At 50.4% G+C, this 68274-nt stretch overlaps 1 protein-coding gene across 2 annotated transcripts; it reads left to right on the top strand.

The window, feature by feature from the left end:
- The first annotated feature begins 12175 nt into the window (after window positions 1-12175).
- Pkp1 (plakophilin 1) lies at window positions 12176-58987 on the top strand. Of its 2 annotated transcripts, none has more exons than XM_047521200.1 (14): window positions 12176-12621; window positions 22765-22871; window positions 40822-41216; window positions 43449-43593; window positions 44411-44618; window positions 45279-45456; window positions 46367-46481; window positions 48425-48580; window positions 49289-49465; window positions 50619-50772; window positions 51041-51227; window positions 51764-51848; window positions 54721-54815; window positions 56228-58987. In XM_047521200.1, the coding sequence occupies exons 1-13, from the start codon at window positions 12420-12422 to the stop codon at window positions 54793-54795; spliced, it is 2184 nt and encodes a 727-aa protein (XP_047377156.1). In that variant the 5' UTR covers window positions 12176-12419; the 3' UTR covers window positions 54796-54815; window positions 56228-58987. The 2 variants fall into 2 exon arrangements, with proteins under 2 accessions (XP_047377156.1, XP_047377155.1); XM_047521199.1 differs by having other exon boundaries at window positions 12178-12621; window positions 56224-58987.
- The last annotated feature ends 9287 nt before the right edge of the window (window positions 58988-68274 follow it).

The raw sequence follows: 68274 nt of genomic DNA, 5'->3' as shown, positions 1-68274 counted from the left end.
GGATGGGGGCATGGAAGACCCCTTCAGCTGGGCAGGAATACTCCTGGTAGAGAGTTCAGTTTGAATTGACTGCTCCCGCAATTGACTTTGAAGGAATCCCAAAGAAGCACCTCACCTTAAATGAGCGAGTTTGGCTATTAATTCCCCATCATCAGCCAAAAGGGGCTGTGAGTTCAACAGAATTGGTTATAGACAATAAGGTAATTTATTACCTTTTTGTCTTCCTTCTTTCCTTCCTTCCTTTCTTCACCTTTTGCACATTTAAGTTTTTTATTAAACTTCGCATATCTGAAAACATTTGATGGGTCAGATATGAGTAGCCTGTCTTTCCCCATCATCAAATTCAAGATTAGGAAAACTTTGTTCCTGGAAACTAAGGCATATCTTAATCCCGTTCAGGGCCCCCAAAGGCCTGGAGTGTGGCTCATGGTAGGTGGAGGCTCTGACAGGACTCAACTGGTACCAGAGTCTGTCACACTGTTTTGGCCCTCCCTCTCCAGTGACTTGGGCTCTGGCCTGCAGGGAGCTGCTGTTCCATGGCCAGGTGGGTGAATAATCCCATCCTACTGTCCCAACAATGACGATGATAGTATAATTGGCACAAAGAGCAATTAATATAATTGTTCTATTTAGACATAATCAGACTTCACTGCCACCAGATGGGAGAGAGTCCATACCTGGACCCCAGAGGACTGTGTACCACTGCTTCTGGCTGTCAAAGTGTCCTGCAAGTGGCTCATACTAGGGGAGAAGACGGGATGCTGAAGTGAGGGTGGGAGGCTGTGCCTCTTGTTGCTGCCCATCCCTAGGCCTACTCCACCACCACAGGGAAAGGCTACTGCTCCTGCCGCAGCCCAAGCACCTCCAGGTAGCCAGCAGTTTCCTGAGAAAAAAGAAAGCAGACCCCCGACCTGAGCTAAGTGGCTCCCACCTGCTGAGGTTGGTGTGCACAGATTCCCTTCAGCTGCAGGTGGAGGCCGCAAGCATAGACAAGGGACTCGGGCAGAGGGAGCTGGAGGTCCAGCTTCTAAGACAGCAATGCTGGAACTTGGAGGCACAGTGGGGGATCTCAGGGCTCTTCTATCACCACCCAGCAGGTGAACTCAGCATGGGAGAGACAAGAACAGGTGAGGGTAGAAGTCTTGGCCTCCTGCAGGTCTGTCCCTATCCTACAACCGGGGTTGAGTAGAAGAAGGTGACTGTCTTCTGTGCCCAGGGTCTTCGGTGTTGCTGCTGCTCCCAGTGACCTGACTTTATTTAATCCTCCTACCAAGTCTATGAAGAGGCAGCTTATCCCCATTCCCCAGGCACAGGGGACTAAAGTATTTGCCTAAAGGATCCTTGGCAGGTCAGAGTGCCAGAACTTGGTCTTTGAAACATCAAATATCAAATCTTAATCATATTATTAGTGGTCTTTTAAAAAGACCCGTGCTCGTACAGGACATTACAGTTTACAGAGCGCTCGTACACCTCTTAGCCTATGCATTCCTCAGACAGCACCCTGGGGAAGGTGGTGACGATGAGACGATGGCATTTTATAGGTCATGAGTCGGTGACCTGCCTGAGTCTTGTTCTCAGTGTGGTCAGAAGACCGGCAGCATCAACGTCCCCTGGGAACTTGTTAGAAATGCACAGCCTTGGGCCCCGCCCTGGACCTACTGCAGCAGAATTTGCATTTTAATAAGATTCCTTGGTGATTAGATGTACCTTAATTTTTTTAATTTATTTTTTCTTTCTAAATATACATGACAGTAGAGCGTATTTTGACATATTATACATACATAGAGTAAGTATAACTTGTTCTAATTAGGATCCCATTATTGTGGTTGTATAGGATGTAGAGTTCCATTGGCTTTGTATTCATATATAAGGATAGGAAAGATATGTCCGATTCATTCTACTCTTTTCTATTCCTATCCCCACTTCCTTCCCTTCCTTCCCCTTTGTCTAGCCCAATCTTCCCTTTTCTTATTGTGGGTTAGCATCTACATATCAGAGAGAACATTCTGTCTTTGGTTTTTTGGGAATGGTTTATTTCACTTATCTTGATAATCTCCAGTTCTATCCATTTCATTCTTCTTTATGTCTGAGTAATATTCCATTGCATATATATGCCACATTTTCTTTATCCATGCATCTGTTGTAGGGCACCTTGAAAAGTACTGACTTAGAGCATTGATTCCAACTGTCTCATTTTACAAGCAAGAAAACTGGAAAGCAGAGAAGGTTAGTGACTTGTCCAAAGTGGGTAGCCAAGCCAGGCCCAGAGCTCTTTGTACCTGATAGAGGGAAGAGTCAGGGACTGCCAGTGCAGCCTCTTTCTACCTCCCCTGTCCATCTATCCTCAACTGCCCATCAAGCTGGGCAGGCTGGCTAAGCCCCACTCTGACACATCTCTAAGAAGATACACCCAATTGCCGGCGTGGGGTGGCCCCTCAGCTTCCTGTGGAAACCTGGAGGCCTGGTTCCTGGGGGAGCCAGACAGACCTTCTGAACTGAGTTCTTGGTTGGTAGCTCTGGTCAGTTACGACCCAACCTGGAGAGTACCTTGGCTTACCCACCTATGGAGGGAATAACCGGAGGCCTGCCAAGGGTCGTAAAGCCACTCAGAATGAAAGGCCCATGGAAAGACAAAGTCCCATTATGCTTGCTTGTTGTGCTGGTTGTGAGCGCGCTGCCTCTGGCTGCCTGAAGATATCCCATTAAACAGGAAGGTATGAAAATGACGGCCGCCAGGCTGAGAGGCTGGCAGTTACGAGAGGCTGGGCTCCCCAACTTCCCGGCAGAGGCGGAGTTGGCTTCATAAATTCCTCCTGGCGGAAAGGTGACGTCGCCCGCCTGTGGCCGCTTCCCTTTCCCAGAGCCGTTGGGCCACCATTCTTTTGGTGTCGAGTGAAACCAAACACAAAGGTGGGGGACAGAGGGGGCGGGTGGAGGTGAGAGGCTGACTGTCCAGCGCTGGGCAGGAGCCAGCTGGTCCCCGCACTGTGCCATTGCTGAGGGACTGTGTCATTCCGGTACTACCGCCCCTCACCCCCAGCCACTCATGGGTCTCACACCCCCACCAAGCCACCTGCCGAGTGGGTTTGCAGAGAGAGGCTGACAGCTCATGCCACCCGCCAGGGAGAGTTTCTGTGTTAGTGTCAATATTTGACTCGTGGGGCTGCTGCAAAAACTGCCACACGCTTGGTGTCTTAAAACAATTGGAATTTATTATCTCACACGTCTGGAAGCTGGAAGTCCAAAATCAAAGTGTTGGCCTGGCTGGTTCCTTCCGGAGGCTCTGTGCCGTGCGTCCTCCAACTCTTGGTGGCTCCAGACCTTCCCTGCTGTGTGGCAGAACACCTGTCTCCGCCTCTGTCCCCGTGGTGCCCTCTGTTCCAGATCGCCCTCCGCCTTTCCCTTGGACAGACACCAGCTCTAAATCCAGGATGATCTGAGCAAGGTCCTCCACTTAATTATATTCACAAAGGACCTGGGGGCTCGGATGTGGACAGCTTTTAGGGGGCACCATTCAACTCACTAAAGAGTCCCCTAAAGATTGCACTTCGGCAGGTGTCACCACCCTATAAATGTGGCATGGATGGTGTGAAGTGGCAGAAAATCACTTGGTTCAGGACCGCAGGAAGCAACTTTGAGGCTCAGCTCTGCCACCAACCAGCAGTGGCTTTGGGAAAGTCACATAACCTCTCTCAAATCCAGTCACATACCGTCTCCTGGTCCTTATAATGGGTGATAATAGGAACAACCGCAATTCTCCAGGAAATGAAGGGCAGATTTTGAGATAAAGGACTGGAAACTAGTTGGTAAACTAGAAAGTACTAGACGGGCGTGAAGGGTTGTCATGATTCTGAGTACGAAGAGATGCAAGCAGAGGCAAACTCATCCCCACCAGCAAGTAATCCAGAAAATGAGGCATCAGATGACTTCTCTGTGCAGCAACAAAAACAGATCTCTGCTCTGGATTACAAACCCACCTTCCCAATTTCAGTGGTCTCCAGTATCCCCTGGATCCAAAAAGTCCTCCAAATCTTGTCCCCACTCTCACGTGACCCACCCTCCTCGTCTCCAGCTTGATTTCAGAGTTGAGCCAGGGAGCTGCCGGATTGAACCTGGACTGGAGCTCAGAGGCCAGTAGGGAGTCCCAAGCTGACCCTTTTGGCCAATCCAATCCCAATGATCCCTGATTGACTGACCAGCTTCTAGGACAGTAAGGTGGGGGACAGAGTCCTCTGTGATAGGGACCACCCAGGATCTTTCTTAGGGCGGGAGAGGCTCCCAGAGCAGACCAGTCAAGGGCCTGGACTGTCAGATTGTAAGCATGTCCAGATGCCCTTCCCCAGCTCTCGTGGACCCAACCTTGGTCACCCTGTTCCTTTACCCTGCCCTCTTGGCAGCTGTGGTGATAGTAGAGCCCTAAGGCTAGAGGTGACAAGAAGAGCAAAGTGTCATGGAACCCCTCCCCCCACTTCTTCCAGGGATCTTTGTCCAAATGGGTCCATGCCCAGCCCCCACTCCAGCAGGGTCCAAGGTCAAGGCATGGTGGGTGTGCTCCTGCAGGATGATACTGCCTGGACAGAGGAGCTGGAGGGGGAGCTGAGGGGGCACTGCTCACAGGGCTGTCATAGCAGGACATGTGAATGGAATGTAGGTTGGCTGCATGGACATTTACCAAGCCATGTCAGTATTCAGAGCATGGACGTAGGTGTGCTGGTGATGCCAAGAGCTCGCAGCGCATAAGGGACAGCATGTGTGCCAAGTGACACACAAGAGGTACGATCTGCTCTGAGAGTTTAGGGAGGGAGGAGTTTCTTCCAATTGAGGACATGGGGGTGGGGATAGAGAGAGAGATTTGAATTGGGCTCCAAAGGACAGGGCTATGATAGGATTTGAAGGGCAGAGATGGAATATCAGCTGTGTCCCTCAGAAAGAGTTTGGAGGGACCAGTCAGGGGTCCCCACTCAGATCCAGTGGGTGAAAAATTCCATGTCCTTGGGGTGCGTCCCCAAGCCCAGGCCCTACTGAACGCGGATGGGGAGATGCCATTGCTCGTTACTGATGATCTTATGAAGAAGACACCTCGCTGGGGCTTTCTTCGGCAGGAGGCCCTGGCGGGGGCGATGGAGCAATGCAGACAGGAGCCTCTAATATTCAGCAGGTTCTTAGCCTGGCCCTGGAGCATCTTGGCTCCCACCAGTGCCCATCCATGGCCTGGCAGGCTGCCTGCCCAGAAGCTCAGAGCAGAAACAGGCCAGGGAGCCAGCTGCCCTGGGTGTGGCTGCCCTGTCTGCAGGCAAGGGCGGGTGACTCATCAAATCACCGTCCAGGCTGTGCAGGGCTGGGGTTAGGGATGGGCAGGTGACTGTGAGACAGAGAGAAAGAGCACAGGGGCCTGCTCAACTCTCTGCACACACCCCAAGCTCCTGCCAGCTGCAGCTCCCACGGCCTTTCCCTGGGCCGCCCAGGCTCCACCTCCCAAATACCAGTCACTCTCCTGCCCAGGGCACGAGGAACCGCCCCTTAGACTCCTCCCCTGCCTTGGCTGCCCTTTGAAGCCTCAAACTTGTCACCTAGCACCCCCCAACACCTACCAAAGAGGGAGGAGGGAACCAGAGCCCCCATGGTGGGGGAGGCAGGACACAGACATCTGAGGCCTTGTCACCAAGCCTCTGTGCACTCAGTTGCCAGTTCTGATGTATCAAGGGATCAGACAGGTTTCTGAGGTCCCTCCACCTCTGAAACAGCCAAGGGTGACAATGACAGCCACAGTTGCAGACAAAAATAGGTGGGGAGGGGAGGAGAGGCAGAGGCAGCCAGGGAAGCCGTGAGTGGACCCTGGAAGGAGGTGCAGCCCTGCTCCCAGGGGGATGGAGAAGGAGGAAGGGGGAAGGGCATGAGCCGGGAGCGTGACCCTGGATAGTACGGAGTGGGAAAGTGGGCAGTTAGATAGAAAGTCAGGGTGCTGCTGGAGGAGGGAAGCAGTGTTGTTTTTTATTAAGCACCTGCAGTATACCAGGTACTGTCCTGGACATTTTATATGTAGCACCCATTTATGGTCCCAAGAATGCTGTCAGGCAGGCATTACTAACCTAATGCTACAGATGAGGAAACTGAGGCACAGAGAGGTCAAGTAACTTGCTCAAGGTCACACATTAGCAGTGGCAAATGTGGGGTGCACACCTTGATCCACTGACTCCAAAGCCCCTGTTCTTTTTCTCCAAGAGTCCTCCCTGGGCAGCCCTGGAGTGTGGCTTTCGGTCCCAGAGATGACAGGATCCTGAGGTTGTAGCTCGGGCCCCTAATCCACCATGGGCTGCAGAACAGAACAGCCGTGCTGGCCAGGGAAGGGGAGGGCAAAAGGAAAGGCGGGACTCCGGGAGGACAGAACTAAAATTGAGGTTGGCAGAGGGGCAGGGTGCACCAGCGCGAGTTCCATGCTGACCGCAGCTGCCAGCACGGGCTGGGTCCCTGCCGCACCATTCGTCACCTTCCCTCCCTGCTGGCTGCTGCCGCACCCGCCCTCCCCACCCAGAGAGACCAGAAGGACAACTCTGAGAGAGCTCTGGCTGCTGAGGAGCCCCAGGTGACACCCTGCCTCGCCCCTTGGCTGGGTAGCCCAGCACGCCTGAGCCTCATCCAGGCCCTCCTTTCCCGGCCTCCTGCCCCACACCCGCGCTGCTGTCTCCTCCCTTGGCCAGCCCTGCCCAGCTCCTCCCAGGACAGCAGCCAGTGGTGTGTCCATCCATGGGACCCAGGCTAGTTCTCTAGTCCTGGCCCTCTTGGTTCAGGGATCTGAGGTCACATGCTCTGGTCCTCCAATCGGATCTCCTGGAAAGGGTTGGGGGAGTGGCCTCTGCTGTTCCCATCCTTCCCAACTCTCTCATTTCCCTGTCCACGGCTGAGGGCCTCTGTGCACCACCTGGACCTTCCAGGCTAATGGCCCTGCAACCTGGCACCTAGGGTGGTCACACCAGGAGAGAAGGTTGAGTCTGCTCCATTACTGGCCTGAGCCCTGAGGACAGCCGGGGTCCAGGATTCTGAGAGGAGACACCACAAGCCTCCTAAGAGGCATCATTTACTTGGTTCCTTAAGAAATGACTTCCCAGATTGGGTTTTCCTGGGTTGCCCAGCACAGGGCAGGGGCTTGAACAGATCTGGCTTCTGGATATGAGCTTCCCTTGGGAGTGAGAAAAGGCAAGTTCCCTGCCCTCGCATGGATGCCCAGAGAAGTGGGCTGGGGCCGTGCCTGTGTTCCCGAGGGCATGCCCACCTGCCGGAGGTGAGGCTCCTAGGAGAACCTGCCCTTTGGAAGCAAGGCTTGGCCAGGTCTCACCAAGCCCAATGACTTAAGGGACCTGGGAAAGGTCTGCATGAGGCCTTGCTTCAATTCAGCCAAATAGACAACGATGAGCGCCTGCTGTGTACCAGTAATGTGGACAGGGAGGAGACACAGGAATAGTCCACATTCCGTCCCCCACACTGCTCAAAGGGACACGAATCTGACAAGTGGGTTGTGGGCTGTTACACAGAGAGGCTCCCTGTAAGAAAGGTCCCTGAAGTGCGTATTCACTCTGACTGGGTGTGTCTCCTGCAAGGACAATAGTATTGAAAGTGGCAGGAAAGCAGGAGCCCCTTGATTAAGGCCTTTCAATGACTTCTTGTTACACTTACAATAAAATTCAAACCCCAGTCAGAAGTTTAGGAGTCCAGCAGGATCCCGCACGGTCCAATACAGTGACCTCCAGCCACGTGTGGCCATCCAGCACTTGAAATGGGCTGGTTTGTTAAGGAACTGAATTTTTTTCATTTTACGTAATCTGAAGCAATTTAATAGGCACCACAGACAGAACATTTCTACCATCACAGACAGTTGTTCAGGACAGCCCTGTGCCTGCTGCCTCCCTGTTGCTGGTCTGTGGGTCCCAAGGACGTGCCAGGCTCACGGGTTTTTTACACCCACCATTTCCTTGGAAATGGTGGAGCCCCTTCCCCACTCCCAGGATGGGCAGCTGCCTTTCATGTTTCAGGACATGGCCTTCTGTCCCTCCCTGTGTTCTCCACCAGCCTCTCACTTGTTTCCTCCAGATCACTTAATAATCTGCAATCATTTGCAACCTTACTCTTTGACACCACTGTAGGATGTAAGCCCCATTAGAGCAAGATGCTCTTCTGGGTATTCCCAGGGGCTGGTGTGGTGTGTCCCATTCCCTTAGAGCTTGATACCTACTTAAGTGGCTGATGAACAGTTTCTACACAGAGGGAACAGAACATGGGCAAATGCACTGGGGCAGGCATCAGCATGGAGTGAGGGGGAGGGTTAGCAGGGGAACAGAATGGTAAAGAACATAGGAGGCTATTTAGAGACTGGGGAGGGGGCAGCGTGGTTCATTGAGGAGGTCATGAGGCCTGAACTAGGCAGCTGTCGGACCAAAGGGCCTCAACTAGGAAAAGGCCCAACAAGAGAGCTGGCCCAGTGACTGCTGTGCAGGAAATTTCAGGCGCCTGGAATAGATGTCAACAGCAGAGAGACTGGGTCGAATAAGGTGAGACCATCCTGGCAAGCATACATTGCAATATAGGAAGGTTACTTCTTCCAGGCCTAATGGGAATCTGCATCAATTTGGGGCACAGGGGAGGTGGTCCCCTTACCTGGGGGGTTAGAAAGCAGGCAAAAAGAAGCTGAAGCCCCATTACTCTTAGAAGCAATAGGAACCCCAGAGACTCTCAGTCTTGACTGGGTCTGTCTTTCACTGGCCTGGCCCAGGCTTCCCCTCCTTCCCTATCTCTAGAAGGTAAACTTCATAGGCAGGAAGTTGGTCTCCATCCCCATTGTGTCCTCAGTGCCAAGGATAGGGTCTGTCACATAGTAGGTGCTCATTAAATACTTGTTGGATAAATGGATCCATATTCCACTTTTTGGTGAACTTGAGTCCACAAGTTGTTTTACTCTCTTGAAGACTGGGAGGCTTAGTTGTTGAGAGTGAAATCAGGGTCATACTTGATGTGACCAGCAGGTAACAGAGAATTAGAAGCACATTCTTCTTTATTTATTCCTTTACCTTTGAGGATGAAAATTTGCTCATCTTGTTTGAGAGTCAAGTCAAAATGAACTTCCTTTAGGAAGTTTTCCCCAGATCACCCCCTCACCTTCCCAACTCAAATTCACTCAAATTTTTTCACCATCTAAATATATGTCCTGACAGTCACCTGAAAGCATGCCATTTCAAAGCTCAGTTTGTGTGACAATGTACTTGACATCTCTTCTTCACTTTAGCAATGTTACCGTCTTTTCTGGTTGATTTCCAAGACAGGGCCTCACATGGGGTGAGGCTCAGGCAGGTGGGAGGGAGGGGTGATAGGAGAACTTCGACCCTTTGGCTCAAAAGCATTCACTTGAGCCTCAAACCTGCCAGCCCTTGCAGCCCGCATATATCTCCCTCAGCTGGTCTTGACCATGGGACTCCACTGCCCCTTCCTCTCCTCCTTCTCCTACTGCCCCTTCCTCTCCTCCTTCTCCTAGGTCAGAAGGCTGATGTGGGCTCAGATCTAGTCTTTACCATTGACTTCATCCCTGTATGCCGGTGTTTCCTCAACTGCAAAACTGTAGTGGTAGCTCTTGGAGTACTTATTGGGAGGATCAGAGAAAAGAAGGGGCCCAAAGTAGACCTGCTCTTGGCCCACAGCAATGGCTCAGAGGGTGTTAGGGCCCCCTCAGCCTCTTGCAAATCCCCTTCACTTTGATATTTGGGGTAAGGGAGACAAAAGAGATACCCCAGAGGGTCTGAGTCAAGACTCTCCTGCTCTACCAACCCCACGAGTGACATCAAAATTATATAGGTTTAGGGTTAGAGTGGATATTAGGGTCCACTGACTATATCCCTTCACTTTACAGACTTGGTGGAGCACTGGACTGAGAGTCACGGAACATCAGGAGACACCATGAAGCAAATTAGTGACGACCAGAAGGGAACCCAGTTGATCTGACTTCCATTCCATGTGATGGAAATAGATGTGATGGAAAGATCCATCCATTGAAGGGTTTTGAAGCCACTGCTTGTCACAAAGAAATCACAAGAAGGCCATTTGGCACTGCCATTGAAGGTCCAGGCTGTGTAGGCTTGGCCTTGTCTGTGCCAATCACCAGCTGGTTGACCTCACTGAGCCTCAGTTTCCTCATCTGAAGAAGGATGGGGGTGCTGATACCTGCCTCATAGGTCATTGTAAGGGCCTGAGGCACTGTAAGGATGACATGATCTGTGTGACAGGCTCAGAATCATGTTTGGGAAGCATGGTGCTTGCAGGAACACAGTATACATTGGCTATTGCCATCAACATGTCAAAAGCATGTCAATAGAAAAATAATAGATCAGAAGCTGGAAAAACTGAACTTTACACTCAGCAAGAGTTGTAAAGATTATCAGTTTTGGTGCCTGTGGACTTGCTTTTTATGGGAATATGGGCTACTCTAGTCAACTCCTTCAGGGCCCTTCTATATCCTAGAAGGTAACAAAATTATCATTATTTTAAGACATAATTAAGGTTTATTATGGCTAGCATATTAGGTTTTAGATAGGCCAAATGTGTGATACAATGGAGTTGCATTTTTATATGCTGTCATGTATACTTTATAATATACTTGGGCCCTTATATAATCAGTGTGCACCCCACTTTAATGCCCATTTTATAGGACTTTTATAAGGCAGTCTGGATAGGGTGGTAGAACGAGCACTGGACTGAGAGTCACGAGGCCTGGTTTGAATGGAGACGTTGCCACATATTAACTGGGACACCACAGGCAAGCTACCTTCTCTCCTTACCAGTGAAGTGTGGAGCTGAGCTGGGTGATGTCCAAAACTCTGTCCAGCCCTAGTTGTCAGTGACTGGAAGCAGAATCTGAAAACATCAAGTGAAGATAAAGGCTTGCAGATGTTGAATTTTTGTGTCAAATTATGACATGCTCTTGGTCACATGTCTGATTTATTTCTTGCTAAGTTCTTTTATTGTCCCTTCCTCTGCAGATTAGAAGGGTAAACTAAAAGTGACGTGTGTGAACTGCGAGAAGCAATTACAAATGATGGCTGTGACAGCATCACATAGCTATTGGAGGCCCCAAAATTAAACTGTCCAGACAGCACTACTACACAGTTCAGTGATGGATGTCCAGAGCGAAAGGACCGAGTCATTGAGAAGTGTGTACAAGATGCTCAATGTGACTTACTTTAGGAGAAAAGGCAGCATGTGATGCCTTTTAGAAAGATTCCCATCAAAGTACTTTTTAAAACCACTCAGCTGCTGTTACACACCAAATTCACTGGTGTGGTTCCTCCATGCCCGTGGAGGATGCTACATGAATGAAGCATCCCTGTGCATGTCCCCAGGGCATGAGTGTATAGGAGAAACCACACAGCAGTCCCAGAATACCAAGTCCACAGTAGGGTAATTTTAGAGATGAGATGGCTTCCCATTTTCAGTAAGGTTCTGGATAAGATTCAAGGGTTCATTTATCTGAAGTTAGCTGGCATTTACTCATTCATCCAAAGATATTTTTTATTGAATGCCTAAAATATGCTAGGCCTTGTTTTGGGGGCTCTGTATGGAGTCTTGGAGAATTCACTGTTCACATGGTGCAGTACAGGAGCACATCCAGCATGTCCACCAGTGAGAGATGCGCTCCTTTCCCGTTTTGTATTTCAGTTCTGGTCCTTGGTATGACCTTCCTGCCCTCATTTCACTTCCTTCAAGGCACAAGCTGCCTTAGAGCAGAAGGAGTGGTTACCATTAGACGCAGCAGCCCCTTTGGGCTGGAACTGTGCTTCCTCTGCCATAAGCACCCAGGAGCCCCCAGGGACAGGGCTGCTCTCTGGCGTGACTTCAGAGCAGAGGGAGATTGGCACCAGGCTCTTAGGGTGGGGGGCCTGGGCAAAGAGGCTCCCTTTTTCCTAGAGAGAGGTCTCCTCTGTTCCTAGGCTGAGCACATACTTTCTCCATGAGCCAGCAGGAGCAGAACAGAGGGGCGTCTCCTCGGGGCCTCACGTTGTGGGGGAGAGAAAGGAGGAGCGAGCAGGAACTTGACAGCATCCCACACAGGGGAGCAGCCCTGCCCCCAAGAGCGCTCACTCCGCAGCAGCAGTGCCCTGCAGCTGGGCGTCTGAGCCTGGCGGCGCGCAGCCCAGTGGAGTGGGTGGTGCAGGGCAGGGGTGGTATATCCTGTCTGACCGAGGGCGGGCCCTGCCAGTGCCTGGAGACGGACGAGCCAGGGTGGAGGCGCCAGGAGCAGCTGCCGGGAGCCCTCACGCGGACCACTCACTCTATGGCCATAGGGAGCCGCTGAGAGCGACCAGAGCACGCTCCGCCAGCCTCTGCACCGCACCTCGCCCGCGCCTCTGCTCTCCAGGTCCCGGCCCTCGCCTTCTGCCACCATGAACCACTCACCGCTCAAGACAGCCCTAGCGTACGAATGCTTCCAGGACCAGGACAACTCCACGCTGGCTTTGCCGTCGGATCAAAAGATGAAGACGGGTACATCGGGCAGGCAGCGCGTGCAGGAGCAAGTGATGATGACCGTCAAGCGGCAGAAATCCAAGTCTTCCCAGTCGTCCACCCTGAGCCACTCCAACCGAGGTAAAGGCCTGGCGCGTGCGCGGCCCGTGCACACCTCCCTGGTGTCTTGATCGGGCGGCGGGAACCGAGAGGCTGCGGGCTCCAGGCAGGGTCTCCGCCAAGTGGGAGCGAAGCTCCTGGCAGGGTGGAACCGCGACCGGCCACTGGCTAGCCGGTTCAAGAGCTCAGTGGCGCCCTAGTGGGCAAGGCTGGGTAGCTCCCTGGGGGAAATAGCCAGGAGCATCTGTCCAGCAGGCCGGGAGCCCGAGGGAGTCTCCAGCGCGTCAGGAGCCCTTCTCCATACTCCCATGCCTGGATCTGGACGGGTCTCTTCTTCCCGTTCTTGCTCCGGGGACCAGCCTGGCATTCTGTCTTGCCCTGCTGTGTGGTTCGCCGCCCCAGCGCTCCCCGAGGCTTGTGGCCACTTCCCCACATCCATTACCCTTCTGGGCTTCGCGATCCTCTGCGCCTTCAGCCTGCGGTTGGCACCCCGTGTTCAGATTAAGTGAGATCCTGCTCTTGGTGGGGCTGGTGCGTGGCGGCGACCTCGGCTGGAAAAATCACTGAGATCCGAGTGCGGGCCTGGGGGAGCTGCTTCGGGGCGGGAGGTAACATAGGAACCAGGACAGGGTCTTGGAACTCCCAGCATTCTAGCGGGAGCCTCGCACCAGGAAGAGGAAAATCTGGTTGAAATGCCATCCCAGGGTCAGTAAGCTAGGAAAGTGGTCTGAGCTGTTGTTTTCTTTTCTTTTCTTTTCTTCTTTTTTCTTTCTTTGAATCAGAGATGGAACCCAGCAGGGCTTATAGGTGGAACCACATTCCCAGCCCATTTTATTTTTATTTTTATTTTATTTTGAGACAGGGTCTTGCTAAGTTGCTTGGGGCTTTGCTAAGTTGCTGAGGCTGGATTTTGAACTTGTGATCCTCCTGCCTCAGCCTTCCCAGTCACTGGGATTACAGGGCTGCACCACCCCACAGGGCTGGGACACCCTTGTTTCTACAATCACTAATGCAGAAACCCCCTTTCCCACCGAATTTTCCCTACCCCACCCAGCTTAAGTAGAAACAAGCGTCTTATGGGAAGAGTATGGAATGACAGTGGCAGGATTGTGAATCCTCCTAGACCCAAAAAGACCTCAGCGAGGCTGGCAATGACTCTTTTCTAAGCTCGGTTCCCAGCCTCCGTGAGTGACAAGGTCCCTGACCGGAGGAAACCAGGAGAAAAGAACAGGAAGGAAGAAACAATACCTGACAAGGGGGACTGGTGGGTGAGGATTTTGAGATCAAATACCTTAATATGAGTGATTCCCAGTAAGAAGTCCACGTGTTAGCAAACCTTGTTTACTGTTTCTTTGTCTTTTATTGAGCTAAATTTAATAAAATGCTAGTAAAGACTCTGTATACTGCAAATAAACCCAGGGCAGCCAGGGCTTCCTTATTAAGTCCAGTCCTAGGACAGCCAGAGGCAGGACTGAGGCAGAAGGAGGCAAGAGGTAGACCCCTGCCTATTCTCCCACCAGACACATACACGAGCCCAAACGCCCTACCTCTAGCTTCTGGTCTCTCACTCCTCCACTCCTGAGTGGCCCCAGAGTAGAGGTAAAGACAAGGAGCGTGGCTATGACAGGTAAAAGCTTTTCTGCTCCCTGCGCCCTTTGCCCTTATTTCACTCCTGACTCTTCTGCCAGATTTCCACTCACCTGCCCCACTTCCCTTTTATTTAGTGCCCTGCTAACTACTCACTAGCCTCTTTTGAAAGTAGGTTTTAGAATGAGAAAGTGCCACCATTTCTGGCCACAGCCAGGGTACAACTCAAGTCTACCTACTCTTCTCTGCAGAAGACTTGCCTGTCCCATCCCCACACCATTCCACTCAGTCTCAGCTCCTGGCCCAAAACTCCAAAAAAATCTCAAACTGGCTCCTGGTGCCCCAAAGACAGGTCTCCCCCACCATGGGAACATTAGCTGTGCATCTGTCATCATGGAATGCCTTAGTTTTTGGTCTTTGTGGGCAACCTCCATCTGATGGGTCTCAATTCTGAGACCTAAGGAGTTGATCCTGATGGCTAATGCACACCTATCCAGAAACTCCAGGGACTGACCCTGTGGGCGTGTCTCCTCTACCCTCAGCCTCTGGGGAGGTTCCCATTGGGGGCCAGTTTCTCCATCGTCATCCTAGCTGGAAAAGGCTGTTGGGCTACTTGGAGCTGGTGTTTCTGGTTTGTCTGGCTTTGTTTTCATCAGATTTCTCTGTCCTCTCCATCAGAAACGCCCAAGCGTTTCTTATTTGCTCCATGGTTGCCCTGATGCTTGTCTTTCTTGTGTTGGTCTCTGTGCCAGGAGCCTGCTTTCTCTCTCGGGACGAGCTGGCAGCAGTGGAAGGACCCTGCCACCCGGATAGGCTTAAATTCTCCTGCGGTCTTCTCCAAAACCAAAGAGTCCGTTTCTCTGGGGTCTTTGATCTTCTTTGGCCTCCTGAGTCCTATCCAGGGTCCCCCGAGTTAGGAACTTCCACGCTAGTGAAGACCGGCCTCACCTCACTGGTTGACTGGCAAAGTGGCCACTGCTCCTTGTCCCTGGAGAGGGACAGTCAGGAAATGGCTACCCATGGGCCCAGTGATAGAACAGCTCTTCCTCAGAGCCCTGTCACTAGGGTTCTTTTCTGTCCTGTCAGTGAGTGGGGAGTGTGCCCTGAGGCCCAGGAGAAGGACCTCTGTGGAAAGAGCCTGGCACCAAATGCCCATCTCCACCCACGTGTTCCCTGAAACTCAGCAAACTAGGTGGGCATCTCACTCTGGTCACAAAGTCCCCCTGGGAGGGACAAGGGGGTCTCTGTAGCTGAAGACCTGCAGAAAGAGGTTGCTCTGACCTGCCTACCCATCTAGAACTGGCCCCCAGATATTACCCACTCCTCATGCTTTCAGGTCAGGGTATCAGGCACTTTTCTTTCCAGATGTGTGAAGAATAAGAGGAAACCGAGGGAGACATGGGATGAGACTGCTCAACCAAAGGTCTTTGCTAGGGAATCTTGCCCTCCCTAAGTTGGGAAAGGACCCCCAACTTAAGGTTGATAAGGAGCTATCCAGTGAGAATAAAGGGCTGGGCCTGGCTATCCAGGCTGAGAGGAATCACAGCTTCACTGGGAATCTGTTTCTAAAGCTTCACCCAAATCTCATTTGATCCGAAGTCAAACATCCCCACCACCAGGAACGCACATCACAAGCAAAATTCCACAGGAGCTTCCTTTCCATACCACTTCCTCCAGAGAAATCAGCACCTCCAGCACTATTGGCCTGCTCTGTGCGGCCTCTTAGACATATGGGATTGTTCGTTTCAGTGCTGGGCCTTAGTTCTCCTCCCCTCCTCAGAAGTACCATTTCCCACCTACAATGCAGTCTCCATTACCCTCTGCTCAGTGATCTGGTTGGAGCAACACTATTGAGGAGGTGTCTGGTTTGCCCTCCATGCCGCTTGCATCCATTCAGGCTCCTAGGGGGCGGCCTTGAGCCAGCTCCACAGGAACACGGTGAAGGAGCGCCCTGGGAACCCCCGCCTCTGGTGGCTTCTTGTGTTTGTGTTGGGCTGTGTCTCAGCATGAACCTCTGCCCAAGGAAGGTTCTGCTCATTCTACTTTCTTGAAAGTTGCCCTTACCTGACCATAGGCCATGGCTGGGCGTCACTCTGGGGTTGTTTTCTCAGGACCCAAGCTGAGATGAAAGATGATAAAGGGTATTTATGCTTTAGCTTGTTTCAGTGGCAAAACATGCTAATTAAACTTCAAATGAACTAATTCTTGTTTCTTTACCATGTATCTTGGCTTGAAGTTGGGGTTTTAGTCAGAATTTCTGCTGGCCTGTTACAACACATGCAAAAATGCCGAGTATTCCCTGGTGTTTGGAGGCAATCGCTGTTTGTTTCCATGGATCCCATCCTGTGCTAAACTCATTGGCAGAGAATTTTTAAAAATCTGAATTCCTTTCCCACATGCCAAATTATATGTACCAATATGCCCATTGTCTTAGGTGTAAAAATCTGAAAAGTACTTCTGTGACAGGATGCGACTTCTGAAAAGGTGTATGATGTTTGAATGAAAAGAAATGGACAATATTATTAGATAGATATCTATTCAGAGTTCTGTATAGGTCTGGGCCACACATAACACAGCACATGTTTTGCATACACTCCAAACTTGCATGTAGACACACAAACACATAGACACAAGGATGCATGCACACACACCACTGTATACACACACGTATACACAAGCACATATGAATACACACACCCACACATGTAGACACTTCTATAGATATGTACACATGTATACCCACACATGTACACAGCACACATGCACATACATATGTTGAACATGCACGCCCCACATGTATAATACCCTTGCTATGCACGCACATACATGGGTACACACAGATGCAGGCCCACACACACACACGCACACGCACACACACACACACACACCTGCTCATACACGTGTGCACACACACCTTGCAGCTTGTATTGCGGCAGGAGCCCAGCCTGGCCTCTGCCGCTGGCTGGTGTTCAGTGCTAGACAAGTCACTGCCTCTCTCTGAGTCTCTGCAACTGTCAGAGGTTGGCTTAGATCATGTCAGAAGAGCTTTGTGATGGCAACGCTCTTTGGAAGCAGATTTTATAACTTCTGGACTCTGCAAACCCTTTGCCCAAACTGCCTGCCGAAAGGCTCCTTCCCTCAAGGCACAGTGCTCCTTGGGTCCCTCTTGCAAACATCCTAATATCCAAAAATAAAGTTCTAATTCACTGTTCTCATACTTGGTTACACATTGGAATTACCTGGGAATTTTAAAAAATGCAAAAGCCTGGGTCTGGTTCTCAGAGGTTCTGACTTAAACTCCCAGCTGATTCTGTTTTGTGGCAAAAGTCAGGAACCATGGTTGTAGTTCCCTTCCTTCGCTCACGGCTGAACCAGTGCAAAGGATCACCAGTACCCTGACAGGTACACCTCTCTCTCTCTTACCCGCATGTGCGTGTGCAAACACACACACATCTAATATAGTAGTTGCTGGTGATGGGTTTTGCTCTGGACCCTGGCTAGGTAGCCAAGTCCCATTCCTGCTCTTGCCCATTCTCACCTACTGCCCTGCCTCTATGGCAGGCCTGTCCCCACAGGATGCTCCCACGCTCCACCTAGTCCTTGGGTTTGGTGGTGGCCATGCTTGGATTATCAGAAAGAGTCGCAGATTCCAACAGAATTGGGCTTGGCACGTCCCAGCAGAGCCCTGGGGAATCACGTGCACTGGTAAGGGTGAGGAGAGAGCACCCAGGTCACAGCAGCCCAATTTGTTTCGGCATTTCTGTTCTGTACATGTGCCCAGGAAAAGGCCAAGAACCACACCAGAGTCCTGGTAAGGTCGTTCTGAACTCCTCGCCCTCCTCAGGCTCCTGGAAGCTCCAGAGTGGGAAAGGCAGTCCTTAGTGCTCCCAGGAACCAGGCAGAGGTCCAGGAGATGGCTGGCTGGCCACTGACCCCTTGAGACGTGCGATCTGTCTTGCTCACACAGCCCACACAGTGCTCACTGCTAAACATCTCTAAGGGATGTTGTCTTGGAAGTATCTAATCCTTGTTACCTCATTTAAAGTCCCCTTGCTATGGGCCTAGACCTGGACAGAATGAGTGGAAGAGATTTCAGGGAATGAACTAAAGGCATTTTCAATGCTCAAAGCAGTGGGCTTCTTTCTCAAACTCTTAATGCTGAGTGATAGGTGGGTTTGACTCCAATGCAGAAGGAGCCAGAAGAGACCTCAGCTTCATATGGGAGACAGAAGCAGCAGAGATAAACCTCCAGAGAGGCTGACCTGTGACAAGTCCTCTTGCTCAGCAAAGGGGATAGATTTTGGGCAAGTGGAGAGCAGAAGGGCTTCCAGGTACCTTCTTCCCCTGGGGACTCCCTGTTGGTCATGTAGGCCAGTGTCCTGAGAGTTCCTCTGTGTAGAAGCTGGTTCTGGGATGTAGAAAGATGGATCTAGTTGACATTGATTATCCCAGCTTGAATTGGGACACCCAGACCCTGTGTTCTGGAAGAAGGCTACAGAAGGCACACACAGAGAGAGATGGTATACACCACGCCCTGAGGGACACACAGAATAAGGACAGCAGTGGTTAGACTGGAGGGCTGGGAGTACTCAGGGCTGGGTGGGGTCACCTTTCCTAGCTGATTTTTGTGCAAGGTTTTGACTACAAGGAGAGGGATTGGCTGAGAAGGAGAGAAAGAATGTTTCAGGTGCAGTGGGTGGGACCTACCCGAAAGCCTGGGGGTAGAAGAGGATGAGTCACCCTGCAATGGATTGCATGTCCCCATGGGAGAGAGAGAATTCCATTTATCCTAACAGGGAGCTGCCTCCATTTTCAAAGAGTTTGTAGGTAAGAAAGCTTGGGTTTCAGCCAACCATTGTCCAAGGCACCCAGGGGAAGCTGCATGCAGAGATTGATCATCCAAGTGGTAGATTTTCTGACTTGGTTTTGCACATTGAAATTTCACATTGGCATAAAATGAGACAAGCGGTGTGGGCAAACCAACTCCAATTGCTGGTATGTTAGGGAACGCTATAGATGCTTAGAGGTAATTGTGTGTTGACCTTGGGATCCTATGGGTGGGTGGGCAGATGTCTTTTGAGGACAATGTGAAGTTGAGCCAGATGCCAGCTTCACTGTGAACCTGCCATTTTTTTGCTCATGGTCAATCCGCCTGTTTGGAGAGAATAGTGGGAAGGCAGATGATTGACTGAGAGGACGGGGGTGATTCTGTGGGGTGAACTGGGTGTTAGGATCATCTCCCTTTACCTCCTCTGCAACCAAGAATCCTCCTCCAGGAGGTGGCTTTGGTTGTCTGAAACCGCACACAGCTCCTGTCTTGCCCCATTTTATGCCACCCATCGGAGACCTCTTTGGGTAGAGGGCCCAGTTGAATAGAATTCAGAGACCCTGATCCCATTTGGCATTGAACAGAGAAGTTGAACATCTGGGTGCCAAGCATCAGAAGACCTTCACCACAGGGCTGGGCAGGGGAGAAGAGTTGGTCAACAAAAAGGGCCAGCTTGAGCCAGTTAGCAGTGCCCTGTGCCCCAGATCCTCAGGAAAGCAGAAATATGATTCTTGCTTTGGAAAGTATCCAGAGTACCTGGTGGTAAAGACTGGTACAGGCAGGAGACAGAGATGGAGGTATCACTAGTCAGGAAAATCTTCCCAGAAGTGCATTCTATAGAAGTGGGGGAACGGAGTGGAGAAATGGGTGATCATGGTTGTGCTTGTTGAGAAGCCCCATGTTCTTGCTGTTGGACTTGGCTTTTAGAGAGCATCTTACCAGTCAGATGCCCTGGGGTCAGGAGCGGGATAATGGCCTTTCTGTGTAGTAGCTCTCTTACAGACAGAGCTTGCCTGCCACCTGCACCCCTCGGTTATCTGGCACACTGCTGGCGTGACTTCAGGTGTGTGGACTCCTTCCCTCCTTTGATACCACTGCCGTAAGTGCAGCTGCCTTCTGCCCGAGAGGCAGGGCTGGCTGGTGATAGCAGTCTTGGTCTCACAGGGAGCCAAGCAGCCCCCAGTTGCAGACAAGTCTTGAAGGGTGCTGATAAAAATTCCCTGGAGGGGCCCAGGGACCTTGGTCCAACCAGGTAAGAGTTACGGCCCACACTTCTTGTCATCAGAGTCACTGACTTTGGGCATTCTAGAGCATCCCACCCCTGCCTCTACATCCACGAGTGCACCCCTCCCTCCATGGCACGCTGAGCCCCTCACCTTCACACAGAGAAGAGCATGTGAAAGGGCAGTGAGCAGGTGCGGGGTGCGGGAGGAGGAGCGGCTTCATCTGATGACATGGAGGGAAAGTCCCATCAGGCTGATCAGGGGCGGAGGCCCCAGTGGGAACCTCTGGGGGATGCCTCTCCAAGTAGGAGTCTTCCCTGGGGCTCCAGAGAACTCTGTCTGTCACCACCCCAGATTTTCCATCTGGAAGCAACTGGCTGACCCATACCTGCCCTTTGATGAGAAATACCTCTCATAAGGTGAGAGCCAGAAAGATCTGGACTGCCAAGCCATAGCAGGGCTAAGAGTGGGCTGGATGGAAGGGAGGCTGTGAGACCTGGCTGTCAGCTCCCTAGAGTCCTGACTCTGTGCCTGGCTGTACCCCTTCCCTGTGAACACTGGCTAGTTCTAGGTGACTGAGCCCACAAGATTCCTCCAATTTTTCCAAGAAGCAGCTACGTAGAGGGTCAGTAGCTAGCTTCCTTCATCGTAAGTGGCTTGTAGTAAGTCAAGGCCAGGCAGGCCATGGCAGAGTCCCAGGGCTTGCTCACAGAGGAAGGTCCTTCAGTAGCGGGGCAAGATATAGAGGATTTCATGGATGGGTCCTCTGGAAGGACCTTGAGGCAGGTGGCAAAGGAGGCAGTGGTTAGTCTTAGCTGTCTGTTCTTCTTCCTTGAAAGCTGAGCTTGGTCTCAGGAGCAGTCAAGCCTTTCTAAATGCCACTGGACTTGTGTCATTATAATCATACAACCATGGAACACTGGCACTCTATGGGACCTTTGGGGTGCAGAGAAGCCAACACCCTCTTTTTACAGAAGAAGCAGCTAAGGCCCAGAGAAAGCATGTCACTTACCTAAGTGCCAGATGGGATCAATTTCAACACCCCTAGCCTCCCAGGTCAAGTTGTGATTGCCACAGCCCAACAGCCTTAATGTCTGTTGGCTCCCATGATGGGGAATGGGAGTTGGGGAAGTGCCCTCTTCTGTGACCTATGTAAGGGCATATGGCACTGGAGAGAGGAGGTGGCCCCAAGAAGGGATGCTAACCTCTTTCCAAAACTGCCCCTCTGATATTCCCACTGTTCTTAGCTCAGACTATCCATCCCCTGGAAAACTCTTGAAGTCTTAGTGGGGTTTGGCAAAAGAGGAGGGGCAGATAGGCCAGGAGAGACCACCAACCAGCCTTCCTCCCCCGAGACAGGGTTTCAGATGGGGAGTGTGACCATGGCTTTAGAGAAAAAAAATGTGCACATCCCTGCCAGGAGGCTCTTGCTAGGTCCCTCTTACCTTCATTCCCAGAGGCCACATTTAACAAGAATGTGGTGCAAGACCTGCTTTAGAAGTCTGGGTCACAGATCCAAGGCTTGCCCCTCACGGAACTCCCAGTCTAGCTGAGGGAATGGGCAGTGAGGGATTCAGACGTCAGGGCAGTATGTGCCTAGAGGCTGGTCAGAATGAACTTCCTGAAGGAGGTGAGTCTTGAGCTTGCTTAAAAAGATGAGTGAGATTCAATAGTTGTGATCCAGGAGGGAAGGCAGATTCAGCAAAGGAAATGATGTTCGTAAAGTCATGAGAGAGTTCTGCAGAGTTGGAGATGTCCCTTAGAGCCCCCACAACAATCTGGTGAAAGGGAGAAGCGTGGGTGGTCCCACCAGGAACCCCCAATCCAGTTCTGCTTTCTGTGATTCAAAGCCACTTTGCCCCTAATAACCCTAATGACACTCTGTCCTCCCCTGGAGCCTGTCATTTGTGGGTCTCCAAGCACTGTGAAAACATTAATTAATCCTCACCAGTCCTTTGAGGTTCATCGCTGCTCACTCTTCAGTTGGAGAGCCTCAGAAATGAAGGAAGGGGAGGAAGGTAACCTGGTCACCTGTTGGGGCTGGGCCTAGGTTTGAATCCAGAGTCCTTACCAGAATCAGACTTTCATCAGCCTTCACTGCTCTGTGGCTTTGACCTTGGGGCTCTGGACCTGAAATGTCGAGATCCTGCCTGCCTTCCCCAAGTGAGAAGTTGATCTTTGTGGAATACGGAGTTATGATTCCCTGGACTGGAACCACAGTGCTTCAAGACCCTCTGGCCCAGATCCTGACTTGTACGTGTCAACCAGCCTAAAGCAGCAGGAGAGCCATTAGACCCTCCAAAATAAGTCAACCGAAACTCTCAGTGTCCTCCTTGTGACAGCATGGTGGCCTTCCCTTTGGCCCCTGCTATGGAGGGAGATGGAGATTCCCCACCCTCCTCCTTTAGGAACTCAGATTGGACTCCTCCATGGGCATGTTGGATCTGGATGCTGGGGATGCCTTAGGAGGAGGATGGGTGAACATCATTGCCGTCCCTGTGGTAACCCCCTTCCTTTGCTTTCCAGGTTCCATGTACGATGGCTTGACTGACAATTACAATAACTATGGGACCACCAGCCGGAGCAGCTACTACTCCAAGTTCCAGGCAGGAAATGGCTCATGGGGCTATCCGGTAAGGAACTGCTTTCATTCAAAAAGACCTGAAATGTTTGTGGGGATGATTTGGGATTCAAGGTGGAGAAAGCCTGCCCTGGTTACTAAGAAATTGTGATAGAGGTCTTGGTTAGTGGGTCAGGGGTCATCAGTTCTGCAATTCTTTTGTAGGTGTCTCAGCATGTGTCTCATATTTGACTGGTTGGTTATATCTGAATGAATACTTTGGACAAAGCATAAAGAAAAGCATTTTAAAAGTCCATTTTCCAATATGTCTGATTCAATCATGTATTTAAAAGAAGTTTGAATTCTCAAAGTTAATTTATAGATCAGTTTAGCTGTTTCTAGGAAAATCTTGAAAGATGTTCCCTCTGTAGTGTGTAGCCAAGGAGGGACTCTAGAAGGTCCCCTGAGGCCAGGAGAACAGGTCCACTACAGTGACTCCTGCCAAGAGAGGTAGGTGCTGGAGTGGATCCTTGCTTAAATTTGTAAGTCAGACAAATTTGGGCTCACATTTGAGCTGTCACTCACTAAGCTTGTGGCTTTGGGCAAGTTACTTCAACCTCCAGGACTCAAGTTCAGGTAAAGCAGACATAACAAAATCTACGTGAAGGTATTGTCAGGATTAAATGAACTAATATGCATTAAAAAAAAAAAAACAGATTACAACAATTCTTAATATTTTAAAAAATTCATATGGGTAGAGATTATTCTAGATCCCTTAATCCTGGTTCAATCTATCTCTTCCTATGTGACTTCAACCCACTCTACCCATCTCCCCATTTACTGAATAGATACTTACTGAGCGGAACTTTGTGATAAGCATCATGCTAGATGCTCTTGATATAATCGTACAAACCAGTATAGTTTTCTTCTACTCTAAAATCATGGGTACAGGCACCCCCAAATTCTCCCAGTCCCCAAATTCTATGACTTTTGTTTATTTTCACTGATCTCAACTTTAGCTTGTCTTGTTCTTGGGGATCCTTTTGTAAGACATTGTGGAGATGGGGATGAAGATCACTTCTGGGGCTCTGTCTTCTTGGGGCTCCAGATCAGTAGCATTTGCTTTGAGTCATGTTGCTCACACATGCCATTCCTAATTGTCAAAGATCCTGGGGTCCTGGGCAAGGAAGGAGGTGGGTGGTTTATGAGTATGGTGTTCTTTCGTCATTGGTTTGATTCAGTTTTGGGGGGCTAATTTTTAGTGGCTGTGTCTTTCTCACATATTAGTTGGGGACTAAAAGTAAGAGAATTAAATCTGCTAAAGTTTGATGAACTTTTTTTTTTTTTTTAAATGATTCTTGATGTCAGCTGACACTCTTAGGTTAACACGAATGCAGTAGGGGTGACAGATCCGAGTGAGCCGGCAGATCAAGCACAGATGTGAAAGGGCTTTGACACAAAGGGTGATAGCCAAACAGACTCTGAGAAAATGTTTTAGTAATGTAGGTAAAGGGATTAGGTGAAACCCAAAGAAGACAGGTTGCTGGCCCAGCAATCCAAGTGAATAATCATGCTGACAATACAGATGTTATGTGTCTTTACATACCAGACGTTACCAGGTCAGATCTTAGAAATTTCACATTCTATCCTGGTTCCCCCACTCTTGGGACCACTCTGGACATTAGTTGTCTCATCCATAAAGTGGAATAGTCTGCTTTCCTCACAGGTTGATATCATACCACCCTAACTGTGAGGGTTATCCAATGGACAGTGTAACCATGGAAATTTGTAGAGGAACTCTTTGGGAAGAGGTATTTCTAAAATCGATCCTCATGTGGCCCATGTTGAGTGATTTGCTTCTGGTTAATTAACTCAATCCTCGGCTGTCTTGCTAGCTTTAATGCTCCCACCCTTCCCTGTGCCCATTTTCTGACAACCAGTGAAAATCCCTTTCCTTCCCCGCACCCTCAGGCCCCACCCTCTTCACTCTTTTGCTGGCAGGATGGCAGACATGACTCATGACAGGGTAGCTGCTGAGGCACGTCCCGTCTCCTCTCAGTTCAGGAGAGGCTATGGGAACAGGGAAGAGCTGAGCACACACGAGGATTTGGCAGAGGGAGGGGGGCCAAGCAGAGGAAGTGGAATAATTGATATTGGAGCCAGACATATAATCAGTTGAGCACTGGGCAAATCCAAACGGGGTTCAGGTTTAGGGAGAAGAAGAGCGGGAAAAATGGTAATAGAGATCTGTGGCATGAGATAATCCCATGCCTGTGGGATTTTCCCATGGATGGTACAACTGGCATGGAATGTTTTATTTCCCACCCTCTAGTGAAACCAATATGGCAGGTGAAGGCAGGGAGCGTGGGGCTCAGGGTGTGGCTCCACAGCACGAGCGTCGTCAGCATGTTTTCAGGAGCTTCTGAGAGCTGATGAAGGACCATTTCCTGCAGACACTTCATATTTACTCAGTCAGCCAAATGATATTGGGCAATTGCTGGGGCATGGCAGTGACTGAGGTGCACTGCAGAGACAGTTGAAAAGACTATGGCTTTGCCCGCACTGAACTTCTAGTCAAGTTGGGAGAAGCACTGAGGTCAACAGAGAGAGTGCAGGTATTAGTTTCTGCACTCCAGTATTACACCAGTACTGTGCCTGCTCAAAATCTCAAGATGCTTCTAGAACCTACAAATGTTTTCATTTTTTATTCTTTTTTTTCCCCTCTTTCTTTTTTGAGATGGGATCTCACTATGTTGCCCAGGTTGGTTTCCTGATTCCTGAGCTCAAGCAATTATCCTGCCTCTGCCTCACAAAGCTCAAAACACCATTCCTGGCTTTGACATTTTAAAATAGAGCTGTCTTCAGTGTACGTATTTTAGGAATCATACAAGAACAACTCTTATTTCTTTATTGTCATGACCTGTGTTTGACCCACTTTAAGCACTTCATTCCTCAGATTTGGCTCCAGTTCCAAATATGGAACCATCCTCAAATGACAAATTGTTGTCACCAATGAACATATATTTTATTTAAATATATGAAGTATTACCTTATAGTTTTGCTTTATATTCAATCAACAATAACCTTTTAATTTAAAAATCATCATCCTATTTTATTCTATGATCACCTATATCAGATTTAGTATTGACTGTAGAGAGTCTTGTAAGGCTTAAAACAAAGTCTGACATACAAAAAGCATGGAGGGAGTTAAGGAAAAGACTGGTCCAAAAAAGTCATTGGTGCAGGCAGTTCTTGACTTCTACTGGCTACCCCAGCCTCCTCCTTCAGAGACCAGGATCTGCTGGGGAACAGTGCTGGACCCGAGTCCTGCAGACCTCAGGGATTGGAGGGAGCTGGCCAGTTGGGGCAAAAGATAAGGCCGTTCATAGCCCCACTGCCTGGTCTCTCAGATGGACAGACTCAGCTCCAAGGCTCCAGTCCTCAGAACCAGACTCATGGATATAAGAGTCCCAACAGGGTTTACATTTTACAGTGAGGAAACTCAGACCCAGAGAGGACAAACTACTCCCTGAAGATCACACGTCTGCCTAATGGTACAGCCTCCATCCCTGACCTCTAACTCCCAGCTGATGGAGTTTGTCCTGTTACCCCCAGACATGCCCTTTCTGTGGTGATGACCTTTTTATGGGCTTTCAGGATTTTCAGATTTTAACACTACACCCATGTTCTAGGAACTTTCGGGAGACCTGTGAGTTCAAATCCCTTCATTCTTCTTCCCCTCTCTGCTCTCCAACCAGTCTACTCTCCTTGAGCGCCATCCTAGCTCCCACAGGAGAAGCAGGGCATCCTCATGCTTTTGCCCTCCTAGACTCAAGCCGGGTTCACTTGGCTATAAGCCAAAGTAGGGTTACCAGAAAAAATACACCAAAGAACAATATTTGGGACATAGTAATACTGAAAAGTTGTTTGTTGTTTTATTGAAATTCAAATATAATTCCATGTCCTATGCTTTTATTAGCTAAGTCTGGCAATCATGGGTACTAAAAACAAGACTCCTTTAAGCATTTTTGTCCTATGCTAGGGACCCAAGAAGACTTACTTTAGGCCGCAGCCATCTCTGGTGAGAAAATGGAGGATTTTGGCTCATCTTAGTTGTTCTTATAATGGGTCACTTGAATACCTTCCTCTGAGTCAGCTAACATCAGGATGAGCTAGAGCCAGGGTTCTATATACCATGGTGACCACCTTGTTAAATCACTCAACCATGCTCAGTTAAATCCAGCCTGACATGCTTAAGAGTAAGAATCTCCAGTGGAAGGCACAGCCTTCTATTCCAAAGCTGAAAATAGGTTTCTATCACATGGGTTCATCCCTAATGAGACTGAAGCAAGTGGATAATCTTGATTCCCAGGGCATGCATACAGAATTAAGATGGAAATCCCTGGGACTGAGTTTGTAAATCAGTGGTGGAGCACTTGCCTAGCATGTGTGAGGCACTGAGTTCGATCCTTAGTGCCACATAAATAAAATAAAGATATTGTGCCCATCTACAACTAAAAAGATATTTTAAAGATGGAAATCTCCTTTTCTACCAACTCTAGTGCTAAAGGGTTTTTCTATTTTCAAACTAAGAGGCTCACCTTGAGCATTCAGTTCTTCTGGGAGTCATATCAAGTAAAATATTCTTTGGTTGTGAATTGGACTGGGTCATCCTTCCTACAGTCTCAATCTTAGAGGAAAGTAGCTAGGAGGTCTGGAACATGGCATGCTGTGGTGACTGCCATGCTCACCCATGTTCAGTTCAATTCAGCCTGATGAGCTTAAGAGTGAGAATCTCCAGGCACATTATCAAGGGAGAATTCTGCCTCTGTACCAGATCTTCCTCCCAGCTCCTCACCTAATTGAATGTTAGTATTTGATGATTCTATCATGACAGGGACTTATAGACCATGTGCTGGAGATACCCTTACCGGGAGGAGATCTGATCTTGCCCACTCTGGATCTGAAGCAACCTGTTTGAGTCTTATTATAGATGAGGGAGCTGTGGTTGCATGAGGCTTCAGTGAGGGATGGAAAATCCAAATGCAGTGCTCTCTAGCTTGGTAGTTTTACCCTCAGAGTTAGCCATGTTGCCTGACTGTCCACATGACAGAGTCATGGGCCAAGTACTATAGCAGGACTTCCAGAGAGAAACATGGCAGGACCGTTGTCCTAGAAGCAGCAGAAAGAGACTGTCTTTACCAATCCACGGCTAATGGAGGTTGTGCCCAGAGACTACTTGGTATGAAGAAATGAGCTCTGGATTTTGGCCAGGGATTTTAGATTCCAGTCCTGGTTCTTCCCCTGAACAAGCTGTGTGACTCTAGTCAAGTTCTTAATTCGGCTGAGCCTCAGTCTACCCACCTCTGAAATGGCTGAAAGTTCCTATATCAAAGGCAAGTAGGAGAGTTATGGATATGACATATCAGATCAGCAGTAGGAGACCTGGATTCCAGACTCAGTCAGGCTGCTACAAACTAGGGCTTTCACCCCTCTAGGCCCTGGTTTTCTCAACAATGAAGCAAGGCATTTGCACTTGATCCCAGCCAAGGACTCATTTAGGGTTTTGTGTAGCTTGAAAGCTGACTCAGTAGCTGCAGGGCCCCAAAGCCAAACCCATGGTCTCTCCAGGGTCAGAAGCAGTGTCAGCTCCTCCGGCCCAGATTTCTGCTTCAGGCCTCCAGCTGGATGAAGGCTTCGCACTTCCTCTCTGCTTTCATCTGAGCATCTCCAGGCACCAGTTAATTAGCCGTTACAAGAGGAGGGAGAGTAAGACTGCATTTACTTTAGCTTTACAGAGGGGGAAACTGAGGCACAGCAAATAGCTCTGCTGAGTAACTACGCTGAATTAAAACTGAGACTCAACCCTCTCCTCTGCCCCCGACCCCGCCCCTTCTCAACTCTGAGCGCCGCGGTCCAGGCGTGTGAGCTGGGCTCCTTTGACAGCGCTGGCTGGGCCTCTGTCTTTTCTTGAAAAGTCCAGGTGAGAGGAAGAGAGACTAGACTGCAGCCTCCTGCTCCCATGCAGGCACAGATCCTGCTCCATGAGGGAGTGATTGATGTGTTTGCCAACTCAGTGTCCCTGCTGCCAGCTCATGACTCACTCCCACCCAGCCCTAGGAGATAGGAGGGTCCCGCAAGGGCCCTAGGCTCTCACCCAACAAGAAAAGGCAATGATTCTACTTGCCAAGGGACAGAATGTGCCTCAGAGAGAGAACGGAGGTAAGTGAGAGAGAGTTGACAGGGAGGCTCCCAGGGGCGCCCTCCCTGGAGAAGGCGGTGGCCGAGCGTGTGGTATGTTTGCACAGACAAATCACTGCCACGGGGACACTCCCTATATTTAAACTGTGTAGCAGAAGTATATGGCAACTATCTATGTCTGGACAGTCCCTTGGACATGGGCTCTCCTTTATAAGCCACCCTGAGAAGCTTGTGACATCCTTAGGATTGGGGACAAACTCAGGAGCTTCCTTTCTGTGCCTGCTTTTCCCTCCATGGGAAGAGCAAGTGTGACTTGAGGTCCCTTCTCCTGACTGAAGACTGGGTCAGCCAGGGATGCCTGTTCAGTAGAGAGAAGGGAGAAACTGGTCCAGGGGCTGATTCTCCATGACTGCCCTGGGGTGTCTGGCGTGGGCCCTCTTCCTCCTGGGCCTCGGGTGTATCGTCAGCAACATTAGGCGGCTGCTCAGCGTCTGGGCAGCTCTGACATCGTACTCTGTCCTTCCTTGAGGGAGACAAGGAGGATGCCCCCAACTCGGTGTCAGTGCTGGGGGCCTACAAAGGAGGAGTGCATGTTCCGGTGATTACATGCAAATGCTGTCCTCCAGGAGGAAAATGAGACAGGCTCCTGAGGGAACTGAACTTTGAACTGGATATGAAAGAAAAGAAGAAGAGAGTTGTCCAACCAAGGGATGGAGGGTGGAGGAGGAGTGCTCCTAGGCCTGGGGCTGTGGCCCCACAGTGCTTTTCTGACTATTTACAAAAATGGGCATCATCCTGAGGCGGGCAGCTGCTAGTGCGTAGCCACCTCCAGCGGTCTTGCCAGCCTCTCTCTCCTGCAGCCAATCACAAAGGGCCTGGAACTCCCCATGTGCCTCAGAACTGAGCATGTTAACCCTCCCCCATACTCTGGCCTGATGAGGAGCAGCAGAGCCTCAAGGTCCTGGTCCTGGGTGTGGGGTCTCTTGTGGGGAAGCGGGAGGAAGCCTGGGCAATTTGGCAGATTTTTCAGGGAGAAATGTCACTGCCAAGAAATGCAGTATGACAGCCGCATGGCTTTTGGGGAAATATCAGGCAGAGCCAGCCCAGGACACAGTCACAGACAGTCTCAGAAGGATGGCAGGAAGGAGCGCCACTCTTCACTGAGATGACAGAAACCTGTCCACTTGTGGAGAGCCCTGAGCTTCTGGCCAGGCTGGGCACACTCATACCTGGATTAATACACCAGGGGCTCAGTCGCTTCCGTTCTGACCAAGTACTGGGAGGCGGATGAATTCTCTGGCCAAAGAGAATAGGATAGTGCCTTCCCCGCAAAAGGAAGTTTCTGGAAAACTTAACTATTTCTCTCTTCTCCCCGCAATCCCAGTGTCACATATTTCAAGTGTAGCCTCTGAAACTTTAGAGTGAAGATTTGAAGAATGGAGGGTAATTTTAAGTTTCTTTATTTCACTCCAGAAGAAATTAGTGGAGTCTTGTTTGGGGTTCCTTGGGGGAGGGGCAAAAAATGGCACAACTAACAAGTCTGTAGAGTCCTTACAATATAGTTAAGAACAACGAGCAGATGGAATGACAGCATATGAGAGGATATAATTAGCAGCGAAATCTCACAGCACAGGCTGACTTAAACCTCTGCAGACCTGCTTCCTCTGTAAATGAAGGGGTCGGCCCAGGTGATCCCCAAGCGTAGTGCCGGGAATCTCGGAGATTTGGGAACGGGGCTCCTGGGGTCTCGGTAGTAAGTGGTGCGGGCTGTGACTCAGCCTGGGCCGCATTCTCCTAGTCAGCTCTCACGTCCTTGGAACCCTGTTAGTTCGATGACCCTTTGAGCTAGTGGAGCGTTTTGGATCTACACAGATTCAGACCCTCGTACCCTCACGTCTCTGCCTGATCCTTCCTCCTGTGTGAGATCAGTAGGGAACCAGGTGTTGTCATTCCAGTGATTTGCAGGAAATTAAGCTTCGGAACAGCGCAGGGGCTCGCCTGGTACTCACAGGTAGATTTGGCAGAACTGAGTCCCCGTGGACTTGAGGTCGGGTGTGAAAAGTGAGGGGAAGAAGGACCAGCAAGGCAGGGGTTGGGGAGAAAAGGGAGTCTGTTCTTCTGCCTTGCTGGGAAAGCTGGAGGCCACAGAAACAGGGGACACCAAGAAGGGTCACTGAAACCAAGTGGGGGTTGGGGATGCCAAGTCTTCTGCTGGTTCTCTGCTGCTTTGGGAATTTTTCTCTTGTGACCGGGCCCCAGAGAGACAAATGCAGCAGCATTTCCCAAGTGGGCGGGAGGGCCATCCCCACCCTTGCTAGGGTGAGGCTCAGCTTTCTCCCCCAGGGCCCTGGCAAGTCTCTGCGAGGCCTGCCTGCCCCAGGAGCACAAACTCAGCTGAAAACAAAATCATATCAGGAGGCGGGGGGGGGGGGGGGGGGGGGGGGGGGGGGGGGGGGGGCATAGAGACACAGGTGGGGAGAGACCAGCAGCAGCTCCTCCCCTCCCACCCCCACCTTACCCACCAGGGCGGGGCCTGGGAGGACAAAAGACAGGGCTGAGATTGGCCAGGAAGGAGGCTGTGACTTCAGCAAGGGCTGAACTGTAGACTGCCAGATGTCAGAAGCCTTACAGGACAGTCTGTAGTTGGGGAAACTGAGGTTCAGAGAGGTAAGCTGGTTGCACAAGGCTGCACAGCTAGACAAGGGAAGAACCAGGACTGGAACCCAGTCCCCCAACTCTTTGACCAGCTTCTCTCCCCACTGCCACACGGCACTCCCTTTGCCACTGTGGGCCTTCATGTTGCCTGAACATTGGGTCATGGCCCTCTGATGTCACAGTTTTCCCCAAATCATCATACCAACTGTTATTTACCTGTTTTTCAAGGAATTACTTTAAGATTTCCCTGAATTTCTTTTGAAAGGAAACTATATCACTAACTCAAATGAAAAAAAAAATTTTTAAAGAGAAAAACCAGAATTCTTTGCCATAAAGGAAGACTAACCATGATCTTAACAACAAATAATTAATAGGAAGAAACAGAATATGATATAATTCTAGCGAGGTAGGTTTACCTGGTTGAAAATTTTGGTTGGTTTTGCTCAGAAAGGGAGGTTGGCAAGTACTGAGGAAACATCCTGCCTCCCACCTAGTTTTCTCTTTGTGGTTTTCCAAATGGAAAAGCAAAGAGCTTTCTGGGTGCTTCAGTGTTAGTTATTGCCATGTTATTGAGTCCCCTAAAGTCACCTCGCAGCCACCAATGGTGCACGGCAGCACACGGGGGAGACTTGGGGACATTAGCTAATGTTTTAGGGTGGTGGTTTTACCACAATGGTCCAGTAGGTCAGGCAGAGGGCCGAGGAGGAAAGCACTCAACTGAGGCCCTGCCCCTCACCCAGGCCACCTGCCCACACCTGGCTGAATACTTCTCTCAACAGAGCAGGTTAAGATGTTGTTTCTGACTCTGCAGCTTCCGCGCCATCGGGGCTTGCTGAGCACTGAGCTTAACGGGATGATTGTCCACCTGGAGAGGAAATCCCCTAGCTTCTTCCACATTCTCTTATGACCCTCAGCTCCTCTCAGGAGTGCTGGGGACAGAGTGGGGTGCTCAGTGCCAGTCAGTGACCCATCCCTCCATCCCACCTCCCAATTCCTGATCTCTCTAGGAACTTGGAGTGGAGTGGCCCAGCTCCCTGAACTTGAACCTCAGCAAGACTTGAGTACTTCCAGGAGACTCTAGGGTTCAGCCTCTGTTACCAGCCCCTATGTGTGCAGCCCAGCTGGGGTCTGTGCAGTGGTGCATCTGCAGTAGAGTGTGGTTAAGGGACATGAGCCAGTCTCTGTCCCCTACCACTGTTCTTATGGTTCTAGGATCACAGGGTCCCCTTGCCACATGCATCTCTTGGGCCAAAGTGGCTTTCAGTCCATATCTTTGGTATACTAGTAGAATTGTGTCACACAGTGGAGCAACTATGCTCTTCATTCCCTCCTCCTCCTCCTCCTCCTCCTCCTCCTCCTCATCCTTTTTTACTAGGGATGGAACCCAGGGCCTCATGCATGCTAGGCAAGTGCTCTACCACCAAACCATACCTCTAACCCTTGAACATCTCCAAGGACTTCAACAACCAGCCAGAAGGAACATGTACCTCCTAGACCTGGCATGCCTGGAGAGGGGGTCTTCTTGGAGTTGGGACAGCAACTGGCCAGAGACACTGGTAGAGTTCCTAGAGAGGGAACTCTTCACCATTTAGACCTTGCTCCAGTCACCAGGCTTTAGTGGCAGGGCCTAGGAGAGAGGTCAGAGACCAGGCTTTGGTCAGGGCCTGCCATCTTAGCCCCATGGCTTTGGACAAGCCTCAAGTTCTACAAGTTTCGTGGGCTCACAGTTCTCTGCCCTGACACCTCATTGACAGGTGGGAGAGTAGGTGGTGCTGCGAGGCTCAGGAGGAAGCCCTCTGCACACTGTAAAGCACCAACCCTGCTAAGGCACTCTAGGACACGCTCGAGAGACTTCAAAAGACCTTCCTTACCTGAGTCCACCCCTGGAAAAGTGTGTGTCCCATGTAAGTAGGTGGGCCGTGCGTGCAGCAGTGTGTGAGTGTGCGTTCAGGTGTGTGTATGCACATGCACACCTGCTCCGCATTGGGTAATGGGGAAGATCTGTTACCCCAGCACTGGAGAGTCTGGTCAAGTGTCCCTCCCTTCATGTGCGAGGTTCTTGACTATCTAATCAGGTGGATTCTTTACACCACTGGGTCTCCAGGCAGTTCTTTAGGGCAAGATAAGAGTCTGCCCTTCAGGATGCTTCCACCCCGAGGCTCTGGTCCTCCTCTTCGTGGGATTGGGAAATGCCTTCGGGCTCCGTGCACGGCCAGCCTCCCACTGATGTGCCAGCATGGGACAGGGGAGCTGGCCCAGGGGGTCATTCTGACCTTCAAGTGTGCTCTCCTGGGGAGCTGGCCCATCATCCAAGACTCCCGGCGTTATTTCATGTTGGGATGGCTCCCTCACCTTTCCCTCCCTGCGATGACTCATCACTGGATGCTGGAACTCAGAAGCCAGAAGCCAAGACCACAGAACATGGGGCTCCTGGAAGGCTGGACAGCCAGGTCTCCAACTTGTCTGAGCTCATGGAAGAGATGGCCAACGACCAGGGGTTTGTCAGCTGCATCTGTAGTGACAGACACCTGCCTGGGAGTCCCCTTCTGGAAGGAAACAGATACCTATATAGGAAACCTTAGGCTCTTATTGCCTAAGTATCCAGAACTGAGAAGACTTACTGCTTCCAAGTGGAGGGAGCACTTCAGAGGATCTGCTCTCCTGTGGTTTAGAGACCTGGCAGGGTGCAGGGTGCAGAGAAAGCTGGGTGATGTGGTTGGCGCAGTTAATGGTTCAGACAGCAGATGTTACCGAGCGTCTGCTTGCAGCTGGGCCCCTTCCACTGGACACCAGGAACTCCTATGGTTCTGAACCCCTTGGAGCCCAAGAGTCCAAGCCTTTACCCCAGATTCCTGACCTCCCTGAATACCCCCAGGCTGCAGCCTGGAGCTTTGTAGGTCTTTTCTATCTGACTTCAGTTACCTGAAAACTTTAGGAAACATGTCCTCCGTTATCCACAAATGTTTGTCAGCATTTGCTGATGGATGCATACTAAGAGTTTCTACCCTTTGGAGAGTATAAAAGATGCTGACCGTTATTAACGAGGTTTCTAGTAAAGTCTATACTCTCACGATGGTCTTCAACACTCCTGGTTTTACATTTAAAAAATTCAGGTGACAAACTCTGCCCACCCCAGCACTGGGCTGTCGGGTTGCTTTTGTGCCTCCTCTTGATAGACAGACATGATTGTCCACCAGCCACTGCCCTTCAGTTCACAAATGCCATTCAGGTGGTTTCTGGCATTGTGTCCTATAGGCACTGATGATCTCAGGGTCCTGATGATGGAATGGCAGGCACAGCTCCTCTCTGTCTTGGAGGATTCCACAGTGAGGCCCACCACCATGTCCTCCTCCAAGGCCAAGTAGGATTGCTCTTTGCCCAGACCTCAGGGTTTCTGAACTGTGTGACTGCCTTGTCCAAAGCAGTGTGCCAAGTAAAGGAAAAGAGGCTCATCCCAGGGTGGCGCCCCTGCTTCATGAGAAGGATCCATGCCCAGAGGAATCAGGGAGTGACACTTTCCTGCTGAAGTCCCATCTTTGGTGATTCAGACCCTGGTGGCTCCCATGCTGACTCAGACATCCACGTAAGCAGCCACCTTCCCTCTGGTGCCAACCTCCCTGGTTCCACGTGCCCCTCCAGAGCACCATGCTGGGAGAGGACCTGAGCTCTGCCAGCCAGTAGAGAAGCTCAGAGAAGAGCTGCCCAGCTGGGTGTGATGTGCACCTTGCTGCTAAAGACAGGCTAGCTCTGTCCAGTCCCCCAAGCCCAACCGAAGCCCCAGTAAGATGAAAGATGGCTTCTGTGTGCATATTGCAGAAGGGCCCCTCGGTGGGCACTGAATGGCAATGGTGGGGGCTAGAAAAATAGCAAATGGAACCTGTCATCAAGGGGATTTCAATCAAAGTTCTTTCTCAAGAGAGCCCTCCCCAGGCCACGCGGCGTGAAGACCCTGTGAATTCGTGTGTGTGCCCGCTTTCATGAAGAGGGCATGGGGAGACTGCCTTTCTGAAGATGGCTGTGTTGGGCACTCTGCTGGGCGTGTGACTCCCAGGGCAGAGTAGGGTGTGTCCTGTGGGAGAGCCGGTTTGGCCAGCCCCACCTTGCTGGCAGAAGCTTGGTTTCAAAATGGGCTAATAGCTGGGGACACAGACACTCTTTTCATCTTGGCCTGCGCAGCACATTCGGAGCTCCCAGAGAACCAGGCAGCTTCTGTTCAGTCAGCCATGGCTAGAATAGAACTCTCTGGGCTCGGCCAGCCAGTGGCTGTCACCCAAGTCAGGGGGTAGAGGGAAGAATCCTAGACCATGGTGGGCTGAACGCAGGCTACGCTGCACACCAGGCAGGCTCACCCCGTCCAGGGCCTTCCTGCCTCCCTCGCAGCTCCCTGTGCTTCTGGAGGCTCCGCTGCACGCTGGAGGTTGTGGGAATCCCATCAGTGACCAGAATGCCCATCCCCAGCACAAATTCTCCTGGCCAGTCCCAGGATCCCTTTCCATGAGCACTTGCTGTGAGTCCACCCCTGTTCTAGGCACAATAAAGGGCATCTGTGCCCCGGAGAGTCTGGAAGAATGACAGAACCTACATTAGCAATAGAGAGACTACAAGGCCTCGGACACTGGGCATGCGCGGGGAGAATTTCAACTCGCAACACTGCCGATATCTGGAAGTAGGGTGGGGTCGGGTCAAAGGGAATGTGTGGGGAGGAGAAGAGATGGCCGGACAGACAGCCTGGGCCCAGGAATAACTTGCCTTGGAAGTAGCAGAGACACCTTAGACTCTCCAGCAAGGTCAAGTTAGCTTTGTCTGAGGAGGGTGGAGGTGATGGCAGAGCACTGGAGGGACCCATGAGTAACCTGAGGAGAGCCAGGACCACAGTCTGGGCGTTGGGGGTGCAAAGCGGGGAAAGGATTCTCAGATGGAAGGACAGAAAGATACCACCTTTTCCTGAATGGTTAGTTCCTGTCCTGTCCTATGACCTTGGACACACAGGAGCTCTTATGTGGAAGTCTCTTCAGACTGCACGGTTCTCTCTCCAGGGGAAGTTACCTACATCCTAGTCTTTGAGACCCTGGATCTTGGGCTGGGATTGCTTTACTTAGGTCCAGTCACCCTCTAGGACTTGCCTGCAAAGTAAGGGGTGGGCCTCAGAGAGCTTCCCGACTTAAAGAGGAACAGGAAGAGAGCTGAAACACCGTACTTCTCCAAGAAGGAAGGGGAGGAAGGAAGAAAGGCATTTGAGTCACATGACCCAGGTCATTGACAGAACCTTGAGCAGAGCAGAGACTCACTAGAGGAGACTCCTGCTAAAGCAGCCTTCCCTGGCCTGCGTTGGGCTATGAATTCCAGGGTGGACCCTCAAGAGCCCACTGGTCTCCCAAGTGGAGAAACATGCCTCTGGGTGCAACCTTAACTGCATCCTGGCTGTCCAGTCTAGTCTTCTGTCTGGTTGAATGGTCACCTCTGCTCCCAGGAAGTTGAGTGCCTAGTCTAGAATATTCTCATTCATGGGCCATCCCACCTGAGGCTGGAGTTTCCCAAGGAAGCATGAGATAACCAAACATGGCGCGCGCGCGCATGTGTGTGTGTGTGTGTGTGTCACTGTCCTTTGTATTCAAAGAACAGGAGGCTGCCAACAGATCACTATCCACCTGTGGGGGTGTGGCTGGAGACTGGCATTAGCAACAAAGCTCTCCCACCTGCTGTGGGCACATCTGCACTCTGCTGCCCGCACATTTTCTTTTGGCTGCAGCTGTTCACTTGAGACATGGAAGACAGTGTTTGGAAATGTGGGAGGGACCTTTTTGCTAGTCACAATGATTGCAAGGTATTGTTAGCATTTAGGGCCTGGAGGCCAGGGTCACTAAACATCCTTTGACACTTGGGGCCTGTTGCACAATGAAGAATTGTCCTGCCACAGATGCTAACAGCACCCTCATGAGCACCTCGTAACACTGCATCTTTCCAACACACAGCTTGGCTTCACTCTGGGTGTGCCATCTCGGGGCTCCAGGTGCCCCCATTCTTCTGAACATAGTTGGGCTGGTTGTGTGCCCTGGAGTAAGACCAGATGGGGCTCTGAATCCTGGGTGCATTTCCTTCCTGGGCTCTGCTGGCTTCCGGGGTTGATCCCCTCTGTGCTAACCTGGCAGCTTCTTCAGGTGTGGGGTGGATGATGTCAAACCCTCAGCCAGAGCCTAAAGGCAGCCAGCCTGTCCCCAGTCTGAGAGTCAAAAGGATACAGATGTCTCCATTGAACAAACATTTGTGTCACATACTGTCCTAGATGCTTTACAAACATTAGTCCATTGACTTCTCCCAGTGACCCTGTATGTTGAGTGCAATTATAACCCTAGTTATACAGATGAAGAAACTGAGGCATACTGAGCTTAAGTCACTGGCCCAAGGCCACACCCATCAGGCCAATGGCATAGCCAGGGCAGTCCCGTCCCAGCATCGGTGTTCTCGATCACTGGGTCTTCTGCTCTGTATGTCCCAGCCCCGTGGCTTGAGGAATACTTAGGCTGCAGGTCAAAGCTGATCTCAGGCCACCTGTGCAGGGAGATCTAAAGGAGGCCTGCCTCATCTGAGCAATGGAGGGAACCCAGGCCTGCTCCTGGAACTGGAGCAGGGGGACAGGGTCTAGCTAAGTTTGTCTCCTGCTCGTCAAGGTGATAGCCAAGGGACGCAGTGATGAGGGAAAGCTACTTAGAACTGTCCTTAGTCACCATACAACAGAGCCCACCACCACAGTGCCTCCGCAAGCTGGGTGGAGTTTCTAGGAGTGGGCGATGCCACCGGGGTGTGGCTGACGTGGAGGCTGGAAAATCAGTCCCAAGGCTGGACATCCCTTCCTCGGGCACCCTGCCTGCTCCCTTGCAGGTGCAGCCAGCACCCATTCCTTAGGGCAGCCCACCCTCGCTGTGACCCGCCAGGGCTTCCTGCCGCTCCTTTTCCCAGCACAGGGGAGTAGAGGCTGAAGCCTCTGTCAGGCTTAATCAGCGTGATGGCATCTTTGCTGGGTTTGGGCCAGGACAGCGTCTGGACTCCTCATCAGTGTCTGCGATGACGACCAGGTGTATCATTTACTGAGAACAAGGGAGCTCCTTGTTGCATTTCCTCCCAAGGCTTAGCCTGCCATTTAGGAGCACTGGTCTTTCCTTCTCAGATGCCATCTGCCACCCTCCTGGCCCTGAGAAGACTCAGAATGTAGCCTCCTTGCATATTTTGCATGTCGTCTGCAAGGTGCCCATTCCGTGTCTGGTGCTCAGAACGCTGCTCCCCTAGCCTCGGCCTTGTGACTGTCTGCTTCTGCCTCTCGACCTCCACACACCAGTTCCCTTTGGGGGTGCTTGGTTTGACCCAGTTTGGGGAAGATCGCACCTGTCTGAGTGCACAGCTGGGTGTGTGGGTGAAGGGGACGAGCTTTGCCTCTGCCAAGGTTAACAGCCTGTGGCTTCTTCCTCTTGAATACCACTTCCAATGAGTAGCTTGACACCCCTCTTTCTGGGAGCTGAACATGAGAACTTCCTGTTCTCTGTGCTCCCCTGCAGAACTGAACGGAGACCAGCGGAAGGACAGCTCCTCTCTAATTCTGTGTGGCCAGGTCCTGCATTCTGGAGAACTGCCCAGTTCCCTAAGGACCTTCCCAACACACACACACACACACACACACACACACACACACACACACACATTCTTTCTCATTCCCTCTCATTTTCTCTCCCCCCAACCTCACCCCATGCTCTCTCCCTCTCGTTCTCCCCCCACCCCCCTTCTCTCTCTGCCCTTCTCTCTGGGTGGGGCAGGGAGGATCTGGGCTGAACTTGGCCCTGTCTCATCCCAGCAAAGGTGAGTCCCAAGTCAGCACCTGTATGGAGACATTTTATCAGGCTCAGTGTTGATCCTCTAGTCTGAGAGCAAGTCCCAGCAGGCCAGACCCACCAGCTTGTGAGCTCCTGGGAAAGTTCTCCTTGGACAGTTTTGTCCCAGAGTTAATTCCCACCAAGCCTCCGCAGGCACCTCCTGTGGAGGCTAACTCCCCGAGGAGCTCGCACAGAGCCAGGGCGCCTTGTTGTCCCTGGTCTGATGTCCTTTTGGATTGAGCCTCTGCCCAGCTTCTCCCTCCTGGTAGCCCAAAAGCAAAACCTGGAGGTCCAACCTGTGCCCCTCCCTGCAGCCCCCTGGGGCCCACCTCCTTGTTGCAGGTGGCCCCTAGCAAGCAGTCCCTTAAACAGAGCACTCAGGGAACAAGAACACCGTCCCTTTTCAGTCTTTGATAGTTTCTCCCTAGAGGACCTATTACTAATTGCTTCTTGCCCTTGCAGAGAGGAAGCAACATGAAGACTGTCACAGAAAATAATTGTGGGAAACAGTCCTGGCCAGGATATAAGTTTCCAAGCACTAGGTGCAAGTGACCAAAGAGAGTGGCAGTGTCAGAAGCTGCTGGCATCTGGGAATGGCTCAAGGTGATGAGGCCAGGTCTTGAGATTCAAGGTCAAGTCTTGGTTTCGTCCTTGCCTTGTGGAATGACTGTTGGAAGGCCTTCTTCTCTCTGGGTCTGCAATTCCCCACCGAACTCTGTGGCCAGATCGGTGGCTGACAGACTTTCTGGACTGGATCCCCACAGTAAGGAGTACATTTTATGCCGCAATCCAGCAGCCGCTCACTCTTCACAAAACAATGTGTGTCATTATTACATTCATCGCACTCTGGTATTTTCTATTCCCAGGTATATTGCTCAATTCTGTATTTTTAACAATGCTGAGCACAATATCCTAAGTGACATAATCCATAAGGGGTCTAAATTCACTGTTCAAAAATATAGCAGATTATGACTATAGTTCCTTCCTCTCCAAACATTCTTGGACTCTCTGAACGTTATGGTGGGGGCAGTGTCCTGTGGTCAGCAGGATCCCTTCCAGGAAGGAGCTAGCATTCCTGAGGAGGAAACGAGACACAGAGATATTAAGTAACTCACCCAAGGCCACACAGCTGTTTCTATATCATATGCTCTTTTCACACTCTGCTGAAAATAAGCAGAGCCCCATTCTAAAGTGAAATTATACTTGAAGACCATAACATGTATTTATGCTAACTTGGAAAATGAATAAGAAATGTCTCTCCCCTGTCAGGAAGCTTGACTGAGCTTTCCCCCTCTCCCTGACCAGATCTACAATGGGACGCTCAAGCGGGAGCAGGACAACAGGCGCTTCAGCTCCTACAGTCAGATGGAGAACTGGAACCGGTACTACCCCCGCGGGAGCTGCAACACCACCGGTGCAGGCAGTGACATCTGCTTCATGCAGAAAATCAAGGCGAGCCGCAGCGAGCCCGACCTCTACTGCGATCCAAGGGGCACCCTGCGCAAGGGCACCCTGGGCAGCAAGGGCCACAAGACCACCCAGAACCGCTACAGCTTTTACAGCACCTGCAGCGGTCAAAAGGCCATCAAGAAGTGCCCGGTGCGCCCACCCTCGTGCACCTCCAAGCAGGACCCTGTCTATGTGCCACCTATCTCCTGCAACAAGGACCTGTCCTTTGGCCACTCAAGAGCCAGCTCCAAGTGAGTGCTGCTAGGCCGGGTGGGGGCTGGGCAGGGCCAAGTAAGGAGCACGCTGCTAGCCCAGCTCCCTCTGCAAGGGTTCCCGGGGTGGGGAGAGGCTTTGCTAGCAGCACCTTGGAGAGTCCCCGGCCTGATGGGCCATGACCCCAGGGAGTTCAGCATAAAAGGAAGACAGAACCCAGATATTGAGTGTTTAGATTAAAAGGTCACAGGCAGGTTATGAGAAGAGGGTTCACTAACTAGAGATGGTCAAGGAGGCCAGTGGTTCTCCAAGTGAACTCCTCCAACCTGCGACGCCAGCGTCAGCCAGGAATGTGATAGAAATGCTCAGAAACGCCAGAGGGGCCCAGCACTGTGTGTTCCCATCAGCTCCACAGGTGACCGGGGTTCACGCTAGAGTCCGAGAGCCTCTGATCTTAGACACACTCATCTCCATCTGTTCCAGAAGCAAAGAAACAGGCCCTGGTGTAAATGATGGAACTAGAACGGGTTATGGGCTGTGTTCTAAAAACAGGAAGTCCAAAGGACAATTAGGCCAGATAGACAGAAACCTGAGGGACTTGATGTAGGGCTCAGGGACAGAGCACAGCTCCCATCCACAAAGGTCGAAAGACCACTGCCCAGTGGGAACGAAGGAGAACCCATTGGGAAAAGAGCCACAGGCAGGGCTGGGGACGCGTCTCAGTGGCAGAGCGCTTGACTAGCATGAGAGCCCCCAGGTTCCCCCACGTCCCCACCCTGGGTGGGGGAAGAGCTCTAGGCACAGGGTGGTTTGGGGCCACAGTGCACAGTACTGTGAGTGACAGTGACCCTGTCCTTCAGGCATCAGAGCTTCAGGAATCTGAAAACTATTCTTTGTCACCTGATGATTGTTGTTCATTTATTTGGCAAATATTTACTGAGCAAATATTACACGCTAGGCTCTGTGGCGAGTGCAGGGGACAGGGCTCTGACAGGACAGCCCAGAGCTATTCTGGAGCTACACAGTCCACTCCTCTTGGAGCCTCAGGAGTACTGTGTTCTTTATCTTTAACCATCACAGCCCCTTCCAAGAAGGAGCTAGCATTCCTGAGGAGGAAACAAGACACAGAGATGTCAAGTAGCTCACCCAAGGCCACACAGCTGTTTCTATATCATATGCTCTTTCCACACTCTGCTGAAAATAAGCAGAGCCCCATTCTAAAGTGAAATTATACTTGAAGACTGTAACATGTATTTATGATAATTTGGAAAATAAATAAGAAATCTCTCTCCCTTGAAGACTCTGATCAGGCGACATCTGTCCCCAACTACAGGCCCAGAATGGAGGGCCTAGATAGGATATAGAGGGGTTGAGCAACAAGCTTTTTAGATGTTTGACTGATGGATGCCAGGTGAGAGTCTCTCAATACAGGTCAGGGGTGCTACTAACTCAGCATCAGAGAGCTCTGCCCTTTGGGTGATTTTTCTGGAAACTGAGTTGTGTTGCCCTAGTTAAAACTATGACTGTTTACTGAGCACCTACTAAGGCAGAACCTGAGTCTAGTATGAAGGAGGAGAAGATTCCTTCTATAGATGATGAAGGATACCCATGGGGTAGGACTGGGTTTCACAGAAGATTTGCCCCTGCCCTCAGTGATCTTGCCATATCTTCGGAAGCAGGACACAGGAAAGACTGCCTTTTAGGACTACTTCTCTGGCTAAAGACTAATGTGCTGGTCAGAGGAGTCTGGAGAAGGGATCCAACTGTGGGGGTCTCTGGTGACTATCACCCGAGAATGATCCTGATCAGGAGGAACGTGGTCACCCTGAGGATGGGAAGGAAGTGTGAGGTTTTGGGGGGTGAGACGTGGGGATGGATGAATGGATGGAAGGAACGAAGGAACCGGCTCACAGCCATTCTCTTCCATCTTCCCAATGCCAAGTGCAAACATGATAGATGGCATGATAGGTGGAGGGCTTACCCTCAGGGAATAGGGTGGAGTTTTGCTCAGAGCAAAGACAACTGTGCTGCCTGGACCTCATCCCAAGACCAGGGTGCCTCAGAGCCAGTGTTCCCACAGAGGGGAAATGCAGTAGGTGAGCCTGCCCTTCTGGGGGAGCTGGTCCTCGGCGGGTATTCTCCAAGTGGGCCTTAGGCTGGCCCTCTGGAAGGGACATGAGGCTGTGGCTGCTTGGGTGTGCGAGGGAGGATTCTGGGCCCCCTCATCAGGGCTCACCCTGTAACACGCGCCCGCCGTCCATGCCTTGCAGGATCTGCAGTGAGGACATCGAGTGCAGTGGGCTGACCATCCCCAAGGCCGTGCAGTACCTGAGCTCCCAGGATGAGAAGTACCAGGCCATCGGGGCCTATTACATCCAGCACACCTGCTTCCAGGATGAATCTGCCAAGCAGCAGGTAACGGACTGCTCTCTTCCCTTCCCAGCAGGCAGAGCAGATCTGGGTGTAGCAGCCTGACCCTGCGTTCGGAGAGGGGTGCGGGTATTTACAGTTGACTTCTTCTCACCCTGCCCAGCTGCCAGGAATAAGGAGTATGCCTGGCAATGCCCAAGGTCAGAGCTGGCATCTTAGCCTGCAGAGCAAAGCCCTCTGCTGAGTGGACATTAGACAAGTACATTTCCTCCACTGGTCACAGAAGAGTCCCTTTAGTGATAGCCATGGGTTCCCCTTTCTCAAATTTCACTTAAGAACATGACGGCTCCCTACCCTCTTGAGTGCCCTCCACCCCCATCACTGACAAGAGGGACACATACACTCTGCAGTTCAGCCCAAGGATATTGTGGCATAAATGAGTTTCCTAGAGGCCAGGGCTACTTTCATCAAAGTTTCTGCCATAGAAGAAAGTGTTTCCATGGAAGCATCTCCCTCTATGTTCTGCCTAGGATTTTGGGGTGTAGGTGTATACATTTTCTCATCTGACCCTCACCATCCTACTCTAGAAGAGGAAAATAGGGCTCAGGAAAGCAGGGGTGATTTGCTGAAGGTCTTCCAGTCAGGACGTGAGGGAGCTGGGCCCGGAGTCCTGGTCTTCTGGTTTCTGGTCTGGTTCTGTTGCCAATACCTTATGCTGCTTATTTATTTTGGTTCATTTGTATGTTTCTGAACTGAAAGTAGACTCTTAAAATTTTGGTTGGGGGGAAATCTGCTTTAAGCAGAGAATGAGTGGCTCAGCCTCCCCTCCCTTGACCGGGCAACATGGCGACTCTTCCGGCAGGTCTATCAGTTGGGAGGCATCTGCAAGCTGGTGGACCTCCTCCGCAGCCCCAACCAGAACGTCCAGCAGGCTGCCGCGGGGGCCCTGCGAAACCTGGTGTTCCGGAGCACCACCAACAAGCTGGAGACCCGGAGGCAGAACGGAATCCGTGAAGCTGTCAACCTCCTGAGGAAGACTGGGAGCACCGAGATCCAGAAACAACTGACTGGTAGGACAGCATGCAAGACTGCAGGCTGTGGCCTTCAGCTGGGGTGCAGGCTGGTCCCTGCAGGCCAGGCCAAGGCACAGCTGTGCAGAATTGTCTGGGCAAAATTCTGGGAACCTAGTGACACTGGCCTTGGCCAGATGAGTAGTGTTTGATGGTGGCCCCAAATGATCTACATATCCACAGGAGGTCATGATCTGTTGCGGGAGGACAAGGGGAGGAAGGCTTGATCCATAGACTCAAGGTGGGGTGCAACAGAGGTCACCATGAAGACCTTGACTTGGACTGGGAGGATGAGACTCTGTAGAGTAATAACTGATAAGTTTTTCCTGGAATGACTTCCAGATAGAATATCAAGAACATTAGAAGATTCTGAGTGCTAAAATTCACATTAAAAACTACTGATCAATAAACTATATTATGGTCACCTTCCATGTGAATAATTTTGACCTAGTCAGAGAACTCAGATGTTCCTATCCCTCAAATTAACTGCAATCTAGTGAGGACACTGAGAATCAGCTCATGAAAGAGTCCGACAACTGGCTGGATAGACCAGCCAACCTGGAATGGTCCATTGCTAAAAGAGCCCAGGTTGGGATGACACCATGGCCTCCAGGTGCTTTGGAGCCCACACATGTTGAGCTGACCATCTCCAACTCCCAGGGCTGCTCTGGAACCTGTCTTCCACTGATGAGCTGAAGGAGGAGCTGGTGGCCGATGCTCTGCCTGTTCTGGCTGACCGGGTCATCATTCCTTTCTCGGGTTGGTGTGATGGCAATAGCAACATGTCCCGAGAAGTGGTGGATCCTGAGGTCTTCTTCAACGCCACAGGCTGCTTGAGGTGAGAAAAGAGGGCACTTGGGATCTTTCTGCCCTGGCCTCAGACCCTTCCCAAGGCAGCACCATCTTGGCCAACATTCAACCAGAGAACTAGCATCCAGCCTGGTGCCGCCTCTCAAGGGCTGGCTCCAAGACATGGGACCCAGGCATCGCTACCTTCTGTGACTCTGGATCAGGCTCAGGACCCTACCATCTCCTCTGAGGGCATACAGAGGACCTTAATTAGGACTCTAATGGGAGAAATGCCTGGATCAGAGTATCCAAACTGGTTCCACCATTTCCTCTTCCTCCACCTCAGAAAAATGCATTTCTTGTACTATCTTGAAGAGTGTTCTTTTAGACAAAAGTCTAAAAGTCTACTGATTGGCTGCTTATGAGTCACTTCCCAGCTGTGGTGCTAAAACCACTTGCCACATTCATTGGCATGAGGATGGCACTGCTCTGCCCAAAGTTTCCTGAGTTCCACACCAGGGTGTGGCATAGTCTCTGGGGGCTGCTGGAGGAGGGGGCTGCTGTGCTTGTTCTCAGAGCAGAGGTTTACAAGATGGGGTGGCGGTGGAGGCAGAGTGTGGAACTGTGGAGCAAGATTCCCTGTAGGGTCACACCTAATTCTAATGGGGGTGTCTTCCCCAATTGCTGAGAAGCCCCCAGAGTGGAGGGTGCTGTGGGCTTGTGCTCCTGCGCCTCAGCTTGTGCTTCTCCAAGCCTCCCGGGAGCAGAGACTAGGGAGATGAAAAGCCAGTAGGACTAAGGACTTTCTAGGGCTGCAGGGTACCGGGAGCAATAGCAGACAGACAGACAGCCTGTCCCCATTTCCCCACTGTGTGTCTCTACCACACTGTCCCCACTCCCTCCCTGTCCTCTCTCCTGCCTTGCCCACTTCCTCCCACCCTGCCTGTTCTCTTCTGCAGAAACCTGAGCTCAGCCGATGCAGGCCGCCAGACCATGCGGAACTACTCGGGGCTTATTGACTCCCTCATGGCCTATGTCCAGAACTGTGTGGCAGCCAGCCGCTGCGATGACAAGGTGAGAGTGCAGCCCTGGTGGCGCCTTGACCTCCAGCCCCAACCCCTGTCCTCTGTCCAGAGCTGCAAAGCCCAGGGCCACAACTGGAACCAGCGAGGCCAGCTCCTTGGTTTCCTGGCCATGACATTTCTCTTTCCCAGATCCCAGGAGTCAGGGTTACACTTTCTGGGTGACTTTGAGGCCTGGCTCAGTGACAAAAAAGTAGTTTGGAGTCTAGGGCAGCAGAGGGTACATCTTAGAGCAAGGGCATAACACACAGGGGTAGGCTCTGGGGCCACACTGTCACCAGTGAGTCTGAGCCCCATTTGCAGCCCTGGGACACACACTGCTGCTCCCAGGGTCTCAGATTTTTTCCTGAAATGAGACTCCAGAATCAGCAGGCCATCCTCCTGCCCTTTCCAGACTTTGGGACATACCAGCATAAACAGAAAGGACACATCAAGAGAGAAGATAAACTAAAGGCTGATTTTCTGCCACTGTGGAAGGACAGTGGTTCAGGGGACAGGGAGACAGTGGGCTTCCATGTTCCCCACCTCAACAGGGGGTAGGCTGGGAATCACAGCTTCTGGGTCCTGAGCCCAGTCCCATGAGGAGGGACTTTTATCTCTTGCTCCTTCCACCGGAAGTGACAACAGGGCCTCAGGAAAGAGCCTTGTCACTTGGCTGCCCAGCCTGGTTCCTGCAGGCAAGGTGCTTTCCTGCTCTGCACTCAAGATCCCTTAGACTTGGGTGACCCTAAACCCTGGAAGTCAGATTCCCTCAGAACCCAGCAGGACCCAAGCATTATTAGGGGAGGCAAGTCTGTGGCCTCCAAACCCTAGCCTGGAGGTACACCAAAGGCAAATGGGGGCCCAGCTGCTGCTGTGAAGTCCCAGATCCCAGATCTCACTATTGGTGTGCCCTAGCACATTCACTATGGAAGCTGAGGTGTGGTCTTGGAAAGAGAGCAGGAGAAAGCAGTGGCCCTTTAGAACCTAAAGGAATTGGGGCTGCTCTTGAAGGAGATTGTTCCAGAAGGGCAGCCATACTCCTCAATTCCCCAGTGTTCCTATCAACACTTTGTCCATAGCAATAGAAACACTCTGATCTGTTGTGTCCTACAATATGTGAGGCCCCACGGTAGGTACTCTCCATGGACAGTACCACCCTGAGGGATGGTTCCAGGACCCCCCAGAATACAAAATCCACAGATACTCAAATCTCTTTTATAAAATGGTATAGTATTTGCATATTTCTTATGTACATTCCTATATACAGACTGGAAATTAAACCCAGAGGTACTCTACCACTGAGCTTCACTCCCATCCCCATCCCCTTTTTTTAAACAATTTGAGACAGATTCTCATTAAGTTTCCCAGACTGGCCTCAAATTTGCAATCCTCCTGCCTCAGCTTCCTGGGTGGTTAGAATTACAGGCATGCACCTCATGCCTGGTTTTCCTCCCATATCCTTTAAATCATCTCTAGATTACTTAAAATACTTAATACAAGGTAAATACTATATAAACAGTTGTTATACTATATTGTTTAGGGAATAATGATGAGAAATAAATCTGTACATGTTCAGTGGAGACACAAGGTTTTTTAAAATAATTTCAGTCGTGGTTGGCTGAACCCATGGATACGAAGTCCAAGGATGTTGAAGGGTCAGCCGTGTGATCTCCTCAATAGCCCAGTGAGGTAATTTTGGTCCAGTTTTATAGTTGAGGAAACTGAGACCCTTAAAGATGAGGTGAGTCACTCAAGTTCAAACAGCCAGGAAATGAGAAAGGCAGGATTCAAATCCAAATGCCAGGAGTGTCCCAGGGAGCTCTTTCCAGAGGCTGTGACAGGCGACTGTTCTCATATCCCTTGATGCCACTCAGATTAGTCAGGTAGGTGCCAGGTCCAGTAGCCCATCGGGAGCCGAGCCGGCTCAGGCACCTGCTTCTGCTTGCTCCGCAGTCTGTGGAGAACTGCATGTGCATCCTGCACAACCTCTCCTACCGCCTGGATGCCGAGGTGCCCACCCGCTACCGCCAGCTGGAGTATAACACCCGCAACGCCTACACGGAGAAGTCCTCCACCGGCTGCTTCAGCAACAAGAGCGACAAGATGATGGTGAGAACGAAACCAGGGCCACCCCCCAAGTGCTCCACCAGGTCCGCTGCCCCAGCCCGCCTTTCCTCTTAACCCCAGGGGGACAGGCCCCTGCCAAAGCCATGGCCTTGGGACTGTGCTGTGCTCCGGGAGCACCATCTTGCATGTGAAGGGGACCTGTAGGAGCCCAGATCACCCCCAAGGCAAAAGCTCCAGCGCCCTCTCGGCAGGCCTCAGTCTCCCCTGCCTTTCTTCCTCTGACCGCCCTCTGGTGCTGGTTCCCACCACTTCCTGAACCTCCTGAAAAAGGTGCTGAGGAGCAAGGGTCAGGCCTCCTCTACTGGGCATAGCTGTGGAAGCCAAGTATCAAACCAGCCTTGTGGGCCCAGGGTAGGTCAGACCCACATTATGACTCTGGGAGGGAGGAAGCATCCCGCTGTGAGACCCCAGAGCAGCCTCACACAGCAGGAAGGTCTGAGCCAAGGAGACCCAGAGCACTTCCCTGGACACCAGGAATGCTCTCTGGCCCTAGGAGACAGTCCCAAGGACTAAGGCCTGTCCCCCAATTCCATGGCAAGCTGGGATGCACAGAGGAAAGGGGCGAGGGGGTGGTGTCCAGGCTCCCGGCCTAGCAGGCACGCGCCTCCTACCAGGTACCCAGGTTGGGGGCAGGATTCTCAGGCTGTGTCCCCTCTCCAGGCCTCACACTGACCCGCTCTTTGTCCTCAGAACAACAACTATGACTGCCCGCTTCCCGAGGAAGAAACCAACCCCAAGGGCAGCAGCTGGCTCTACCACTCAGATGCCATTCGCACCTACCTGAACCTCATGGGCAAAAGCAAGAAAGACGCTACCCTGGAGGCCTGCGCCGGGGCCCTGCAGAACCTGACGGCCAGCAAGGGGCTGGTGAGGCGGCCCTCCCTCCTGCTCCCCGCATCTTCCGACCCTCACCCCAGGGTCTGCTCTCCTCTTTCCCACCAGCGTGCTCCTGGCCGAGTCTATCAAACACACGCGGCTCTGAGCTTCATGCTGCAGACATGAGCAGAGTGCCCGGTGTATGCCAGGCCCTGGGCCGGACAGGGAAGTGACAGGGGCAGAGGTGCCCCCACTTCCTGGGGACTCTGGGATGGTGCTCAGAGGGCAGACCCACCCCTGTTGGATTTTATGGGTACCCACACTGTCCCCTTTGTCTGGCAGTTCCTGGCCTCCTGGGCTCCGCCTGGTGTCAGGGACAGGGATGGAACATGTGCCTAGCAGGAGGAGTCTCCATTTGGTGAATTAACAGAGGTGGAAAAGCGAGAGTTTGGGACATGGACAGGTCTAGAGAAATATGTGACAGAATCAGTGTAGGTTTGAAACCAAATAGATTTTGAGGGACATGATGGAGTGGGATCAGAGGAGGCCTGTTTGCAACCCAAAAAGCTTAGAGGAGGAGGGGACAGCTGTTCCCCAGCTTTACTTAGGGCGAGAGGAAAATGGACAGCCATGGGACACAGGTAAACTGTGGCTAACGGAAACTTCCCTGACTTTGAGGGGAGGAGGCGGGGGCTTCTGAGGACCCCACACAGCCCTCGACCAGGTCACATCTGGATGCATTTGTTATTTTGAGGCTTGGATGACCTGACCTCCCTCCAGCCCTCAACAAATATGGGTTGAATCCTGTAGGGATGGGGAAGTTGGAAGAAGATAACAGACATTTTTAAAGTGACAAATGTCTTGAACATGCAATTTTGTGTGAGCAGATTCTTTGGGAAGGCAGAGCTGAGACGGTGGGGTGAGTGACACTCTTGTTAGTTAGAAGTTGACTCTGGATCCCCGCGAGTGAGAGAAATGAGACTTCCCCCTTTTGATCACCTGGCTTTAGCTAAGAGCAGGGAGCAGGGACAGAAAAGGAGGACAGGTGAGCCTACTGCTCTGTAGTCACCCATGTGTAAGTAATCTGTAGTCTTTCAGTGTGAAGGAGAAAGGTTCTGGGTCTCTGCTTGGACTGGCTGCCCCTCTGCCCACTGTGTGCTTGGGAAGCTGCCAGCCAGCTCCTCCCTGGGGCCTTCTCTCGTAGATGTCCAGTGGCATGAGCCAGCTGATTGGGCTGAAGGAAAAGGGCTTGCCACAAATCGCCCGCCTCCTGCAATCTGGCAACTCTGACGTGGTTCGTTCTGGGGCCTCCCTCCTGAGCAACATGTCCCGCCACCCTGTGCTGCACAGAGTGATGGGTAAGAGCACTCACACCGTCCCCTCCAGAGAGGACACCCAGGAGCCCACTGGAAGGTCACCCTTGAATCATTCCCCAGGGCGAGCATTCTGAGGGGAAGCTGGACCAGGAGAGGAGTGGAGCTGGGGGAGGCAGGTCACCCAAGGGAGGGGAGCAGATCTATAGAGGTCCCATCTGAGTTGGAGCTGGTTCCAAGGGCCAGAGAGGATGCCTCGACCCCTCTTGCACTCAGCAATTCTGATACCACACCCCACTACTTCCTCTCCCAGGGAACCAAGTGTTCCCAGAGGTGACCAAGCTCCTCACCAGCCATACTGGCAACACCAGCAACTCCGAAGACATCTTGGCTTCCGCCTGCTACACTGTAAGGAACCTGATAACCTCACAGCCGCAGATGGCTAAGCAGTACTTCTCCGGCAGCACGCTCAACAACATCATCAACCTGTGCCGCAACAGGTGGGTGGGCCAAGTGGGTGTCCATGCCCACCTGGCCCCACATCACGGTCCCCCGCCCTGAACAGTAGGAACAAACATGCAGCAGGGAAGCACCTAGGACGGGGGTGGCAGGCAGGGGGAGCTCCAAGGCCTTACGGGGTATGGTTCCAGCCTCCAGGCCTCAGGAGAGGGGACAGAGGCAGATGCTTCTTGGCTGGGGGACATGTGGGGACAATGGGTCCTTAGAGGGTTGGCAAGAAGCATGGAGCACCAGAATCAACTCTGTGGGGACTTTATTCTGCTCCACGGGCTCTCTCCTCCCAGGACAAAGGGCTACAGGACAGTGGTCCACTACCACCTTGTGACCTCTGGGCTGCCCCTAGGTGGGCAGGGGTGTGGGGTTGTGCCCACTGTGTAGTGACTGGGGCCCGCCACTCTTGCACACGCTGACACCTCCCCACATCCGTCTCTAAGACCTGGAAGGGAGGGTTTGAGAGCGGAGGGTGCTCTTGTGCCTCTGGAGTCTCGTCTCACACATGCCCTTCCCACCTGCCCAGTGCCTCGCCCAAGGCTGCAGAGGCTGCCCGGCTCCTCCTCTCTGACATGTGGTCCAGCAAGGAGCTGCAGGGTGTCCTCAGACAGGTAAGCGCCCACACCAGTAGCCTCTTCTGATGAGGCTCTTTGCCCTGTACCAAAGTTCCAGCGGATCAAGAAGCAGGAGGCGGACTGGCCCGCCCCACCCAGCCAGGTGAGACTTGCCCCAGAGTCTGAGCAGCAGTCTGCATGACAATGAATGTGATCGGTGCTCTGCCCAATCCCTGGTCTCCAGGACCTCTAGGGGGTGCCAAGCACGTGGAGAGGAGAGGAGAATTGCACAACCTCCTCTGTGGGGTGGGATTGTTTAGGAGCAAAGTGAAAGGCACGTGAACAAACAGCTCACAAGTCATTTGGGGGCTGATGGGTGCTCCGCTGGCGAGGTAGGTTTGGGCTTGATTACAAAAACCCTTCAATTTCAGGCAAAGAGTTTGGACTTGTGCCCTTGGCACTGGGGAACCAATTGAGGTTTTGAGTAGAGGGTCTCATGATGGAAGCAGCCCTGGAAAAACTAATTCCATACCAGCAAGTGAGGGCAGGAAGACCCTGGAGACTGCTCTACTTGTCCAGTGTGACCTGCCTCTCTGTCCTCAAAACTCCCCAGCATCAGAGGCCCCAAGTCCTCCATCAGGCTGTGTCCTGTTACATCTCCACACTGATCCCTCTTTTCCATTCCTACACGGCCATCCTTTGATTGAGGTGCCGGCCGTGGAGAGGTGGGAATGAAGGAGAGAAGGCAGGAGTAGAAGCTCAGGGCTGAGTCCCTTGAGGCTTTGGCTTGGAGACGCTGCAGCTGCATTAACAGACATAGATGAGCTGGCAAGAGCTGGGGGAGGCTCTTGGCGTGGGAGTAGGAGGTCGGATCTGGGTGGCTCGGGAATGTGGAGTGGGACCCTGGCAGAGAGCCTGGAGCAGAGACAGGTGACGCCAGAACAGGCAAGACTCTCATGGAGCCCATCCTGTGGGGAAGTCTTGAGAGACAAAGGCAGAGGCATGAAGACCCTCACTTGGGGGCTAAGGCCAGGGAAACAGGAGGATCTACACAAGTTTCTGGAAAAGGATGAAGATCTCATAGAGAGAGAGCCACAAGGGCAGATGGGATCAGTGCCCAGTGCTGTGGAGGGGACAAGGAGAATGGAATTGGGAAAGCCTTGGGTCTAGCTGCTAATTCAGAAGTCTCTGGGGACCTCAAAGAGTATGGCTGGCAAAGCAAGGGGAGCATCTCAGGGCTTGTGCTAGTGGGTGAGGCAGTGTGGGGAAAGGAGCAGGGGCCATGGACAGGAGGTGTCCCTCAGTGCAGTTTGGCCCAGAAAGAAACGAGACAGAGGGGAGATGGAAGAGACCTGTGAAAGGCAGAGGGGATCCTAGTCTCTGTCACTAGAGGAGTGGGAGTGGGCAAAGAAGGAGAATGAAGGGGATGGAGAGAAGGAGGACAGGAGAGCAACCTGGGCATAAGGAGGGACAGCACTCCTCTAGCAGAGCAGGGAGACAGTAGGGGGGCTGGGAAGCCCCCGTGGTCCAAGATGATTGGGAAATCTGAAGGTGAACAGTGGCCCTTGTTCTCCACTTGCATTCAACTCCCTTTTCCAGCACAGCACCATGAAGGTGGGCATGGCCAAGTGGTGGCAACCAGATAGACACAGGGGCAGGGGTGGGAGGAAGTCAGGGTGACGGCTTCTTTGAGTTGTTTGAAGGTGGTCCAAAGGGTTCAACTCATCCAAAAATATAGAGCCTGCTCTTAAAGACACACAGGGAATCCACTCCTTAGGTTCTCCGTGTGAATTCCCCTCTATCCTGTCCTTTGGGAGCCAGTGTCCCCATTCAGTGTCCCCCTCTTTCTCCAGTTGTTCTTGACAATAGCCTTGGCAGGATCTGGGTCAAGGCTTCGGTTCTCAAAGCACATTCAGATCATTCAAAGACAACACTGGGTTGTCACAAGTGCAGGTGAGGCAGGTCACATGGCTTATGTCCCTTTTGTTGACTGCAGAATCAGGATCTGAAGAGTTTCTCTTGATTCAGCGAGTCAGGGCAGGACTGAGGCTGGGATCCAGAACTTTTCACTCCTGCGTTCTTTCCACCAAATTCAGCCAAGCTCAACAGGAGCAAGCAAGCAAATCTGCAGGGGGAAAAAACAACATCATGTCAAACACGCCCAAACACAGTAGGACGGGGACTTTGCTGTTTTGGATCCCCTGTGTCATCACCCTTCCTGTTCCCACAGATCAGCAATAAGCTGACCTGGCCCTCAGGGCCCAGGGCTGAACCAGGGCCCTCTTCTCAAGTCACCTCTGCCCCCAGCCCTGGAGGATGGCTGCTGTCCTCACCCTGAAGCATGTCCTAAGCACCTGCTCTATTCTAGAAGAAATAACAGGCGTGACTGCACCCAGCAGGAGCTCGGGGGCTGGTACACTGCCAGCCAGACAAGTAAACAGAACCTCACAGTTCAGCAGCTTCTCACCCCAGCACCAGCCCCTGCCCCTGAGTTTGAGAAACCCTCAACCTGGCCTCCCTGTCCCAGAGCTCTTGCCAGAATTTAAAATAAGACAGGCAGAGGCAGTCAGAGGGAAGACCAACTGACAACGTCTCTAATTGGATTCTGGTTGTTGTGTAGAGAAATGTATTCTAGCCTAAATCCTCATGCTCTGACTCAGGTTTCTGCAAATTCAGGTAGGTGACTCCAATGCACTGGCCGAAACCAAAACACGTCTCTAACTCCTGGATAGGAAAGGCATTAGGTCAGGTTGCACATTTAATTAGTTTCTCTTTAGCCCTGACCCATGTGCACAGTGGTCAGAGCACACCATGTCCGAGGCTACAGGAGCCCAGGGATGCTCCAGGAGGGCTGCGGCCGGCCCTATGGGGAGCCCCACACTGTTTTTTCCGAAGATGAATCAAACAGCTCATGTTCCTCCCTTTGCAGCAAGGCTTCGACAGGAATATGCTGGGAGCCCTAGCGGGGGCCAACAGCCTCAGGAACTTTACCTCCAGATTCTAAGAAGAGACTGTAGCTTGCAGGTAAGAACCAGCCCACTTCCGCCACTGGGTGCCTCCAGGACCACCCTGAAACCTTGGCCAGTCTCAGAGAGGGGCTAGTCCCATGCTTTCCAGGGACACAGAAGCATTCTCTGGCTCTGACCAACACAAGGACTATAAGCACAGCTACCTAGACTCCTGACTGAGCGCCTACACCGTCCCACCACAGATTAGAGATGTCTAATGTCCTGGCAGCATCAGAAGGGCCAGAGGGTCTGGGCAGGACTTCTGGGTACAGCTGTGTAGGTTGCCCACCATACAACCCAGTCAGTGCCACTTACATGGACTACAGTGTGTTGTCTGATAAGGATAAATGGTATGGAGCTATGTCATTCTGGGTTTGATCATCCAAATCTCACTTTTTTATCCTTCTTATAATCTTCCATCTGGTCTCTTCACATACCTAGTGTAGACAAGCTTATTTCCAGGGACCAGAAACTCAGAACTAGTACTATATCAAAGGTTTGTGAGCCTTAGCATTCATCAGAATCACCTGGGAAGCTTGCTAAAATGTACACACCCACCCCCAGCCCCAGCAATTCTGACTCGTGGAGTCGAGTCCAAGGAAATGCATTTTTAAACAAGCATCCAGGGTGCTTCTTATGCAAGGAATCCGAGAACCACAGGATACTCAAAACAGACATCAGCAAACCTAGAGAGGCTCACCGGTGGCAGCCTGGCACAGAGCCACTGCAAGTAGCCAGGGACAAGGACAGGGTTTCCCGAGCTGAAGGGATTTCTCAGCCCAGGCCCACTGCTAGCAAATCCACCCCAACCTCAAAGCCTGAGGCGCATCCTGGTGGGGGAGAGAGCTGTAACTGCGGTCCAGAGGAATATTAAATAATATTAAATGCCTCTCATAGATAAGCTCAGCAACTTGAGGACAGGAAAGGGGAGAAGATTAGAGTTAGCAGACTTTTGTGTGTGAGTGTGTGTGTGGTACTGGGGTACTAGGGATTAAACCCAGGCATGCTCTACCACTGAGCTACATCCTGAGTCCTTTTAAATCGTTTTTGAGATGGGTTTTTTGCTAAGGGTTTCACTAAGTTACCCAAGCTGGCCTCAAACTTTCAATCCTCCTGCCTCAGCCTCCTGAGTAACTGAGATCACAGGTGTGTGCCACCACATCCAGTAGGGTAGCAAGTCTTAATGAGTGTGATGTGACTGCTTAGCAATGAACTGAGGGTGCAGAGGATGGTGGAGATGACAGGACAAAGCTGATCTGCTTCTGAACAACAGGAGAGATGGATGAAGGTGTCCGGGTGGCCCTGAATCCTGTCTCAGGCCAGAGCTCATGTTAGGGCAGATGTGAGCGAGAAGGGGGTTAACCAGACTTACTCACATGGAAACATCTCGCAGCATGCTAACTTGAGGAATCCTCTTTTTCCAGAAAGATCTGACCTAGATGAGAAGACCTCAGGCCTTGCTGGATGAGTTATTCTGTGCAGTATTTGGAAAAGTTCGAGTGCAACTGAGAACAAACCTGAAAACTGTGGATGATGGAGATATTTTTAGATTCTTTTTTTTTTCCTTGGGGGAACTGGCAGGCAAGGGTTGGGGAGGTTGGGGGGGACTTTCTTGAGTTAAAAGGGCTTACATCTGATGTCAATACTTCCTTCTCTGAGAAATGGTATATATATATGTGTATAATGTAAGTGTGTGTGCGTGCGTGTGCGTGTGTGCGTGCGTGAGTGCCTAACATAACTACAAACTGCAAAAGCTAGGTGTGCTGTATCGTTGCAACTCATAAGATAGGGCAAAAGTGTCTCCATGTCTCTCCCTCATAGGCAGGATGACATGTGCTTTTAGGTTAGCTGCCCATAGTTCTAGAAATGTATTATGCCAGGGCAGGGACCCTCACCAGAGTCAGGCCACAGAGAAGCCCTACAGCCTCTCTGTGGCCATCTCCCAGGGAAAGTGTGAGAGGAAGAAGAGCCGAGCTGGAGCTCACCTCCTTAAAAGGCTGCTTTGCAGGCAGGGAGGTTGGCTGGGGTGTCGAGGCTTGGTGTATCTCATGGGAAAATCTGGTGCATCTGACAATGTTCCATTCCCACAGTGCCACAAGGCCTGGGGTTGGGCAGGGTGTGGGGCTCTGGAAGGCACCAAGACAATCTTGCTTGCTTAGCTGCGTGAGGTCGCCAGGGGAGTAGGAGCCAGAGAGATGGAACTCAAGGTTCTCTTGGGCTGTATAGCCCCAGAGCAGCCTCGACCTGCAAAGCCTCAGCCTACAAAGCCCCAGCTTCCAGGGAGCCTGTGCTGCAAGATAAAGAAGGCAAAACATGGTGCTCAAAGCCAAACAGCTGTTCTGGGAATGGCTATTTGGTCTCATTTTCCCAGTGGAGAAGGAAACAGGCTGGGGCTGGGCATCTACCTACTCAAGTTCCCGGTGGAACTAGGGAGAAAGGAGTTGGAAATTAACCAGGAAATTGCTTCCCACCAAACCTGCCACATCAGGTGAGGGAGCTTTGGGTTCCAGAAGACCAAAGGAAGGGAGTTTGGATAGACCACAACAGGGGAATCCTAACAGCAAGCCCACATCCCTGTCAGGGACCATGCCTTACTACCCCGGGACCCCAGCCATCCTATCTCCATTCTATCTTTGTGAAACCCGTAGGGGATGTGATAAGAGGCCTGCCAGGGGCACCAGGCACCCCCTAGACTCCACACTGTGCATTTAGGTGAGCAGTAGCAGAAGGGCCCCTGAGGACCTCATGAGAAGACCTGTCTATGCCAATAGCCCTTAGTACAGACCACAAAATGCAGCCTCCCAGGCTGGCAGGGTAGATGTTTGGGAGACACTAACTGCCTAGTCTGTGTCCTTCTCTAGAAGAATACAAGTGCTCCTTCTCTCCATCAACCTCCATCAGAACTCCTTTCTGGACTCAGGATGGCCTATTAAGAGATGCAGGCACTGAGGTTGGCGGAGGCCAGATGTGTGGGGACACCCTCCTCCAAGAGGCATCCCATGACACTTAACCAGGTGTGCTCTGCTGCTGTGGATCTATAACACCCTTCCCCATTATGGCTCATCTCTGCCTCCCAGGGAGCCACGTGGGAGCCAGGTCCCACCAGATTGTCCTGGGTGTGGGTTTCAGAAAGTCTCCTCTGCCAATCATTAGCATCCAGAGGAATCCATTTCATTAAAAAATATGTTTTTTGAAAATCCCTCTGTGCCAGGCAGTGTTCTAAGCACTTAGGATACATCAGTGAACAAAGCAGCCCACACCCCTGTTCTTACCATAAGCTATTACGGTCTGCTGGGGTGGGTGGGACACTGAGCCAGGTGCTTGGCTTTAGGGAGCCCCTGGTCTGAGAGGACAGTGCAGTCAGGACAAGAGGGTAATGAACCACTACAGTGAATCTCCTACGTGCCAGGGTGATGCAAACCCCTCAGCATGGTCCTGGCTTCCTGCAGCCCCTTGGTTCACTTTCTCTGTGTCCTCCTCAACCCCTACCCAGGTGAAGAGCCAGGTGAGCCCAATCATCTGCTCTGGGAAGAAAGTAGCTGCTCAGGTGCCCAATGTGGACAGTGAGGTCAGGCCTGATTTTGGTTGTGTCTTGGGCCCTCTCGAGCTGGCCTTGTCATATGGGTGTCTGACCCATGCCTGTCATTTGAGAAGAGCAAAATCGAGGGGAGGTTGGGGATGCATTTCCTAGAGAAAGGGAGTATGGGGTTTGCTGGGCCTTATGTATCATATTAGGGACCTCTCTTAGGATTTTAAATCCACATTTTAAATCCCTGGCCTCTGGCTGCCAAGGACGACGCCTGAAACCAAAAGTTCTAATTTGGGACAAAGTGAGAAAAGACACAGACCCATGCCCATCTTAACTCCAGAATCTCCTGTGCTTAAGACAAATCCGGACACTGGCCACCAGCAGCCTCTTCAGTGGGGGCCAGACAGTCGCCCAGGTCCCACACTTCTGCCAAGGCCCCAAGAGAAGGAGTGCCCTTTACTTGTCCGCCTTGGCTCCTGGCTGAGAGACGAGCAGCTGGAGCTCCCTGATGGGCAGGCAGGGGAGCCCCTGATTACGGCCAGGCATCCGGCGCCTCGCTTGAGACCCCCTCCCCTGCTTTGTGTCTGTATAAGAACTTTGTGTGGCCAGTCCCACTTTCCTTGTATGATATGCCATGTATTTGCTTTTTTTTTGAAATATAGGAAACCAATAAATTGCTAGTGTTTCTTTGAACTTTTAAAGTTGTGGATTATTTGGGGGTGCTGTTGAGAAATGAAGGGGCTACTCCCTTCCAAGATCTCCTCTTACTGACCCCATACCAGGCAAGGATTGAGAATGCCACCTGAGGTCAGAGGAACAACACCTTCTAGTCACCTGCTGTACCTTAGCCCATGTGAGCCTCACCATGACCCCGTGACGCCAGGTTTGCTATCCTGATTTTACAAATAACTAAAGTGAGACAGGATGGGACAAATAGGCCCAAGGTCACCCAGCTTATAAATGGGAAAACCACCACAAGCACGACCCCAAGGAGGTGGGGTCCTGGAGGAAAGGTAACTTCAAGAGCAAAGTCCAGGGAGCTTGTGTTTCCTGGATGCCTGCTCTGCTTGGGCTCTTTATCAGGTACAGGAGGGTCACAGACACAAATGATATGGAGGACCCCAGACTCAAGATGTTCACATGGAGCTGGGCTTGGCAGTACACGACTGCGATCCCAGTAACTGGGAAGCTAAGGCAAGAGGATCACAAGTTCAAGACCAGCCTGGACCACTTACCAAGACCCTGTCTCAAAAAATTAGAAGGCTGGGGATGTTGCTCAGTAGTGGAGCACATCTGGGTTTGATCCCCAGTGCCACACATGCAAACACACACACACACACACACACATACACACACACACACACACACACAATTCCAAGGATGGTATGGACATGACTGCTGTGGGCCATATGTGAGAGCCAGGGTCACCTGGGAGCAGAAGGTGGGGAGGCTTAGGGAAGATTTTCCCAGCTTGGGAGGATGCTCCAGGAGGCTAGAGAATGAGCTACAGTAAAGGACAGCCTCTACTCATTCGGACCAGCCAGGAAGGAGCAACTGCACCACAGCCCAGGAGAGGACATGTCCCTCTGTGGCTCAGGGTGTTAATAGAAGCACTAGGCTGGATCCTCTGGAAATGTTTCAATATCTGAGAAACATGTATTGGCTACAAAATATGAGATGAAATTATAAATTAAACATCAATAAATGTTCACACTTTCATTGAAACACAGCACACAGACTTAAAAGTACACAGATTAAAATGTCTGTAGCTCTAGGACCCTTCTCAAACTACACAGCACCAGACCCGGAAGCAGGGCATTACCAGCACCCAGAGCCCCTTCCTGTTTTTGTCCCCTCCCCAAGGGTAACACAGCTACTATCCTGGCTTCTGACATCTTACTTCAGTTTTGCCTGTTCTCGAATTTTACCTAAGGGAGACAGTAGTAATTGTGCCTGGCTTCTTTAGTTCTTGAGATTCATCTGCTATTTCACATCACATTGCTGCCATGTGGTAATCCATGGTTACATCTGGTACTTACCAACATCTGAAAACAATTTGTGGATTCATTGTCTCACAGTTCCAAAATTCTCATAGGTGATGTGGTGATCAGGAAATTATAGGTAGTGGTAAGGAAACTGGGTTTTCTGTGGGATTTGGGTGTATTTAATGTACAGGAGTGCCAAAGAGCTCTAGAGGTCTTAATTCAGCCATCCCTGTCCAAGAGGCTGGCAAGTCTTTCCAGCTTTTTGGGGGACTGGATAATGAACATGGAGGACCTCGGCTCCAGAAGCACATGGGCAAGACCAAAGTGAGAGGCACCAGGAGCAGCTAGAAACCTAGACAGTGGCAAGAAAAACGTTTCACAGACCTGAAGACTGAGTCTCCATAATCTCCATGTCCAGGATGCCCACAAATTTACCTGTCCTGAGCCCAGAAGTCATTTCTTCCCGTTTCCTTTGCAACTAACATGAGCTGGCGCCCAGATGGAAGAGAGCTTCATTTTCTGAAATGCAGTCCATTCTGCAGCCTAACACTGTTGGAGAAAATAGTGAACAGAAGCAGTTAATAACAGCTTACTTGAGGGGACACATAATAATGCTTTTCACTTTGAAAGCCTTAGGGTGCTCATTTTCTGTTTTAGTTAGTATTTCATTCTTGTAAGACAGGCAGGAGCCCAGAGAATTAAATTCCAATTTACAGATGAGGAAACGAAGACCCAAAGAGACAAAGTGACTTGCCCAGAATCACGTAGCACGTTTGCAGCAGAATCAAGCCTAAGGCGCAGACCTCTTTTGTCCCAGCCCAAGTACACTCTGGAAGCGTTAGTACGTGATAGTAAAGGCTGGCTGTAGGGGCAATACTGTGCAAATTCAAATCTTTAGTGAATCAGAGGCTTGTGGTACCTTGAGGCGTCAGAAGATTGCATGTTGTGAGGTTGTTCTGCAGACATGCTGATAAATGAAAACTCCAATTCACAGAAGATCAGATGCCAGATACTACTGTGTGCACCACCAAGTCTGGGCCTGGCTGATTTGGTTGGTTAGAATATGGGGCTAATGAACCAAAGGCTGCAGGGGAAAAAAAGAAAAATGCGTCCAAGACTCCAGCTGGTGTCCCCCACTATCATGGTTTGGATATGAAGTATCCCCCCAAGGCCCCTGGGTTAATGCAGGAATATTCAGAGATGAAACGATTAGATTATTAGAGCTATAACCTCAGCAGTCCATCCCAGTTTGAACGGGCTAACTGGGTGGTAACTGTAGGCAGGTGGGGCATGGCGGGAGGGGGTGATCCACTGGGGGGTGGGTCCTTAGGAATGATATCTTGTCCCCTTGGCTCCTCCTGCTCTCTCCCACCTTCCATGAACCGAGCAGCTTGCCTCTGCATGCTCTTCCACATGATTTTCTGCCTCACCTCAGGGGCCCAGAACAATGGAATCAGTCAACCATGGACTGAAACCTATGAAACAAAGAGCCCAAAATAAACTCCTCCTTGAAGTTGTTCTTGTCATGTATTTTGGTGGCATTGATGAAGAGCTGGCTAACACTCCCACCCTAACCTATCATCCTACAGACACCTCTGCTGGCTCAGCAAGGTGTGTATGTCACCCAGAGACCCTTGGCTTGTTCTGAGGAGTATAACAAACCTGAGGGGCCCCACGGATGATCAGCAGAGACAACCCATACACTGAAGAACTTCCTGCTTCCTATGTTCCAACCCGTTTAGTCAGCCATTAGGAAGTTTCATGACTGATGAGTTAATAAATAAATAAGTGAAGAGTAGTTAAGTTTTCTGAATCTTTGGGCAATAAATGCCACCGTTCCACAAGGTCATGAGAATTCTGCTCTCTCTGCTTCTCTCAGAAAGGAAACCAACCAACCCTCCCAAAACAGTAGGGCCCATATTGAGCTCATGTATGCTGTTCTGGATCCTCTGAGATTAAGAGGATCCTGCACTCTAGGATCTGTGTTTTTCTGGAGGACTGCTGGGCTATGGGGGTACAGGTATAGACCTTGAGAAGGTAACTACCTAGTCCATAACCATTAGCAATGGTGGACACCAACATTCATTAGTTATCTTTAATTTTCACATGATGCCACAAAGTAGTTACCATTATTCCCATTTTGCAGAGAAGGAAATCTATGGTTCAGAGGAACCAAGTGACCCATTCGAGGTCACACAGCTAGTAAGTGATGGAGTTGGAATTGGAGCTAGCTGTGAGGTCAAGGCTTTTGATCTTACTGCTCCACTCTGGCTATCATTGACAGCAGTTGCCAACACTTTGGCTGGCTCCTAACCTGCCCCCTAATGACCCCATCCTCAGACCATGGTGTCCCCTCTGAGCCTAATGTAACCTAGATGTGAGACCAAGACCAGCACCTGCGCCCCAGTCATTTACTATGACCTTTCCTTTTTAAGTCAAGATACAGCCGGGTGAGGAGGGGGAGGTTCTTGTCTTCCTCCAAAAAACCTTTCAAAGCAAAAGCACAGCGCTGACCAACACAGCAGAATGGGAAAAGCCATTTTCCAGATCACTCATTTCATGGCCACTCCTGACTGGGAGAGGGTTGCTCAGGGCCCATCCTCTCTTTGTTTTCTTTGTTTCACACCAGCTGAGAGCTGGTCCTCCCTGGTCCCAGGTCTTCTTGGCCCCCTGGGGGCACAGTCTTTATTCTTGGCCCCAGAACTTCCTGTTGACTGGCAGGATATAGAGGTTGGGACTACAGGCGCCAGAGCAGGAGGGCAGGTGGGTGGGTGGGGGATGCTGAACTCACCATCCAGAATTTGGGATCCTCCCTTCTGGAACTGCCCATGGGAGGGTCACAGGCAGAGTCACAAGGGTCTTCAGAGCTCTCCTTGGCAGGTAATGGTCACACATTTCTAGCCCCAGAATCCTTTGGGTGAAAGCATCTAACATAGAAAGCTGAGACAGGGCACAGGTAAGAGAAGCAGCCAGAAGGGAAGGACTCTGGGCTCCACCTTCCCAGCCCCCTTCTTCCAATCCTCACAACCTGGACTCGGACTAGTTCAACTCCCTCCTTTAGCAGGTGAGGAAACTGAGACCTAGAGAGGGAAAGTGACAAGAGTCACAAAGTAGTCCTAGTAGCAAGGCCACATCTGGATCTCTGGTCTCTTCCCTTGGCTCCTTTCTGCCAAGTCCCCTATTCTCACCTGGTGCTCCCAACAGCGAGGACCGAGTCCTAACCTCACTCCCACGGCACTGGGGGTGGCACAGGCTCTTCCCCTCTTTCCGCTCTGGATCATGAGTTCCTTGAGGGCAAGAATCCAGGCGGTGCCTGGCACAGGAACAGAGGAAGGGAAGGAAAAATGGCAAATAGAACAAGAGGGATATTTTCTTGTCTGGAATACCATTTTAACCATTTCCAAGATTTCACAGAACACGAGACTCTTAAGTTAGGGGGCACGCCCACCTACACACACATGCTACGATAAAACCTACGCACACAACCACATGGCTGACAAGATCTGGGACAGCAATGAAGCCATGTGGCACAAAGCAGAGGCCTGGGGAGGATTGGGATGAGGAGCAGGACTCTTCTTACAGTCCCAGCATTGGTGACCAGGATGTAGCAGGGGACAAATTGGTGTCAAGTAGCCCCATTTTCTAAAGAAGGTTTAGAATGATTGACTCAGACATCTTTGAGCAAAGATCTGAAGGCACTTAAACCAGGAGGCTGGATGAGAAGACCAAGGGAGTGAGTGCAGATAGGAAAGAGAAGAGTTTAAAGACCAGGGAGACCCAGTCAGAGAAAGGAGAAGGAAGAGTCAGGGGAGTGGGAGGGAGGCGGGGGGAGTGTGGCAAACCAAACCAAGCGCAGGGTGAGCGGATAGATGATGCTGAAAAGCAAGGTCTACTGGACTCGTGACTCTTAACTCCTCCTCCTTCTCCTTCTCTTCCTCCTCCTCCTCCTTTTCCTTCCCTCTTTCAGGTAAAACTTAGATTTGGGGATATGCACAAATCTTAAGCATACCATTAAGTACATTTTGACAAACGCATGCACCTGTGAACCCAGAGCGCTTTCAAATTACAGAATGCTGTCACCACTCAGAGAGCGCCATCATGCCTGTCTCCTGCCCATGGTCCCTCTCCTCCAAAGAGGTGACCACTCTTCTGCTTTTATCATGATTGAGTAATTTGACCTTATTAAAAATATCTATGTCAGAACTGGGGTTGTAGCTCAGTGGTACAGCGCTTGCCTCACACTTGGGAGGCACTGGGTTCGATCCTCAGCACCACATAAAAATAAAGGTATTGAGTCCATCTACAACTAAAAAAATATTCTTTAAAAAAATCTATGCCTACAGGATCTATCTAATGTATGTCCTCTTTCATTTTGGATGTTGGTAATTTATCTCTCTCATTTCTTTCTTTTTTTGAACAGTCTAGTTGGGGGTTTATCTTTTCAGAAAACCAACTTTGGGCTTTAATTTTATCTGTAGTTTCTCCCCCCCCCCCCATTTCATTGGTTTCTGCTCTTTGTGATTTTCTTTATTCTACTTACTTTGGGTTATTTTGCCTTTTTTTGCCCTAGATTCTTAAAGTAAAAATTTAGGCAATTGATTTTAGACCTTTCAAATATTTAACATTCTCTCTAATCACTACTTCAGCTGTGTCTCATAAGTCTGGATAAATTGCTCTTTCGTCGTCTTTTAGTTGAGACTATTTTCTGAATTTCCTTGTGATTTTTTTTTTTAATCTCATTGGTTATGTGGAAGTGTTATTTAATTTCAAACAGTTAGAAGTTTCTAGATACTTTTCATTATCTCTATCTTGATTCCATTATTCTCAAAGAAAATATTCTGTATAATTCTAGTCCTTTTAATTTTGTTGAGTCCCAATTTGTTGGGATTTTTTTCATGGCCCAGCCCATTTTCTTAGTGAATGAATCATGAAGAGTTGAAAAATGTGTGTATTCTACAGTTGTCAAGTTACACATGTATTTGCTTGCTGTGATTTCCCAATGAATGTCATCATAAAATGTCCTCTGTTTCTTATGATGCTCTGTTTTGACATCTATTGTGTCTGGTATTAATCTCCAGTTTTCTTATGGTTACAATTTGTATCTTATATCTTCTTTCCATTTTTTACTTTCACCTTGTGTCTTTATATTGTGTGCATCTTTTATACATAGCAAATAAATGAGACTCACTCTTTTTACCCATTCTGATAATCTCTGCATTTTAAATAGAGTGTTTAATCAATTTATATTTGGTATAATTATTGATGTGGTTGAATTTAAATATTCCATTTTACTATTTGTTTTCCTATTTTCAAATCTACTTTTGTTCCTCTGTTTTTCCTTTCCCAGCTTCCTTCTTTTGGGTTAAATATTTTTTTTTTTTTTTGCAGTGCAGATTTAACCCAGGGCCTTGTGCTTGCAAGGCAAGCACTCTACCAACCGAGCTATCTTCCCCAGTCCTGAGTTAAATCATTTTTAAGTTCCATTTTAATTCATCAATATACTTTTTAGCTATACCTTTTCAAAATTTTTTTCTGATTGCTCTAGTAATTACAATATACATCTTTAAATTTTTCTTAACAGTTGATCTTGTATCATTTTAAATTGAATGGAAAAATCTTGGAGATGACAGCAAGGACCTGAATTGTCAGATAAATTTCTTTGACAGATAACAGGGAGAAACACTTTGATACTTTAAATTTTACAGCAATATGTAGTAACACTAGATGATGAATGTGAATGAGACCTATTTCTAACAAGTGAGGTTAATCAGAAATTGGAAACTGTATGTCCTCTTGTATTTTACTAAAATAAGAGTGAAAAAATGCACTTAAAACCAGACAGGTTCGTTTGCCAGCCCCCTAATTATACTGGCATTGTCGTATGTATTATATCTACTTGTATTAAGAAATATTATAATTTTGCTTTAAAATGTCATATGCACTTGAAAGAAATTAAGAGAAAAATAGCTTTTAATATTAACCATTTCTGGTGCTTTGCATTTCTTTCTGAAGATTCACATTTACATTGAGTATTATTCCTTTCAATCTGAAAAATCTCTTTTATCATTTCTTCTTGGGTTGGTCTAATGGCAGTGAATTCTTTGTTTGCTTTTATCTTTAAATTATTTAAATGGAATGACTTTTTTTTTTTTATAGTACTGGGGATTGAACCCAGGACCTTACACATGCCAGGTACACACTGTTCCACTAAACTACACATCCAGCCCTACATTATCTTTAGTCTATATTTTACTTCAAGGGCAATTTCCCTAGATAAAGAATTCCGATTAATGGAGTCTTTTTTAAAAAATTACTTTAAAGATGCCATTCCCTTGTCTTCTGCCCTCCATTATTTCTGGTAAGAATTCAGCAGTCATTGTTTTTTATTACTTGTTCCAATTAGTTGTACATGACAGCAGAATGCATTTCAGCTTGTTGTACACAAATGGAGCACAACTTTTCATTTCTCTGGTTGTACATGATGCAGACTCACACCATTCATACAATCATACATGTACATAGGATAATGATGTCATCTCATTCCACCATCTTTCCTACCCCTATACTCCCTCCCCACCCCTTACTCCCCTCTGCCCAATCTAAAGTTCCTCCATCCCATATCCCCAATTATGGATCAGCATCCTCATATCAGAGAAAACATTTGGCCTTTGATTTTGGGGGATTGGTTTATTTCATTTAGCGTGATATTCTCCAACTCCATCCATTTCCCTTCAGCAGTCATTTGTATTATTATTTCTATGTATATAAAGTTATTACTTTTCTCTGCCTTTTTCAAAATGTTATATTCATTATAGTTTATAACAGTTCAGTAGTAACATGCCCACGTGTGGTTTTCTTTGCTAGGGCTTTGCTGAGTTTCTTGGATCTTTACATTATGTCTTTCACTATGTTGGGGAAATTTGGCCATTATGTCTTTCAGTTATTTATTTCCCTTCCATTCTAGGACTTTAATTACAAGTATGTTAGAGCTTTTGATATTGTTCTTCAAGTCACTGAGTGTTTCTGCTCTTCTTATGGGTTTATGTCTATGGCTCTGTGCTCAGGTTCACTGACTCTCTCTTATGTCATTTTAAAAGTGCTGTTGAGCCCAACCGGTGAATTTTTATTTTACATATTATATTTTCAGTTTTAGAATTTCTATTTAGTTCTATGTAATAATTTCTACTACTTTGACAATGTTTCTTATTCATTCGTTCATTCATTACAGGTATATTTTCCTTCATATCCCTTTAAGCAAAATTCTAATTTTTGTTATAAAATATTTGTGGCTCTTCTCAACACCAGCACAGTGTCCAGCACAGAGCACGTGTTCAACATGCCTTGAGTTGAAAATGACTCTCAGGATAGATCAATAGAATCTCACATGAAAATAACCTTAGAACTCTTCCAAACTCCTCCCCTACATCTGGCCCTTGAAAGTCCTAACAGCCTTCCAGATTGGCCAAGCAGCACCTCTGAACCTTCCAGGGGAAGAGAATTCAAGCATCCTGATTGTCAGTGTGCCTCTGAGAATGCTCCAACTTCTGTGTTCAAACAACTTCCACTCTCAGGCCTCACCTAGCCACTGGGGCCATGGAGAGGAGGTGCAACTTCCCTTTCCCATGATAATCATTTCAATATCTGAACACGGCCATCTTGTGCCACTGAGACATCTCCTGGGTTTCCTCAACTATTCCTTTAGGGCACGGTTTAGTATCCCTTTCAGTCTTATTTAAGCCACCCTTCTCTGAATACATCTCAGGTTGTCACTGTCCCTCTAAAGAACTGGAACTCTTAATAGGGAAAGAAACATTAAATTTGGTCTGAGGAGCACCGAGAACAGTGGCCGGAAACTCTTATTTCTATCTATTCTGCCCTCCAGATCCGGAAACCACCAAGTTCCTGGGGTCTCTGGGCTTAGAAACTCATGAGAAGATTTCTTTTGATACCTCAGGCTCTAA

This window comes from Sciurus carolinensis, chromosome 12 (genome assembly GCF_902686445.1).
Source record: "Sciurus carolinensis chromosome 12, mSciCar1.2, whole genome shotgun sequence".
Taxonomy (NCBI): domain Eukaryota; kingdom Metazoa; phylum Chordata; class Mammalia; order Rodentia; family Sciuridae; genus Sciurus; species Sciurus carolinensis.
The sequence above is the reverse complement of the archived record's forward strand: the minus strand, read 5'-3'. Positions and strand labels throughout refer to the sequence as shown.

What these genes read in the sequence shown, in the direction of transcription:
- Pkp1 (XM_047521200.1), top strand. Translation starts at nt 12,420, where the DNA reads ATGAACCACTCACCGCTCAAGACAGCCCTAGCGTACGAATGCTTCCAG. An exon ending in AACGCCACAGGCTGCTTGAG is followed by an intron (nt 45,457 to 46,366) that starts GTGAGAAAAGAG and finishes TCTCTTCTGCAG; the next exon opens with AAACCTGAGCTCAGCCGATG. An exon ending in TGACGGCCAGCAAGGGGCTG is followed by an intron (nt 49,466 to 50,618) that starts GTGAGGCGGCCC and finishes CTTCTCTCGTAG; the next exon opens with ATGTCCAGTGGCATGAGCCA.